The 72,089-nt window shown below is 42.8% G+C and overlaps 1 protein-coding gene across 2 annotated transcripts; it reads left to right on the forward strand.

Moving 5' to 3' along the window:
- The first annotated feature begins 26,515 nt into the window (after window positions 1–26,515).
- Window positions 26,516–37,310, forward strand: LOC124407089 (homeobox protein abdominal-B-like). 2 transcript variants are annotated; one of them, XM_046882914.1, is made up of 2 exons: window positions 26,516–28,287; window positions 36,493–37,310. In XM_046882914.1, exons 1-2 carry the CDS (start codon window positions 27,207–27,209, stop codon window positions 36,975–36,977), a joined length of 1,566 nt encoding a protein of 521 aa, XP_046738870.1. In that variant the 5' UTR covers window positions 26,516–27,206; the 3' UTR covers window positions 36,978–37,310. The 2 variants fall into 2 exon arrangements, with proteins under 2 accessions (XP_046738870.1, XP_046738878.1); XM_046882922.1 differs by having other exon boundaries at window positions 36,532–37,310.
- The last annotated feature ends 34,779 nt before the right edge of the window (window positions 37,311–72,089 follow it).

Raw genomic sequence — 72,089 nt, forward strand, 5'->3', positions numbered from 1 at the left:
TCATAAATCACTTCTGTACCAGCTGCTCGGCCATACATTGAACGGTGACAGGGTCGCGAGAGGTTAACTTCGGTGATAAGTTATACTTCTTAAGCGCTGCAATGCTTGAGCATTGATATACCCAGGGAATAAGAGAAGAGACGGTTAATTATCGGTGCAAACTCGGACGAGTATTCTATGGGTTTGAAAAAAACTGGACATAAAATAAAACGGAGGATCTTAACTTTCCCTTTTTTCACTTCTGCAAATTGCTTTGCGATTCCCGCAGCCACAAGAAAATCTTCTACCCGACTCTAACTTCACAAGCCGTGAGAAAAACGGCGAGCTGAGGTTTCCTACAGAAATATTCACCCGACCATTTTACCATCCTTGAAATATATGGCGCTCGGATCTAACAGCTCGAGAGGATCTTCGGCTCTCTGCGGATTATCCACCGGCCATTATATCGAAGTGGGTCATCGCTGCTCTGCGCAAAAAGGGCAATAATCATATTAACAAGGCATTAATTCAAGGAATAAATTCATTCATGAACTGATTAATCCAGAAAGTACGGTATCCGAATTATCGACATTATTTAAGCCCAAGACTGTTACCATACATTTTACTATAACATTTTATTCGCCGGAGAAAAAGCTTCGGTTGACATAAATCCGCGAAGATTTTGGTGAACATCGTTTAGATTAAACATTGTATCGATGTCTCTCGAAGATAAGAATCGTGTAATCTTTGTTATTTACGATCCTCGATGTTTTTTATAAGTTTTGTAAACCTTGGTGCGAACGTTAAGCCTATGTTTTTTTTTTTCAACCGCGCGTTGAAATTGCTTGAAAAATATGACCAACGCGGAAAAGCTCTTCGACTTTGCGTATGAATCACGCAGGCTGTCACGTTCTATCGGCGATAACGGCGCGAGTTTGCTGCGAAATTATTATTTCCGGCAGCAGAAAAAAATCGCAAACTAGTCATTCCTTAGCCGCAGACGGTTGCCGCGTCGGTAAAGAGCCGCTGACGTTGAGGGTGGGATTTACGGGGGGCTTTGGTACAAATATATTTTATATTATACGTAAATATATATATTACTACCTTCGTCTATTCCTATATATCCATATCTCCTTCGAAAGAGTTACACTTCGTTCGTAGCGAATATCCTCCACCGACGCATTTCAACCGCTATATGTATATCTATATATACAGATATATAACCGCGTTTAGTCAAGGGTATGCCAAAGCCAGACTCAGAACTTGCGTCTCGCGCTGTGTGTTTGTTATATAGACGCTTTGTGCCGGAAATATACTTGCGAAGCTATTAAAGCAAAATTTTACTCCCGGAAGTGGCCCGCGGCCTGCAGCCAGCGCGATGCCAACGACGTTTCGATGCGTGGGCTTCTAGCGGGAAAAGCTCGCCTCGAGCTTTTGGAAAATTGCCTTAAATCTGACGGTTATTCGGAGTCGGAGTTCCGGTCGAGGCTCAAGTTTTCGCGCATTTTTTAACGTCATCGACAAAACGACGATCTACAGTTAAATGGGAGGGAATTGAATACTCGAATTAAGTTTGTTCGATCACGAAGGACAAAAACGGTGCTCATCCATTCCTCTCTGCATTGCTCTGCAGAAGCTGCACAGCGATGATTATTTGTAGAACAAGAATAGATTCGTATCAACTTCCTCCGCAGCCTGGCCGTTATACCTACGTTCACGTCTTCTCAGTCGACGTGGCCCGCAAGCTCATCGACCAAATCGACGGGCGATTCGTTCGCGATTATATCCAAATACCAGGTCACCCGATTTTGCAACGCACAAGCGGCGATTCCGGCCAGATTTCGCAAGCTGCTGCAGGATATTTAGAGGCGAATGCAAAGAAAACAAAACGTCCGTGAATCTCTGGCTCGGGCCTGCAAGCTCCGGCTTATAGAGTAAAAAGAGTAAAGAAAAAAAGCCTTTTCGTGGATCGACGAGCTTTCGTGCTTCGGTGAGAGGCCTTATTATCCTTATTACTATATCGTCATTACATCGGTCGTCGAAACGAGGCAATCCACTCGAGACGTGACGTATACTTAAGAAAAAGGAGATGATCCACCGAGAGGGCAGAAGGTCGGGGGAAGAAGAATCTCGAGGCACTCGAGGAGCCGCACGGCCATGTTTAGCTAATGCAATCTCAACTCTCGACTCTCGGGTCCTGAGACTCGGTGAATCTCGACGAAGAAAAAGTCGAGTCGAGTCGACTCGGGACTCGACGACGACCCCTTTGTTTATACCAGAGGCACGCGGAATTTATGAGACCACTTCTTTTCTTCTCGGGGAATAACTTTTCATCTTCATAGTGAAGCCACCCTCTTATTTATACGCCGCTCTCCTTCTCTTCCCTCCTTATCTATGTCCTGTATACGTATATACATGTATATATACGTATATATATATATATATATATATATATATATATATATATGTATATAGACACGTATTTCCATATTAAGCGAAGCGCGGAATACACTTCGTTATATATATATATATATATGGGGTTCTATGTATTATTCACCCTGTTGATGCGCCCTCGTATTCATCTACCGGCATGTAATACCTAGGCAGCGGCGCCTTTCTACCTTTCAAATATCGAGCTAACTCTATTTTACCCGCAACCATTTACTCCGGGGAATATCTTTCTTACCGACTTCCGGCTCCCGGTTTTAACGCTCTTTAACTAGATGGCGCCGCCACCGAGCCGAACCGCGAAAAACTCAGATCACCTCGTCGGCTTGCCTCGATACGAATCGAGAATTTATCTTGCCAGAATTTCGCACCATATATGGTTGAGAAAAACTGGAGATAAATTTAGGCAATTCATTTTCTGATAAAATTCTCAATTTTTTATATTTTCAATTTTGGGTAAAACATTTCAAGCAATAGTTTGTACAATGTTTTTAATTATGTGTATACATATATTTATTACTGGGTTTGAAAATGGAAAACTTTTTTTTAGATACGGGTGGAAATTTTTTTTAACAGATAAATTTTCGCCGTGACGGAAAATCAGGTTTCCTATCAATATTTAGGCGCACACTCATCCATGGTATTGGCCGTAATAAACATAAGTGTTTCTGAAAGCATATTTTTAAGCGTTTTTTTTCTTTCATATACCTACTACTCGCCTTGCTAGGCTTGGGTATTACAAACCAATATTTTTGGACTCAAGAACTTGATATAATAAATTATGCTCTATACACTGAACGTATAAATACCTACCTCGTGTGATAAAATAATCCGCAAGATTTTATTCGCTGGCTTACAAACTTGTGGGATTTGTTAATTTTTTATTTATAGACTAGTTACGATACCGTAGTCAATAAGATTCTTTTATTTTTACTGTTTTTCTAATCTAACGCTTGTAAATTTCCTACAAATTATGTCCGTTTGTCTGCAGTAGACACGCGGATGATTACAAGAAATTGAAAGATATACTAGCGAGGTTTTTCGATTTGTATTCAGGAAAATTTTTCAATTCACAAAATATACAAAAAAAAAAAGAAAAAATTCCGGGATACGATTTGCTGCAACGTTGAATGAACGGAAATAAAAAGGTAGTAAAAATCACGGTATGTGAAAAATATGAGGTTGGTATGAGTCTGCAGCAGCTTCTCGAAAGTTGTAGCGGGCTAATTGCGAGCGAGCGAAACGGTAATTCTATCGCGTCGTAAATCAAACCTTATGGCTGGTGACAAACAGCGGTGTAAATTATTATCTCTGGCTAATTCTTTGATCTCGCGGTGAAATGATAGATGTATATCTAAACACGCGATATATTTCCTCGAGTGAGCAATAAAACTCCGCTGCATCGCTATATATACCTATATATATCTGTATATATATACACAGTCATACCCATTATACAGACATTCCGAAATTAAACTCTGCAAAGAACGAATTCAGCATTTATTCACTCGCCTGTTCTGTTATTTTCTTCTTTATTTCTTGCAAAATACACCAGCAATCCAGAAAAAAAAAATCTCTATTCCCTACGAAGAAGAGAGACGAAGAAAAAGAGCGAACGAGTCCATTTTGTGTTTCCTGCGGCAGGGGATGGGGCGAAGAAACAAACCCCTTGCGCCAACGGCTCTATACGTATGGGGTTGCTCTCCCTTCTTCCACCCCGCTCGTATTCTATTTGTCCTTGTACTCCCCTTGATGGAAATTCACCCTGCGGCAAAGAAAAGGAGAAAATAAATAAATAACTTGATAACACCTCACCGGTATTGGCGTTATACGCACACATGTAGCACGGCACCATGGGAAAATGCGTATTGTCTACATATATGTATAGTATGACGGCTCGTTTGCATAACGTAGAGGACCGAAAACCATATCTGACGTCGAGATACAGTCTCGAGATTGTGATTTATTTTCTTTCGACAAAAGCTTATACTTGTGCACTTATACTACTAATATTATACTCGGTAAATTAGCCACAGAATTTTATCTCCGCTCGACGCGTGTCTTTACATAAGAAAAGTCTGTAGATTTATGCAGGCGTTAAATTTGTATTATATATATATATATATATATATATACAAGGGAATATTTACTGTGGGAAGGGAAATTTCGTGTGGAGACAAATTGCTGGGGCTGATAGACGAATCGAGTTTTTCTACGTCCCCGAGCCGATCGATCGCCAAATTAGGGGTAGAAACTTGACCCGATATAAATAATGGCCAACACCAACCAAACGATGATTGTTTTCCCCGAATCCTCTGCAGGAAAAGAGGCGAGTTTCTTCTCCGTCCAGACCGTTTAAATATTCAAGTACCGGTCAAGCCTCCCTCTCATCGAACGATTGAGCGAGGGTGCAGGGCTAAAAGAACCCCTTGTTTCGTCCTGAAAAAGCTCCTGGTTCTTGTTCGTAAGGACACAGCTGTAACAAATTACAAACACACTGCACTCACTATGGAAAGAAGTTCTCTCAGTCCCGCAGGTCTCGTAAATTAATTCCGAGGCGCGGTTACAGGACAAAAAAAGAGATAAAAATTATTAAAAATTGGAAGAAGAAAAACAAAACTGAATTTTTCCTCAACCAATGAAAAGAAAGTATATAATGACAGAAATCAAAGTCTTCACCCTCTGAACTTTTATTCCTGCGCGAAATCTGTGCGGCGCAACTTTACATGCAAACGTAATACGCTCTATAGACGTTATGTAAATAAATTTAGGTAAATATATGTAAGTCAGGTTGTACATATGTATATAGTGACGCAGGGTACGTTGCGCCTACTTGGAATGGCGGGGGGGGGAGTCTCATTTTTATACCCTCGTCTCCATCTCCGTTCCATTTACTTTCTTTAAAAAGATTTCATCGCAGGCTACTGCAGCAAAAGCATTAGGTATAAGGACCTCTGCTTCTATTTTCCGTAACAATGATACGCGTCCTTGGTCCTTCGCCCCCCTTTCGCTCAAGTTTCGCAACCTGGTGGTAGAAGTCCTAGAAGGCGAGGGAACGGGAGGGAGGAAACAAGAAAAAACCCTCCCCTTTCTCCAAGGGAGAAAACGAGAGAGAGAATAAAAAGGAATAAGAGATGGAAGAGAAAAGCAAAGGAAGGAAAAAAATGCAAAGTTTGCCTCTCGGCGTTATTTATCGCTCCCTCCCCTTCCCTCGACGCTCCACCTCAACCCCGATACCCACCCCTGTTCACCATCTCTTCACGACGCTTTCCTCCGAAAGCCCGGGACCCGCGCCGTCAAAGAGGCTCCACCCTCGCAACCACCCCGAACAAAACTTACCCGCTCAAACTCTCTCACCCTTAACGCCGTTCCTTCGTCCCGGGCCGCGTGCTTTGCGCGCCAAATCCTCCCCGTCGCCATCGAGTTTTAACGCCGCACGTGCCTCGCGTACAGACTTATAGAATTTCCTTCAACGTTTTTGCCTTCTGCACGGAATGGCGGTCTGCGGGTGTGTGATCTAGAGATTTCCTAACCAAGTTAGGCGGGTTTTTCTCTCTCCGAGCACGAATTTCACGGGGTGGGGGGAGGTTTGAGTTATACTATATTTCTTTTCTTGGAAAAAATTCGGCACGGCTTTCACTCGTTTGCCGGGACCTGCAGGAGCGGTTGGATATTTAATGGGTATACACTATAAAGCTCGTATAATTTACATTCTCCAAGGGTTCCGACTAATTCCAATGTTGTCGTTGATCTTTCGTTCGCTCGTTCCTTCTTTCTTTCTTTCTTTCTTCATTTTTTCTTCTCCCCACGTTCCCTTTTGGAATTTTACGTCGCCTAACACAACCGAATGTGTCAACTGGTCATCTAGTCATGTGGCTACTGAATTCCGGTGCTCGATATATGCCATGGAACCATGATGCGGAGCACTGAACTGTGGAAACGAGAGAGAAGGAAGAAGGGAGAGAAGGAGGAGCGGGCCGAGGGCGAAGGGCGAAGGGCGAAGGGCTGGAGGAAAAAGGGTCGTTAGTAAACGAGCGCAGGGCGACCATTTCAGGCCAGCGTTTCGGTAATCTGTTCAGTGTCTGGTTACCGTCACAAAGTTCGATGGAGCGAGAGCTAACCAGACGGGATGAGATGGCTGCTGCGAGACTCGTAATACAAGGGTCACTCTGTTTCCATCCCAAATATATCCGACTCACTCTCTCTTCCTCTTCCTCTTTCTCCTTCCATCTCAGTCTAGCTCTCTCTACTTTTCACGCCCACGCTCCAGCTCTCATCCACATGTAACATACCTATAGACGCAAAATAGACCAGAGTGTCGTGATGCAATCCCTCGCCCTGCTGCAGCGTGTAACAAAATTTTATATTCATGTTGACCGACAACGAGACCCACTGTGAGCACTACGGTGATTAATTTTTTAACCCCCCATCTTTTCAGATTAGATAATTGAAAGACTGGTTTTCAAGTTTTTTGACTAGTTCAAATGCAGGAAGTAGAAGAAGTCCATCGATGTCTATAGAGAATTCATTTCGCGATTATAGATCGATAAAACAGTGTCTCGATATTGGGGTGCAGTTATGTAAAATATAGAAAAGAAGCAGAGAGAAAGGAAGAGGAAAACCGTGGAACACGTAACGTGGCGATGTGTTTGGGTAGTTTTTCACGAACAGCAGATTCCGACGTGCCGAGTGCATTCCACTGGGATGAATTATTACGCGGTATTTATGCACGATAAGGCAGGTACCTACATAATGCAACCCCCCGAGGGAATTCCTCGGTGTAATTTAGTCGCGGTTTGAGGGTAAGACGAGAGAACGTCGGAATGAAGGAAGAGAGATGGAAAAAACGCGGGAGAAGTGAGACACGAAGTGTATTAAAGTATGCCAACGCGTTTGCGGGATTCGTTTTCGCGCTTGTATATATAATATGTGGTGAACGGGGGTGGCTTTATACAATGTTATGGCGTGTCCCAGGCGTTTGTTTGGCTCTGTTTATACGAAGTGTCATAAAAAAAGGAAAATTACCCACCCGATGCCACTGAATGGTGAGAGGGGTGTGGGACTCGCTGGAAATGAAAAGCACCCTCCGTACGTGTAGGGAAAAATCTTGGAACTCACTCAACGCCACAAGAACGATCCTTCTCGTCCATACATGCGACGCATCTTTCCTCCTCGCAATACTCTTCACTGGAAACATCAAATATTGTTTACGTTACAAATTCTACTCCTCGGTTTAATGCCTTGATTTACTGCACATCGTCCGATACTTGAAACGAAAATAAAAAACGAAAAGTTAAGAAATACTTACGAACGCGGCGCAAAGTTTCCAGTCTGCTCTTTATTATAGTCCGACCTAATTAATTGCCGTCATCGCGAACCCCTCCAAACGGTTCTCCACTAATCCAGCAACAAGTGAAGGCAATAAACCATCGCCACGAAACCGCTGTAGGAATGTATAAAAATTCTCTCTGTATCCAGTATGTTATATATATATATATTTCAACGCCCCGTGTGATGATATTATAATGTATTTATCGTCGTTACACAGAAATTCCAAAACCGCTTGTCTCACCCTCGGCATATTTTTTTTTTCTTCTTTTTTTAATCGGAAAAAAAATTTTGCTATCGCCAAAACGTTTTTCTCAATGGCATTGATTGTCTTGATTGACGTTTTACCAACCAAATTTCCTCTGTAATTGTTTACCTCGTATCGCAGATTCATTCAGATTCATCATATTTCCAAAATGAATGGTGAAATTTTTTTTTTTTTTTTTTTTTTGGCAAACAAAAATCTTGGCTCCATTACCGTGCTTTCCACGTATGTATATGTTATTTTTATGCTGCTCAACCATTACGAAGCAACGCATAACCATGCAGACGAAAAGATATTTTCTGAAAAGGAAAAAACTTCTCCCCTGGGACTTAATTAACTAAAACAAGAAAAAAAAAAAAAAAAAAACAACAACAATAACAAAAAAAATAAAATAAAAGAACCGAAGAAGAAGGAGGGGAAGATTTAAAAGATTAGAGAGCGTCGGGGAGGGTGCAAGGGGGCCGATTAAATATCCCCGGCCTATCATCATCTCGGGAGAGAACATTTCTAGCGCAGAACCGGCGCTCGAACCTCGCCGGTTGGTATAGGTATGTACAAGGTGCGAGGTGGATTTATGTAATATCGCAGGCACATGCCCCATGTACTAGACACGTTGTATATACGACGACTAACCCTGGCGGAGAAGGGGAGACGAGGTATATAAAAGACACTACGCCTAGAGGGCAACGCGAGGTGAAGCGAGGGACGAAACTCGGGGTGGAACTGGTTGCCTCTCATTAAGTTAAATTGTCTCTCAGGATGAGCTTCCTTAATTACTTGCCCTCCTTCCCTCCCTGCCTTCCTTATACTTCCTTCCTTCCTTCCTTCCTTCCTTCCTTCCGCCCTCCGGGCGTCACGAATTCGCGGAGGGAGGAGCCGGGAACCCCGGGCGCGGCTGATCCCTGCACCTCTTTACCCCTGCAGATCCATTTCAACCCCCGGCGCCCACGCGACGTGCCCCTTTCTTATCCCGAAAGCCTGGAACGTATGAAATTATATAATAAACTTCCGGGACGTTAACTTTTACCCCGAATCAAAACCCGCCTGAATCTAATCGCTGACGCCTCTTCCGTTATACCTACTAAGAGACTCTGCATAGTAGTTGGAATTTATAACCGCATAGGTGTTATTCAAGATGTGACCTGCACCCCCGAGCGATGGGGAAGCTTAGCTATCGCCAGAACGAAGAACGCTTAATTCAGGCTCCTCACTGCGGATCAGAATCCGTTTTGCAATGTTCAAGGGAAATTCGAATTCCGTCCAACCTCGACGGCTGGACCGTCGTCGGCACTCTGCATAATGAAGAAAAGCCACCCTTGCAGACGGTGATAATGGGCTTTTATAAGCTCCCCGCGTGGATCGCGGTGTCCCAGAATGTCCTCTCCGCGTCCCGAGAAGCATCAAGGCGTTTCCGCGACGGACCTCCCGCAGTTTTCCTACTCAAAATCCCCGCTGCGGCGCGGAGTGCTTCGGGCGATATCAAGCTCCTTATTCGAGATCCCGTCTCCGGTCATTCGGCTCTCTCTCTCTCTCGCTACGCCGCCGTCGGCTGCAGGGGAATAATGGAAGCTGGTACCTCGATCTTGAACAATGGAATTACGTCTTCGTTTTAATCATTTTTTTAACGTTGCCATTTGAAATTTACAGTGCTGCAGCGTATCGTGAATTATTCATGAGGTTACGGTGTAATTTACTCTGCAAACACCGTCGGCATTTGCCTCTCAGCTTTTTACCCCCCCCCCCCCCCCCGGATCACCGCAAGAGTCAGGCATAGAATTTTATGTTTGAACAGAAGAGATTTAGAAGCGAAGAATTCAATTTTAAGGAATACCTGCGGTATCGCAGCTTTGGCTCCAAGGATTTTTCTCAACTCGAAGATTACGTCACCGATTTATCGACGTTGTTTACCGTTAAACGAACCCGAACCCCTAACGGTTACGGCATATCGAGCTAAGGCATGCTCAAACTTTGGGGGAGTCGAAAATGTCTCCATTTTCTATCGCTCACCCCGTCGACGTCGGGTCTGAGTATCCACGCCGAACCAGATATCCGTTAATGCGTGGGGGTTGTACCTGCAGGGGTTGAAGATTCGGTTGATATACTCGCCGCGTAAATACGATTATATTATATACTCCCGTGCAAACGGGAAAAACGGGCGTTGATGAATTTAATATACGTATAGGCATATGTATAATGAAAACAACAATAAAATTCTCCTGTGCAATGGTGAAAAATGGAAATCGGGATCTGGCAGGGCCATTCGCCACCGGGAAACTCCGTCACCATGAGCTGGGAGAAACTGCGCTCCTCGTCTCTCTCAATATGGTAATTCTCTCCAGGCGGTAGGTAATGAGTTCTCGGAGCCCAGCCGGACTCTATGCATACATATTTAGCCATAAACATAACCTGCACGTTGATATTTCGTCGCGTGCATAAACCGGGCGATATACGTATATGTATACCCATGTTGTATCTAACGGGTGACGCGTTACGATCGTCAACGTATCAATCATCCCCTAATCTTCCGAACTATTCTGCCTCTCAAGAATCCAAATTCAGATTTTCTGTTTTCAAGAGCTTTGAAAGTACCTCTTTACACTCGCTTCAAGAGATTTACGTCTGGGAAAATCGACTCTTCAAGCTTCTGGACACCGTCATGTATAACTTGACAGAAAATAAATGAAACGGGAATTTTTAAACACTTGTTGACAGTGAGTATCTTGAGGTTCAAAGTAGAGCGAAAGTTCGAAGAAATGAAGAACTGAGAAGTCGATTATTCGGCAATGCAGCGATGATCCAGACCTTCTGCACGGACTTTACAGCAGTTTAGTTATTGCAGAGAGAAGCTTGAGTTCACCTGAAATAAATTTCCGTCCCTCGGCTGTGGCAGCCGACCAAAGAGCCAATCGGGAAAGTCGAGGGACGTGACGAGAAGTGAAGGTAGAGGGTCGAAGGGAGGGGTGTTTCAGTAATTTCCGCAGGTTTTGCGCATCCGAGCGAGGACCCGAGCGCCCGGCGATCTGGAGCGCACATCCCGCAGGTCCTGGACGTCACCGTCTATTACGTTTTCAATTTCCACCGCGTTTCCCATTCGCAGCTCTTCTCCGGCAGCTGGCTACGATACTCCCAACGACCGATTGATAACCCCGATTCTCCCTCACCCCCGCGACCCTCGGCCTTATACGTCCTCCGAACGTGACGTAGATACGATCTATCGACCTAAGAAGATCCTTAACTCTTAGATTGGACCGTATAAACGGTTCGGCCGTTTCGAGTCCTCGCGAAAATCGACCCAGCAGCCGACGAATCGCCGATCCAAGAGCGCCGACGGAGTCGAATTAACGACGCGTGTAAAAATATCGAAATTTTTCATTACAGCAATTAAACATTCGTTAAATAGTTTTTGTAAATAATTTGATGAATCAGAGAAGCAGAGGATATGATCGAGGGGTGTTGCGTGCCGCGGTGGCGGGTGAACGTCGACGGGTCGAGCCTCGGGAAAAACTAGACTAGGCATTTTTATGGGCCATCAAATTACACCGACCACCTCGTAAAATGTTTAAGTGAGCTTCCGTGCAAAACTGTGCGGTACGGCAGCAGGCATCCGATGTCCTTTGCGGAGACGCGTGTGCGGACGTGTCGGTCTTCCTTCTCCTGCAGCGCGATGCGCTTCTCGCCCGCCTTATGCATCCCTTGCACACTGCACGGCTGAGATTTAACGGCACGCGTACATTGAACGGAAAGCTTTGTGCAACGTGTAGACGGTTTATCGAGCAGTACACGCGATAAGCGGCGACATGACGTTGGGCTAAACACTCCTTCTTCTTCTCCTGGGAAGACCATCGCCGTGGTACCGCCATACGAACGTCGATGGAATGGAATCATCAAGCGATCAGGATTCAGTTGTACCTACGCAGCAACAAACCCGTTAATATTGTTTGACAAGAATAAACGTCACTCGTAATTCAATATTATAATTAAACCCTCGTAATTCCTTAGCTTTATTGTGCCAATTAATATGCGTCGTTAAAGTAATTGCACCACACCGGCCCAGACTATCCTCCCATGCTTGCGCCTATAACGGGGTGTTCCACTACAACGTTTTGCGGGGGCGCGACACGCGACATGCCATTTTAACATCGCTGTCATAACCGACACTGTAAACACCTCCGAAATACACACAGTTCATCGCTGATGCTAGCACGATCTTTCACGCAGTATATGGTTTAATGTTCGAGGATAGAATTGCAATTGGAATTTATGCCTCTGTGTAACTTTTAACGGTATATAGTTGATAAGTGATACCTACGTAGCCCAATTGTTTTCTCAAATACTTTAGAACACACGTTGTATCCAAAACTCCTTCTCTGGGACTCCTCGAGAATCGAGAAACTTTCGGCGATTAAAGTATTCAGTTCATTCGCTCGGGTATCAGGAGAGGAAAAAGACGATGACGTCCGAGGTGAAAAATTTGAGAATGCACGGTGATACATACCTATATGGTCTTCTGTCCTGCGGTAGATAGTGGAATCGTACAAGCTCGTTGACATTGGTATACGACGTGAATGAATCTACTGTTCGAGGTTATACGAGCGGTATAAGTTATCGGTCTCATCTGTCCTCATCTGTCCTCCATTAATGGGTCTTTCTGTTCTTAACGTAGACTTTAAACGCCTCGTCAGCGCGTTTAAGAGCTCCGACCAGCCGGCCGCGACTCCACACAAGGTTGCGCGGCCTCGTAAACAGTCGAAAGACCGTTCGCAGCTCTTCGGTTTCGTCATTCCCAAAAGCTTATGCCCTAACCGGGATGTCCACGTACCGAAACCTCGGATTTCTCTCACCTCGCGTCAGCCTCCTCCTTATCCTCGGTCCCTTGAACAAAGGACTAAGAAACAGAAAAACTTGTGTTAACATTCCCTCATCCATTCGACCACCCATGTGCCCACAGCCACTCATGGAATTTATTTGGAGAAAGAAAGCCACGGTTTTTATTTCTGGACTCAAATCTGGTCCTGCAGCTTCTAAACCCCCTCTAATCTCGATAACGGGACCGCGTTTTCCTAATCAACATACTTTGGTTGGCCTGACGCTCCAATTTTCAAAAATTTCCTCTACCATTGCTTCGCAGAGACGAACCAATAACTCCGCTCTACTTCCACAAACTATACATCATATCTACAAACAAGAAAAGTTCAGACCCTGCCTATTTTCAATTCCGTTTCAGCTAGACTCCAACTTTCGATTCTTTGTCTAATTACACTCCAGGACTCGACAAACACGCCGTTAAAGGTCCGATGGTTTTCTCCTTTGCGCAATTTAACAGAGTTACAACAAGTCTCCCGTCGGCTTCGGGGTGTGCATGAGGTCGATTAAAACCACCAGACGGTACACGCGGTCCTGCAGGACACACGATCCGCAGGCCGTCACCCTCGGAGCACATCCGTCGACTCGTGCCACACTTTCTTGCGGCGTTGGTGATGGTGATGGTGATGGTGATGGTTATGGTGGTGGTTGTGGTGGTGGTGGTGGTGGTGGTGGTGGTGGTGGTGGTGGCAAATATATTATGCCTCTCGTAAAATTAAGTTTTTACGATCATTTTATGGTGGAGCGCGCGCGCGCTCCTCTCGCGCTTGGCCATCGGCTCTGCAGTCCTACGTACCTACACTTCTCTTCTCGGTGCCTCTTCATAGGTGCATCATGGCACTCGTCCTTTCCGTCATGCGACGCATCATCTCATCGGCCGCCAAGCACGATACTCTCTACAACCGCTTCGCCCTAGGCCTGAGAGATCGTCTCGCACCGAGATCGAGGAGTTAAACAGACCGGATCCATAAGACGGGTATAACTGTACCGCGTTATAGGGAATTGGAAAAAATTAGCCCGCAGGTAATGATCGTTGAACTTCTTCTCTTTCCTCCTTTCTTCCCCTCTCTCTATAGCCATCGGCTTTTGCGATAGTTTACATCTACGCGTTTTACTTTGCCGTTTTCATTTGCCGCGATTCTCTTCCGGCATAACGCTCAACACTTTCACCGTGATAATTCTTAATCGCACTTTTCATTACAGTCACTTCAAGACCAAAGAAAACACTCGTAAACTGAGTATAATTGCAATCTCTGCGTCCGTCGTTAGACGGCAAGAACTAGAATGCGATCATCGCTGATCAAAGGCTTACGTCCAGAATCGAAGATCTCGACAACAGCGAAAAACGTAGCAAAATTCGAGAGTCAAACCGTTCATAGATCACGAAGAAGCTTGTTAGCTAGCTCGCACGCATCGTCCAACTGAGACTGAGTCGAAGTGGATTCTCGTAGAAAGAGAGAGTGAGAACTACGGGGCGAAAAGTGTTTTTGCACCAAAGTGGCAGGCGAGCCTCGCCGATCCTTCGATCCTTCGGGGCTGAAACTTTCTCTCACAGCGGTCGAGAGCAAGTAAAAAAAAAAATTGTCTAAGAAAATTTCAACCAAAACCAGGTCGGTCTGCCGCAGGGATACGAACTGAGGAAACTTTCACAAATTGCCAGGAGATGTGAGGGGAAAAAAAAATTGGAACGAAAGCTGGAAGGGTGGCACGGCGTTTAACCGAGTGGAATATTGCGCGTTGCGGTCCGATAGAATCCTTTCTTGCAGAAATAATCGTGCCCGTCGAAGCGTTGAGACTAAAACTTTCCTATCTCTGCGGTCTGCTCGTTGCATCTTTTTCTGCGGGTAGGTAAGTTCGGTCACAAAAACCACCCGCTTCTAGCCAGGATGAAATAGGATGTAACGATATAATGGAGTGTAAGTATTATACTTAGCGACGGAAAAACGGTGAAAAATCGAACCAGATACTGAAGCAATTATACCAACTCTTCTAATCTCCTTGAGCCGTATAATAGAACAGGGGGGGGGGGAGGGAGGAGACTTTGCCCACCCTTGGAAAACTTTACGGAGATAAACTCTACGCCTATTCTAGATCTCTCTCTCTTTCTCTCTGTCTCTCTCTTCGCTCAGACTTTCCCCCACAAGTTGAATTGAGGCTGGTCCCTGTAGTAATTAAACTTTGAAATCTCAGCCTTCCACTGTGCAGGCAGGGATTTTGGGAGACTTGAAATTCCACCGGTGACATTTTTTCGGGTGGGACTCTGGAAAAACTTGGGACTAATGATTTTTCTTTTCTGATCAGGATTCACATCACAGTAGACAATTGGATATTCAAATTGATTTACACTATTTTTTTTTCATCCAGCTCGCATTTGAGGGTAGAATGGCGAAAAATGTATACAGGCATGTGTGGGTTGGGGTGTGTTTTTTGTCGTAAGAACCTAAGCCTGAGAATCGATCGCGGCGTCTCAGTCACGGCTTTACGGCCAATGACTAGCCCCATTTTTTCTTCCCTTTTTTCAGGGGTGGCTGGGTTTCGGGGTATAATCATAAATTCGATTAGATTCTTCTGCATTCGGCTCACGATATGGGAAACATCTTGGCGTCTCCTGCGCCGCGATCATAGTCAATCTCCATCCCGGTCGTGTACGTGGTATCCTGGGAATTTTAGAACAGAGATCTCGAGTTTTTGAGCCGCCAACGCAAAATTCGACATACCTCAAGACGAAGAAGAGAAAGAAAAATATAAAAGGGGGGTTGGGAGAGGGAGGGAGGGAGGAAACGAAAAAGACGTCAAGAGAAATAGCGCGCGGCTATTCGACACTCCAAAACGCGTCCCTGCTGTCTTCTCTCATTTATAATTCATGCTGCAAGCTCCGCGCGATGCGGAGACGAAGAAGAATAAGAAGAAGAAGAAAAAGAGCTTCGAATTCGGGATCGCCCGTGCAGCTTTGGTCACCTCTCGCACACGGCTTGTTGTTTGCTAGTCGCACGTCGTGGGCAACATAAATATACAGCAGCCGGAAGGCGGGCGCGGGCTGAGGAATTGAGAAAAACGCCGCCGTCTTGCCAGGAGGCGGTGACGTCTGCATTGAGCTCACGCAGCAGCGCCCAGGGATGATATTATTTCGGTTTGAATTATTTATAGAGAGCTTCCCAGAGGGCGATATGGCTCCGCTCGACGAGTAGCTATCCTCCTCGGCCGCTTTACCTTACACACCTCGCCAACTCTGCCGTTGTAATCTTCGCCAGGTATATCTATTCCACCCCACGAACCGTCAACCCCGTTTTTACACCCCCACTTTACCATGCAGTAACGAAACCCCGGCAACGACGACGACGACGTGGAGAAGGAGGAGGAGGAGGAGGAAAAGGGGAGGATAACTCGCGCCTTGATTCTCCACCCCGAGTCCTTTCCCGCTACACCATATCCGAGGTACGCCGACCTTCGTAATCTTCGATTTCTTTCATCGATCATCGCGATAAGCAGGACAGTGAAAACGAGGCAGGAGTTCTCTACCACCCTTCGCGTCATCCCTCGGATTCTCCTGTTATTCAACCGCAGAACCGAGGCTCGGTTCTCTTATTTTTGCCATTTTTATACCCCTGTAATTCCGGCGAGAGCGGAACATTTCGTGACTACATCTTCTGTACGTTTTTCAGGATAAAAACTTCCGGAAAAACTAGTTAACTATACATTCTCTGGATTACTTGGTATACCTACTTAACTATGATTCTATGAAAGTAGCTCGATCAGTTGCATCGCGAAATCGTAGAAAATTGAATCGCTAAAAATGTATCGCATTCCTTCCGATATCCAGGGTGTTTTTAGCGGAGCGATTTACGTGTGACACCCCCATGTAAGTGCAATGACGAAGGGGTGTCGAGTAGGCGCGTTTCGAGTCCGAAATTCCTCGACTGAGAAAAACGGCGATGATCGACCGCCCACACTTCACTTCGGTGCACGCAAACATCGATATACCTTGTGTTTACTGATCCTACCCTGAAACGTGTGCACGTGATACACACATATAGGTGATGCACATAGGTGAGCCAGAGTTTGACGTATGCCAGGCACACAGACACGCTAAGTCTGTCGGGCCTAAGGGATGCGTGCAATGATGGCAGAATCTAGGCAGAGGGTTGCGCGAGGTCGAGGGGGAAGCGAAGCTAGCCGAGGCTTTGCCCAATGACGACGGTTCCCATGGAAACGCAACCCCTGGAGGACGAGAGCGCGTTCCTCGCATCCTTGACTCAATACTTACTCGCGTATATGCGCCATCCTCCTCCACCTCTTCTTCTTCTTCTTTTTTTTCTGCCAGCTGTAGCCTCTGCGGGAATATTAGCGTGTAATTTGAGAAGAAAATACTTGCAGGAATTGAGTAATTTTTGCAATCGTAGTTTGTACATTGAGGGGTATTTTCAAAAATTTTAAATCTTTAGAGGGATTTTTTTCTTCCGCTCCGTTTTTGCTTCCTGTACAAATAATTTGCACAAATAAATTTTGGAAACACCGGGGTCACGCATTCCTTTGTTTAACACGTGAAACATTAACCCGCGAACAAATTCATACCGAAATACTTTGAGCTCTGCTGATGCTGGTCGTCTGCTTAATTAAATAATTCCAGTTTGATATTTCTCGCCCCCGTCTCGTATATTTCATTTATTAAACGCGTGAATGCAGCGGGAAGAGAAAGGAGTGGACGTTGGACTGGGTGGCGCCATGGAGACCGCCCGTGGACAACCCCTTTCCATTTTCAAATCTCTCTCTTTCTCGCTTTCTCTCTACCTCGATTTCTCCCGCTTTTCAACCCTTTCGTCGCCGGCACAGCGAACCCAAATCTTCGAGTATCTCACGTCGCTTTACCACCGCGGTGCTAAGGGTTGTCATATGCGGCACAGCTGACGCTACATCAACACGTGCTGTGAATCCCACCCCCGTATCACCGTTCCGTTTATTAGATCATCCTCCGTGTTTCATAATGCAGGGTCCGTCGACCCAAAATTCGTTATCACCTCTTCGTCTCGCGCTTCCTCTCTTGTAATTGCTCGAGTACCTACCCCTACGGCCAACTTATCACCCCTTACTGTGCGCTGCGCTCTCTACTTTATGCCGGAAATTATCCACCCCAAAAAGATCGCACAGTTTAATCGAGAAACACCAAAAACCAATTTTTGATAGCTGCTTTTTTTTAATCAAATGGGATTTGGCGTCGTCTTTATTGACTAATCGGAACTTACAACTCATCAGATACAGTGAAAAAAATCTAGGCTCAATATATGAGAAAACAGCTCGAGATATCTTTGTTTTTGTCCGTATTCATCAAATTATTGATCCTTTTCAAAAAATGCGCCAATATTGCATACCTACCCAAACCTCGATTTTCTTGTTTTACAAAATCGTTGAAAATTTTGAGAAAAATCAAAACTATTTAGCCTGATTTGTTTGTTTTTTTCATTCTCATAACCATTTTGCGAACTCAAAAACTTTATGTCTCAGAATTGATTTCCAGCATTCTTTATCGACTGTCTGTGCAGAGGATCAAAAAAACACAGGCAAAAGTGTCGAAGAATCAACGTACAAGTGAATACAAGACTGCATATCAATTTTCCTTCTGTATCCTCATTTAAAAAACTGAATGCCTTTGCAATTGAAGAGACAAAATTTTCACAGCTTGTCAATTTCGATCACATCTTATATTCTTTTTCCTCGACACCCAATTTCCTGGTTTGTTTTCCCCGTGTGGAAATCTGGGGAAAATTGGCGCCCAATTATCCGACTGGATCGAGCGGAAGGAATTCATTCCGTGCGCAATGCGCGGCTTCGAAACTCTCGGCGCTTCTGGTCTGCGCGGCTCTGCCATATTGGACGGTGGATTCGAGCACCGCGTTCGTCGCCGGATAAGCCCGCCCTCATTGGTCCATCGGCCATTACTTTCCGGTTTTGGTTGGAGCGAGAGAGAGAGTGCGCCGGGCGATGGAGCGAGAGAGAGAACGAGAGTGGGGGACGGAGATAGCGAGTCCCGATCTGGGAGCGAGAGACGGAGAGAGGCGTCCCGACGTCCGCTAAAGACGGCACGCGTCGCGTTTAGAGGACTGTCCGACGCCCCTCTCTCTCTCTCTCTCTCTCTCTCCCTCTTCTCTCTCTTCTCGAACACGCTATTCTCGTCTCGCTCAGACTCTCAATGCATTTTTCCCCCGCATATAATGTACGGCTTGCGCTAAACTTTCCTCTTTGTAGAAGGTAGTTTTCTCAGATACATTTTAATTCCAGCACTGACGAGTTTTGGGAACGAACCCCTCCTGCAGCTGAGAAGGGTTGGAATTTTTAATCAATGCAGATTTAGGTACCCAGTTTTAATCAGGCTTTGTTATCCAGTTGTAGTGTGTTTAAACGTATATATATACACACTAGCTCGTGAAGAAAAAATACATCCATTCTATATTTTATAGAAATTTTGGCGGTGGATAAGAGAACAAAAAAAAATATATTCATTTTTTTGTATAATTATATTGCACAGAAATGCACTTCGAGCCAGTTTTTGACAGTCAAAATACTGCAATGTGAAAATAAAAATCCAGTAAGTATGAGCAGAGACTAAGTAGCAAAACCGTGCGATTCAACTACTTACCGTCACTTGAGAATAAGTATTTCCAACACCTTAGATCGCCTAGATTCCTAGTTCAACATTAACACGAATAGTTACTGAGCCGTGAGAATTGAAACTAAATCAATTACACACTCGATCAAGTCAATTAATAATCTATCGTTGCGCGTTATTGCGCGTTACATTATAATTGAAAACAAGTACATAATAACAATTTACGGTATAAGTAAATTTCTACATTATTTTCTCCGCGATATAACGTGTTCTACATAATTAACGTTGCTCCAGAGATTCTTTTTATCTTGGCTATACGGTAGGATATCAGCGTTGCAGCCACGGGCCTTTTTTATCGTAACTATATTTATAACCAGAAGCTGGGACCGTTCGGAAAACAAGTTGTATAGATAGTTGAATCGGTGTATGTAGGTGTACCTGTAACCGGGTCATAAACTAATGATTGATTTTATCGGTAATAAATCCACCCTCTCTCCGTTGTGCAGCTTATACAACCGTTAGACACCTAAATAAGGAGAGGAAGGTGTCATTGTCTGTTTTCTCTCTTCAAAAGATCCCAGACCATATATACATCTACATCTCATCCATTTAATTGTGTAAAAAAGAAGGTGGCAGGGTCAGAAAAACCATCAGTCGGGGGTGAAAAACTTTTCGCCACCTCTTTCAATCCACTCACTGCAAGCTTACGCTGCAACTTTCGGGCGTTTGTTTTTCTAACAAGTAAAAAACTCAGGGTTCTACAAGACGGTCCCAGATAGACTGCGGATATCTTTACGGATAGACGGTCTCTTTTCCTGTGCTGTGTGGAGGAAAAAGCTCGGTGCGAGGGCGAATTTAACGGGAAGGGGTTACACGCGGAGTGGGGAAAAGCTTTCTCATGTCCGGCTGCCGTCAAGCTACGGAATCCAATCTCTGCTCTGCTCCCTGCGAAAAAGTTTGCAATCTTCCGACTTTCCTCTGCCCGCTCTTCTCCCCTCTCCACCTATCCTTCCCCTTTCAACCCCGCTCGCCAAAGGGGTGCATCACACGGGTGGCGAGCTTCCACCGATCGATAAATCCGGGGCAAAAATTTAAGTAGGCAGAGAGATACATGCCCGCCCACCCTATAGGTACTCACTTGCCAAGCTTTTCAATTTCACGGTGCCTGAGAATCGGATGGAAACCGTTAATCCACGCTAGTGTAGATTTTTTTTCTTCCACTTCCAAACCCTGATTCGACGTCAGTTATGTACCTACTCAGACCTGAGACTCGAGGAGTAAGTTGTCATCGGATGCCTTTAGGCGGCTGCAATAACAATGATGTCGTACACATATATACATACATGTGAATACGTACGTGTAATATATGCGATGTTTATGTGCCATTTCGGAGTAATAAATCGCTTTAACCACTCGGCGACCGCAGCCGGCACCTTTTCACCCTCTCCCTCCAAGTTTGCAAGCTTGCAGTGCACAGCCGTTGTGCCTAATACGTATAACTGAGATAATTATAATATAACAACCATAACGCTGATCGTAAGAATCCACCTGTAGCCAGACGCAGAGCTGGGGAGGAAATCGAGCCTGGGATTATTATTACTCCTTTTCAACTTGTCTTAAATTTATCACACGGTCTGCACAGTGCCAACTTCCTACTGCAACGCCGTGAATGAGTAACCTCTTCCTCTTGGTAGCCGGCCGAGCTATGTCCCCATAAACTCGCCCCCCTTCTGTCTGACATCCCTTCGGGATCACGAGGTGATGCCTCGAAGCACCATCGACACTTCGCGCGAGATGCGGATGTCCATGATCTTTCAGTCAGCTGACGACGAGACAGTTTCCGATCTTTTGTTTTTTCTTTGAATTCTTTCAACACCCCTTTTTTACCTTCGGATATTGTTTTCCTGACGCAGTTTACGGGGTGAGAGATTCCCCTTGAATTGCTACGCAGCTCTGCCAAGTATGGGTAGCGATTTATGCTGTAACCTGGTTTGGGGTGTCAGCCATTAAGGGCCGGACAAGCCATGGGTCTTTATACCTGGTGCGACACAAACTGCCGTATAAGGAATGCTTCCTCCCTCCTTCGATACCGTGTATATAAAACCGCCACCCCGCAAAAGCGCGAACATTATTATCGACGTTATATCGGGGCACCAAAGCGCTTCATTCCATCTCACTTTGGCCAATTCTCTTGATCGTAATGTATACATATATATTTTGCTTTGTTTCTATGTTTCAGGCTGATTTTTTCCCTCGAGAAGCGGCAAATAAAAGGCTTCAAAGTGTACCGCACCGTGGAAAACACGTACTCTTACGAGCTACGCAGGTGAGATTTTATTTTTTTTCATCTAAATTCTAAACTGTCGTTTATATAATCGAAATCGAGGAACGTGTCTCGCCTTTGAAACAGTCGCGAGTTATTCCGGGCTGGGGAAAAACCAAGGAGAAAAGATAGAATAGATTCGTCAACGCCCCCCGACGTTAGTCGTCGAGGGTTCACGATGCCTGTCGAGGGTTGGTGATTTCGAATATTACGTGAAAACGTGCCTGAGCCTCTCCCGATGTGGATTACCTTTGCTTTAGCCTGGATACCATTTAGCCGCTCCCGACGAATTTAGCCTTTTATTACCACTGCCGAGCCGAGTGTCGAGCTTATTGGGTGCGATACGTCGAAACGACGGAGGAGGACTCGCCCGAGTTCCATTGCACGCGCCAATCCGCGAGGAAAATGAATTGAGCGATCCGATCGAGAGCTGCGAGCCTTTTACTGTCCCCTGCAATTTCACCATAGCTATGGTTTCGGCTGCGCATCGCTCTCTTCGCCAACAATTTTTACCCCCTCACATTAACCGAAGACACTTGGTGACCTCAGGCAAATCACAATTCACTAAACTTTTCTCTCTTCATGTTTCAGGCTCTCCCACGTGTTTCCTCCCGCACCAGTGGCCGGATTGCCAGGTGAGTGAATCTCAATCACAACGTCGAAGCGACTCGATCCATTACCGAACTACCTTAGATCGTTTTCATTTTACCACGCACGAGACACTTGGCAAAACTCATCATTTACTGCTTAGTACGTAAAAATCAAGAGATTATGCGCAAGAGGAGTTTCGAGACTTCCTTTATTCTCTGATCCATATCCGTTAAAGGGAGATCGGAGCGTTCTTCAGTACTGATTTTATCCTATAATGGGTCAATCCGAGGACTAGAATTTCGGAGGTTACAGTAGCGTTGTAGAGTTTTTTCAACGCTTGTTGGGACTGGTATACAAAGATAAAGTTGCTCACTTCAGCTGCATTCCTAATTGACGTAGTGGCCAGACTTCTTGGTATCTATTATACAAAGAGAGGTAGGGCACGAGATCAGGGACGGATAAAAGAACAGGTATCTACCTATACCGACGTGTTTACGTTGGAAAAGTTTCGTCACAACTTCAAAGACATAATTTTTTCCCACGTCTTGGTATGATCGATAATTTACATAATATTTGACAAAAGCTATTCAACTATTTCAACTCTTTTAAATCTATCAATTGAATTCTTGATCCAAGGCTTTGGAATCGAAAAGAATACTTGCAGGCTGATAATCTAAGGCCACCGATTTCACACCAATGGTAAAAAAAAATGGCCGCTTGGCTGCGCCCACCGGATACCAGGGCGATGATGTTCCAGCGGGTGGCAGACGAAGACGTCCGGCTCACGCACCGCCTCCATGATCGTCGAGACGTCTTACGCGTGCACTGACTCTCACGGAGTCCGGTGATCGAGGGCGATTTGCACGTCGTGCATACTAATAACCGTAGAAAACGAAATGTACCAGTTTCCGGTGGCCAAGTCTGGCTGAGACTCCGTTAAACACGAGTATATCCGGTGCTTCGTTGCTACCTTCAAGGTATCGCGGAGGCGTAATCGGTTACTCTGCATCTCTTCTCATCGGAAAATTTTTAGCTTTGACATAAATCAGGTTCTTGAAAAGGTTCGATTGAATTGCACGGATTAGCTGATTAACGGCAGGTGTATTCCTCTTTAAGGAATACTTCTTCAAAGTAATGTGAGTTCAGTGAATTTATCATCATCCAGTAAGTTGTGAAATTTTTTTTTTTTTATTTACCGAAGAAGTGTAACTTGAATCATTAATCACAGCATCCATACTTTATCCAGTTTCTTGCAGTCTCTTTAACGAATTCACATGCAAATACGCTACATCTACAGAGATTTCTCTTGTGGTTGTATACCTCGGTGAGAAGGGAAGCCGAGAGGCCAAGGTGGGGGAGATTTTATTGTAACGAGATATATAAAGGTGTCATAGTAAAGCGTATATCTACTAAATTGTGTAGCAGACGAGCGACGCTAGTACCTACACACAACCTACCACCACCTGCCTGGCGGTAGTCGGATCGCTATAAACTCCATTCATGATCTCCAACGCAGATCTGCGTACAACAAACAACGCCGCGTACCTCCAGAAGTCGTTTTCCGACCCGTGGCTCATGAATTCACTCATGATTCCCGGATTCATCACCACCACAGAAATTCACCACAATCATTAACTTCTATCGATTCTTCGTCTTGTCCAAACGCATCTTTTTATTCGGTATAAAAATACTATAATAATGATGATGATATCTACTCGAGTTGAAGCCCCAAAATTCTCGGTTATTTACCCAATTAAAATTTCCATCATCCAATCCTAACGATATCGAAGAATCATCGGTCCTGCACATCAGTGCAAAGTAGTGACGCCGAGTGTATAGTCCGGCGGTGCGAAGCCGAAGGATAGTCCGAGCTGCAACGACAGCAACCACCGAGGCATTGTTGTCAGACCGTTTTACTTTACTGCCCATAAAAGTACCGAGATTTAGACTGCAGTAGAACCGTGACGTAACGACGTATTGTTGCGGTACACTGAGCACACTGGTGCTTTTCTCCCTTCCCCCCCCTCCCACGAGGCTATGCCGCAAGCTACCGTCACCCAACGTTCGCTCACTCGGTCAAGTTTAATTTGTCCACTGATTGTAGCGGGAGGGGGGTGATCTTGACGATCTATCGTTACCCAGGGGTTGAGAATCGCGCTTTTTCCTAAAACGAGGGTTAACAAAAAAAAAAAAAAAAAAAAAACAGACATCCAAGAATCGTTCAGATCGCCGTCCGAGTATACATATATATATATATATATATAGGGAATCGAGATTTCCTTGCAGCGCGCGGTAGCGTATCTCGCGAGAAGAGACGCGAGCCGTGAATTTGGGCGGGAGTGAGAGAGACGGATAGATAAAGAGAGCGCGAGACGTCGGTGGATCGGGGGGGCGGGGGGGGAGCGGAGACAGAATTGAGCGGTTGACGGGCGCGCCGACAGATCGCGCGGTAGGCGCTCATCGAGTTCCTCGGGAGTTCGCGCCGGCGGAGCTCAGTGAGCGCTCAGTACGGCTCGGCGAGGCTAAGCGAGAAGAAAGGGGCTCCCTTTCGTGTTGACGTTGGTTGGAACCGTGCGCGCCTTCAAGCGACCGACCCTTCCTTCTTTGACCCTCCGACGAACTCGGGGGGGAGAGAGAATTTATCGCGCGACATACGAGGCGAGGGAGAAAACGGGACGAAGAGCTGCCGCTCAGCCCTTCGGGGAGAAAGAAAGCTCTTCTTTTACTACTACTTGCTGCTGCTACTGCCTGTATTCGTCGGAGCCAGACGGACGGACGGCGACCGCCTGAGAGCCGTCTGATCGCTAACGGAGCGTTTCTACTCGGCCGAACACTCGGGACCAGCTTTTGGACACCCAGTGTTCCGCTTGTTGTATAAAAGTATAAAATAAAATAAAAAATAAATAGACAGACAGACAGAGAGGGAGAGAAATAAAAGGAAAAAGCGTGCGCGCGCGCTCTCTCTCTCTTTACTACTCAACGTTGTGTGGATATTTAATTTCCGTAGGCAGTGTCTCGGGGGTTGAGTGCGATTGTTGCAATTTTTGACTGATAAAAATTGACGGTACATATAATAACGAGGCGAGAAAATAGAAAATACGAAAAAAAACGTTAACGTAAATCGAAGTAAATAAAGATATACGAAAAATTAATAAAATACGACGAGACGAAGATTGAGAAATTTTTTTTCATTTATTCTTTTTTTTTTTTTACTTTCATCTCGTTATCTTACCAACTCTAATCTCTCTCTCTCTCTCTCTACCTCGCTATCACTCTCACTTTCTATTCAACTGTATACACACAAAATAACTTTGCTAATTCCTCGTTTAACCGAGGGGGAAGAAGATTGTGATGTTCGGGGTGACAGTTTTGCATAAATTATACGACACGGTGATGATTGTACGACTTCGGCTTATCGCCAGGGATCGTCGACTACCTACTTGTTAGGGTAAAAATACGTGGACAGCTCGAAGTGATATATATACATATACATATACATATACATATATGTGTGTATACATATATGTATTTTTTTCTCATCTTCTCTGCACAGAAGGACATCAACACAGCAGGTGCAATTTTTTTTTTCTTCGCCAAGTGTCTCGTTGATCCTGTGAAATGACTGACTAGTTTATGCGTATACGTGTACATTATATACGTATCTATATGTATATATGTATTATATACATACATGTGTGCAGACTGTAAAATTTCTCGCATATAACCGTGCGTGATAAACGATAAGAGGAGAAGAACAAACAAACAGAAAGAGAACTGTTCAGTGACGATCGAGTCCCTTCGTCGTTGCCGATAAAATATACTGTTTATAACAACAACAATAACACCTGCACACGAATGTTCAATATACTAAATCGCGTGTGTGTATCTTATTTCTGTTTCATCTAAAAATCTCCGCTTCGTTGGAAATTACAAATATATTATACATATATATATATGTATATATTTACAACGAATCTGGACCAACTCGTCGTCGATCGCTGCTGGATGATGCACGTCTGATTATCCCCCCCCCCCTTCCTCCACCCTCGCCACTAAACCCCTAAAAAAAAAAAAAAAACACAAACAACAATAACCCTTCCGCATCCTCTTATCAACTTCTCTCACTTCCACGGTTCTTCTCTTTTTTTATTTTGGTCGTCGACCTTCCCACCCTCCCCACTCTCTCGCTCTCGCTCTACACGTTCCTCTCTCTCTCTCTCTCTCTGTCTCCCGCTCTTCTCTCCCTCGAACGCCACCCTCCACCTGTCTGTCGCGTCGTCTCTGCTCCCCCCCCCCGCTCCCCCTCCTCCAACCACCCATCCCCCCCACCACTCCTTCACCCCACCCCACGGCATCCGGTCAACACGCGACTGTCTCCTTTATTTACACCGCGAACTACGACGACGACGATGCTGTGCCGCAACGTGAACGGGAACGCCGACCTCCTCGCCGCCTCATCTTCGTCATCGTCATCGTCATCCTGGTGAACGGTTTGGCGTAAACAAAAACAAAAAAAAAAAAAAAAACAACAACAATAAACAAAAAAAATATCAAAAAAATAACGATAACAATAACAAAACTAAACACACAAATCGGGTCCGCTCCGCGACACCCGGTGTTGTGAAAAATCCGAATCTCCTAAAACCCGCTGCCTGATCCATCCACGATCATTATAACCCCGGCAATAAACCGTCACCATCTGCACCATCGCCGATCACGTGGCTTGTTCGACGGCGACACTGTACGACAATGTTCACGCCGCACCCTTGTGCGGTTCCGGCGTGGGCCACCCTGGCTCCGTCACGCCGATGGGTGCAGCCGCCGGAGCGGGGAATTCCGCCGGGGTGACGACCTGGTGGAACATCATGAACAGCGGCCTCTACGAGGACAGCTCCCCGCCAGTACCGCCGACCTCCTCTCTCCTGCCGATTCAGCAGCAGCAGCAGCAACAGCAGCAGCAGCAGCAGAACTCTACGCCAGGCTCTCACCAGCAGGCGACGACACCGACGTCCCCGGGCGCTCCCGCATCGGCTGGCACCGTGCCGCCCCCGCCGACAGCGAGCGCGAGTTCGACTTCACCGAGTGCCTCCTCGGTAGCGAGCAACAGCGCCGCTGGTCCTCTCCACATACCTGCAAAGCGGCTGACCGCCACCCCCGGGGGCGGATCGACCTACGGCGAGGTTCCCTGCGTCGAGCCCTCAGGGGCGGCGGGCGCGGGGGCGGGCGGCGTGATCAGGCACTCGCACTCCTCGACCGGCGGCTCTCAGGGCGGCTGGAGCTACAGCCCCCACCACCCCCAGGACCCTGCCCATTACGCGGCGTCGGGGGCCGCAGCGGACCCGCTGAACCACCACCAGGCTTACGGGGGTGCCAACCCCCCCACCTACTACAACCTGGCGGCCGACCCAACCTCGACGACGGGCTCCTCGAGGGACAGCCGAAAGGCCGCCGCCGCCCTCAGCTTCTGGTCACCGGCGGCGGCCACGGCCTCCTCGGGGGGCGCCGGCGGACCAACCCCCGCGGATTATAAGTCCTACAACTCTTCGGGGGGTGCCACCGCTGCAACTTCCTCCGCCGGCGGGGGCGGATCGACTTCCGGTTCGGCCGGTGACCCCGCCGTTTCCTGTCACCAGAGCTTTTCCCCGAGCTGGTGCAACTACGCCCCATACTCAACGGCCAGGCATCATCATCCCGTCGACACCGCCGGTCATCACCACCCCCACTCGCAGGCCGGTATACCCTACCTCACACCCTCGGCAGCGGACGATCGAGGAAGGACCGCAGCCGCCATGGTCGCCGCCGAGGGGGCCTTTCCTCACGACGGATACGGGAGTCTCAGGAACTACGGGGCTCCGGAACCGGTTACCTCCAGCCCTTATCCACCTCCAGGTAAGCATCGATGCCGATTTTTTAATCCACCCCTTCACCACCCTCAAATTACACACAAATTACTTCTTGTCTTTATCGTCGTTCCTTGATTGTATCAAGTATTTGATAAAATGCGGAAAGAGTTACCGTCGACGCGGAAGCGGGGAAAACGCGAGATACTTCTTCGGTAAAACTTATATATATTCCACGTGTTTCACGTGTGTCTGCTCCGTGCGTGCGTTTACGTACACTAGAGGATCGACGCACGACGTAAAAGTATACGTATAAGAGACACTCGTTCATTCATGCGTTCTTCGCGTTTACGCTCGTGTCAGAGAGACTAGGGTACGCCTAGGTGTGTGTGTGTGTGTGTGTGTGCGTATGTAGGTGAGGAGAGCTCGGACGCGTTTTCCCTCGCACCCTTCTCCCCTCCCCTCCCCTCCCCACCCCCATTTCGTCCCCCTACGAACCGTGAAACGTCGCAGCGAACAACGGCCCGTGGTGAGTTTATTGGCGGCCGTAACTCGTAAACCCTGGCGCGCGCCTCCGATCAGCTGATCTGCCTCGTTCCTCGACCTGCTGGTCCGTCTGCCTTCCTTTACTCCGTAAACGCCGACCCTCTCTCTCTCTCTCTCATTCTCTCTTTCTCTCTCCCGGAGTCGGTGTTCCTCTGCTTTTTACCGTTTAACAATATTTTGTCTTATCCGTTAGCTTCTCTTCGTATATTATTTATATATATTGCACTATATCCTATACTATATTGTAATATGTTATATATATATATATATATATATATGCGTTGTACGTAATTCGAAGTTTTTTTCTGACCCGCAGCGTTTACGTTTGTACGCCTTAGTTTTCTTGTCAATATCTCTAACTCTCTTCTACATCCCTTTTCTTTCCTCCTCTCTCTCTCTCTCTCTCTCTCTCTCTTTCTCTCTCTCTCTCTCTCTCCTTTTCTCTCTGGTAATTTTCAAGGCTCTGTTTCTCTTCTTCTACATCCGCGATCTGATCAAGAAATTCATTTTAAATATCAATTTCTTACCGCATGAATTCACGACGTGATTATCTTCTCTACCCGGATGATATACATACACGTATGCATATATATATATATATATATATACATGTGTATATCACGTTTTTAATAGTTTTTTTTTTTTCTTTTTTGTTTATCTCGTATAACGTGTCACTGTTTTGATAATTTTGTTATACTGTATTCATAAAAAAAAAAAGAAGAAACATTTTGTTTTACGAAAAAGTAATTACCGTCGGTCAGGTGTGGGTGTTTTTTGTTTTTGGTTTTTTTTTTTTTAATTTGTTATTCTCTTTTCACTGTTTTTTTTTTTTTTTTTTCATCGTTGCCGTTGTTTACTTTTTGTTTCTTGTCCTCGTGCCTTATTTTCGCCCCAGAGAGGCACGTGAAGTGATTATTTTATCACTCTGCAAGGATCTTATGATGATATATGAGATTTTTATGATCGGATGATATCAAGATCCGTGTACTGTTCATATAATAGGGCAACTGGTCGGTTGCTTAATTTATTTATTAAACTCAATCGCTGATAACTGTGGAAAAGCTATTAACTTGAATGAGGAAGGGGACACAATAATTATAATCATAATTGAAAAGAAACAATGAAATCATTTAGTCGCTCATACGGCTAAAGCGTTAGAATAAATGATAACGTTTTACAGGTCAATTAACCAATGTTGTGTGTGTTTTTTTTTCTTCAATTTTTTTTTTTTTTTTATACCCTCTGATGTCTTGACTCTGTATTTAGATATTCCAATCCCAGTTTCGCGGAATATGCCTCGAGACGTTCGTGTTAAAGATTTGTAATTCTTATTTAATTTTTTTCATACTATTTGAAGAACCGTGAATAAGATATGCGTGACTCGAAAATGATTCATTAGTGAAGAGAGAGAAAGAGAGAGAGAGAGAGAGAGAAAAAACGAAGAAGCAGCTTTATTAATTTTAGAAACCGGTCTCTTCTTCCTCGGCTATAAGCCAGCACCGTTTCACGCTTACGAGATACAACTGAGGCTGCGGCTGCAGCGATCCTATCGATTGCTTAATCTGTCGAAAATGAGATACCTAGACAAGAAAATAAAAAAGGTGAAAATGAAAAACCGCGAAGGTTGAGAAGAAGAAGAAAAAAAAAAAAAAACTTATCGTAAAATATGGCGAAAAAAAAGTTGATATAAATGATTCAGGTGCCTATATATTATAAACAATAAATATCATTGCTAAATATCGGACACCGTGATATTAGTATATAATTAACCAAATTACACGTATAGAGCCGAAAACTTTCCCTCGATTATCGCTTCGACTAAGAATATTATATTCATATTTCACGATTGCCAATATTTTTACATACGTATTTGTAGAAAAAAAAATTGATTATTTTTTTTTTTGTTTGTTTTTGTTTCGTTTATGTTTGTCCGCTTCTTATTCAATTTGCAGTTATAATTAGAAGTAGAACTTTGTACTCCAAGTAAAGTGAATATTGTATCTCTTTTTGCAATATCCCATTGGTCTACTTTTACAAAGACGAAAGTCAAGAGACCTCGCAAATCGTCGTTCGTGATCCGTAGATGATAATAATAAAGGAAGAAGACCGAAGACTCGATCGAAGAACCGATACGACGATTCACCTTCTAATAGTCGAAGAAGTCTGAGCACGGCTACTATACTCGCACGGCTCACTTCGCGTGTAATTTTCGAGTTTACGTCATCCATAAGCCAGTCTATACGATATAATTAAACGGTAACTTGTTATTATTGATATTACCATTATTATTATCAATATATTCAAAGAGCGCCGACTCTCCTTTTTTCTCTCTCACAATCTCTCTCTCTATCTCTCTCTTACTCTGCGCCAAGATATATGGGACAAACATATTACAAGAAACACATAACGCCGCGGCAGCCGCGCATTTCAAAGTAGCGGATGCGCGTGGAATGATACAAACGCCGGCCGACAGATGGCAGCTGTATTATCTCTCGCAGCTTTTCTCGGCGGCTGCTTGCAACAACTCCGCGGGATCTTCTGTCCTTATTTCTATTCCTTCTCCGCTCCGACCACCACAGAATTACTTCATAGACTGCGAAAGAGGAAAAAACAAAGAGAGAAAAAAAAAAAATTTGCTAATTATCAATATTTGTAAGCGTCATTTTTTTTTAGAAACAATTTTTACTCTTACGTTTGTATTTTTTGTTTTTATTTATTTGTCTATTTTTTTTTTTTTTTTTTTTTTTTTCAACATCGCGATTCAGAAGTGATCGGTGAATTGTTTTTTTTTTTTTTTGTTGTTGTTGTTTTTCGTCTGCGCACAGGTATATGTAATACAAGTTTTTAGGAATTGATTGGAATAGTTAAAGAAATTGTTGTAAATAAAATAAGACGGAAATAAGAGTATAGAAATTAGAATTTGTATTAGATAGATACGTGGAAAGAGAGAACTGGTGGTCGAATCTTCTCGCAGGGGGGGATTTTCATGGTTTTACGTAAGTTTTCCATTCCGGCAATGGAAAGTAGGTAGCAACCAGATTGCAGTAAATCAGTCTGAACAATGCGGACAATATCGACTTACCCGAAAAGCTCGAAGCTGACTCCCTCGTCACACGCGAGACTCCAACCCCTCCTCTGCTCTGTTCGCCTACCCTGCGTATCTAATTTTTTGTTCGTATCTGTGCGGTATGTCCATCTCTCTCTCTCTCTCTCTCTTTGCGAGTGTGCTGCGCAGCTATATTTCCCTCTTTATCTTTCGGCTATCATGCCAGTGAAGCACTCGAGCTTCTATTCTTCTATATCTAACCAAAAGTAAACTCCCGACGTGGCGAACTTGTTCTCGTCTCAAATACCTCCCCTTCCCTAACGCTCTTCTCATCCTACTCTCTATTCTCATCCCCCTTCTTTCAACCCTTTTCATCCTTTTGCTCTCCTCAGTTTCATCTTGATTTAGTTTTCTTGGCAATTTCTACACGACTCGTCGATACGTCTATATGGTAAAGGATATTTCGTAGTCCTGGTGGAATTCACTTTACTAAGATAAAAAGAAAAGAAATGAGATGAAAAATAATCTGATATTCCTAACGCTCGAGGTATGATATTTATATCTTTTATTTATCTCAATGGATTTTCATTCTTTTTTTTTTCGTTCTATTGTTATGCACTTACATGAATATCAATTTATAACTGATGAATAATTAATATTCATTATACACAACGACTTGACTCATCGTTCAGTTTAGCAGTTTCATTGTTTTCTATATTATTACATGTGTACTCAGGCATTGAAGCCTCAGGATCTCTCTGTAAAATTTCGGTTTTTACCCAGCAGCAACAACAGCAACAGCAACAGCAAGAACGATCGATTTACGTCAGAAGTTATTTCTGTATTAATAAGTTTTTATTTTATTTAGTTTGAAAATTTTTTCTCCCGTCATTCCACTCTGTTTTTCGTATTTTTATTTTCTTTTTTCTTTTTCTCTTTCTCTCCTTTATCCGCGCACTCGAGACTTTCGACAACAATTATCGGGACTTCGTGACCCATGCAATAATCGTTGAAACGAATTGCACGAATACCAAAATATTTTCACGTTACAACCGATTCCACCGTTACGTGTAGGATATGCTTCAGGCTATATCAAGCTATAACCTGGTTTGTATTTTGCTTCTTTGTATCGTTGTTTCTCTTATTCTTTGTCTAATTAATTACACGTGAAGGTATTCGTATCGAGATGAAAAATAAAAAAATAAACGGGGGAAAAACAAAAGTTGACGAGAAGGTCGAATAAGTATATGGAGAAAAAGAGAGGGGCTTAATTTTCACGCTAATTGGCATCCGGATTTGCATACGTAACTATCTCAAGATCAGTATAATCTCTGCCGAGCTTCACTGATTGTCAGATATATCGATAAACAAGAAAAGATACGATATGCGTGGTCTATTCGATATAATAATTTTGTGAAGGAATGTTCAAGCAGTTTGACAGAATTTTCAATCCTTAGATTAATCGCGTCACTTCAGTTTTTCTACTTAGAAAGAAAAATAAAAATAAACAAAATCGTCATAAGTATTAATATTTGGCAAAATTATTACGCGGATACAGATTATTACAACTTTATCATTTACGCGTTAATTGCAAGTGATGAGAGAATATATGCGCAGCCAGGAGCATATAATTATGACCTGAAACACACCGAATAAGGCAACTTTGTAAAATTATTATAGAGCTCAGACACGCTGTTTCACAACTTGTAACGGATTTCATAAATTCAAGTATCATAGAGGCACGTATATACGTACAGTCCTAGCATGTGTGTGTGTGCGTAAGTAATAAGCATAAAATATATCATCGAAAGCGTTGCTTAACGCTAAATATCCACTAATAACCATGAGAAACCGCTACGCAGGATATATTACTTATTTATTAACATTTATATATATATATATATATATATATATATATATAGAGAGAGAGAGAGAGAGAGGGAAGAAAAAATGTGTTCCACGGTCTAAACATATTATACATACACGTTCGGTAATCGGTTCACGCTACACCTGACGGCGATTCTCCCGTTTATGGTAGATAGGTACTCGCTCGATCGGTTCTAATAGCTAAACAATTTCGATCGTCGACGAAATCACGCGGAATATAATATTCTTTAACATGATTGAAATAGCTAGACCCCCGCCTTTCCAAATACGTCTTCCTGCCTCGTCGATTATATTATATCTACTAACCGTCTCGGCGTATTACGGTCGGAATACCTTTCCCGAGCCGTTCAGTAGGCCGGTGGTCCAATTATATCGTTTCCATCCAGACGCAGCATCTCCTCGGCGATCATCTGTAGCCGTGAAGATGAGATGAGTGGAGAGGAGAGGAGAGGAGAGGGGGGGACTTACGCCGATGCGAGTGTGTAATGCAAACTATTCGATCAAGTATGCGCCGATATTACATTCATTTAGGAAATAAATATAAATATAAATTTTTATAAATAATATATAATTTTTTTTCGGACACGGTCTCAACCGGCTAATTTAACTATATAAATAATCGCTTATACTGCAGTGTGTGTGTGTGTACGTAGGTATATATGTATATTGCGTATGTATCGTATGTTTAATGCGCGGTGGTTATAAATTTAAAATGGCTAATTATCGTCCTGCGGTACATAAACGAATAACAGATACATACATATCGATGAATGAGGAAGAGAATGAGACAGATTAAGGAATTATATGACGAAAAAGATGAAGAGAAAAATCGATGAGAAACAAACAAAGAGAAAAAAATGGAGTCCCGGTGAGAGGAAGGGGGGGGGGGGGAGGCAAGAGATCGGTGAGAATCAAAAAATCGTATACTAATATTTGAAATGTATAAAATAAAAAAATAAAAAAAAAATAAAAAAAAGAAATTAATTAAGTAGCGTGCAAACGAGGGAGAAAAGAAACTGAGAGAGATAAAAAAAAAGAAACACTTACATTATAATCGTTGTCGACTTAACGGCACGCGGTACGGTCGTTAATTTATTATAAAAATTTTATTTAACTTCAATATTGCGGCTACGGCGAAGTCTGCATGACACACATGAACAGTAACCACGCCGAATCGAATAATTGCGTCAACGTAACTCTTTCCGCATATTTCGCCGTCGTATTATCCCGTTGCATGCAATCCCGACTTACCTAACTGTTTTCAATATTTTTCTAATTACGTGGAATTATGCTTGTATGTATGTACGTACGTATGATTCTGTGCCGTGGGAAATCAATTACGCAAGAGATCATCTTTGCCTTACCTATTAGGTGTTCGATAAACCGGAAACCAAAGATCGAGAGAGCTTCTATTGAATTTTTTTTATCAAAAATTGTTTGAAAAATCTACGTTTCGCTTTACGAATTCTTTGTGTCGGATTTTTTTTTCCTGCGTAGATGTAATTGTTTATTTATTTTTTTTAAATTTGTTTTGTTTTTCTATACAAAAATGCAATTTGGTCTTTTTCCGCCTGGCGGCAATATTGCGCAATTAAAAATAGTATTTTTTGAGCTGCATATTTTTTCTTTTCTTATTCTTTGGTATATTTCTTCTATTATGGATGTTCTGCGAACCGTTACCAAAAATATTCCATCTATTTCACCGATCACGGTAAACCTGTTAATTTCATATTAAATATCTAGAAAGATTTTTATTTCTTACGGAATTTGAATAATCCGTGAGAATGACGGACTGGGCAGTGATTAACATTCACCCATATTTTTTCGTGTATTTAAAACCTGTGAAAATTGGATTTTTCGTAAATACAAATTTTTCCAATATCAACTGTTTTCGATTCGTGAATAAATATTTCACTCAAATATAATCTTGTCAAAAAATATAAGAATAAATAAAACGATATTGATTTAGTTATTTGCTTTCTTTTTTTTTCTATTTTTTGGAGCGACGATTTCATGTTTTTGAAAATAATATTAGCCAATCATTTCGTCAGCATCAATTTGTATACACGAAGATACTACGTTAATTAATAACTGTATTTTCCAAATATCGCCTAATTTATGCAAGATGAAACGTATCTGCTATATTTATATTATCTCCTCGATAAATAACTATAAATAAGTTCAATAACTTTACTTTTACTTTGAATGCCTCCAGCCGTGAGAGCAATCATTTACTTATAACTTCTCACTCTCACCTCATTACCTGCGCATCGTTAGATATACATGGAAAGTCGGTGAAATTCTTTTAACAAGACTATGATATGAAGTAAGAAAAAAAAAAAAAAAAATTGATAACAGAAATAACAGAAAGAGATTAGCTAAAATTGTAATGAAAAAAAATTTGCCTCGAAAATATGGATTTTTTCGAAAATCTTTACTTTCTCAAAAATCGTAAAGGTGTCTCAGCTTTATAACATTCACCCAGCATCCCAGTCCGTGATTCTCAGAAAAGGTCAAGAAGCAAAAAAAAAAAAAAACAGAGGTACACAAATTTTCTAATACATTGTAACGAGATTCTAATGTTCATATGTATAGAGGATAGCGTCGTCTATACCCTGGTCGGTGAAGATGTGTTTCAAAAAACAAAAAAAAAAAAAACATGATCAACTCAAGGAACGATTGGAATAAATTAGCAAACGTAAACGTAACCCCCCTCCCCTCCCCTGCCTCCCGAGAAACAAAAACCTCTGTATCAGGCAAACTAATTGTGTTAAGTGATGTGGGGTTCCTCCCCATCCTCGTTGTTTCCCGCAGCATCACTGGCGGGCGTCGGCGTGAGCGTCGGCGTCGGAGGAATGGGAGTCGGTTGCGGCGGTGGAAATCCCCTGGAATGGACGGGCCAAGTGACGGTGCGCAAGAAGCGCAAACCGTATTCCAAGTACCAGACGCTGGAGCTGGAGAAGGAGTTCCTCTTCAACGCTTACGTGTCGAAACAAAAGCGATGGGAGCTCGCGCGGAACTTGAACTTATCCGAGCGGCAGGTGAAGATCTGGTTCCAGAACAGACGGATGAAGAACAAGAAGAATAGCCAGCGGCAGTCTCAGCAGCAAAACAACAACAACAACAACAGCAACGCGAACAACGCGAACCACCACGGAGCCGCCGGAAGCCACCACCACCCCGGGGGCCATCCGCCTTCCGGTCACCACGTAGTTGCGCAGGCGCACCACGCGAACGGACCCGCCAAGCATCATCAGTGACCCGTGGCTTACTCTGGGGTTGTATTCGACCACCACCACCCCCACGGCCACGCCGCCGCGGCGCCCGGGGTCCACGGGGGCGTCGGAATCCACGGCCACGGCCTGGTCCCAGGGGGCGGCGGGGCCCACGTCTCTGGACACGGACTGCACGGGGTAGGTCAGGCCCAGATCGGGGCCCACTCGGCGTCGACCGCTGCTGCCGCAGCGGCGATACACTCGCGGAATCATCAGCTTGCACACGCGGCTCACGCGGCCCAGCAGCATCTGCTTCATCAGACGTCCCACGGACTCGCCGCGTGAAGCTTCTCAAAGTTCAAGCTCTACACAAAGTTTACGCAAGATTTCGGGGTGTGAAGTGTGCTCCGTACGGAGTCTCAGGGTTACGCGTCGTCTTCTTCTTTCACCTTACCCGCCCGCCAATCTTTAAAAAAAAAAAACGCCGAATCAACCCCAGAGAATTATATAAACCGTTTATTATTAACTTTACTTGTCGATCCGCGATTTGCCGATTTTCTTTTTTTTTTATTTTATTTTCTTTTTTTCTTTCTTTTACAGTTTTTTTTTTCCCTCTCTCTCTTTATATACATACAATCGGCAGTTTTCTCTATATAATATACGCGTTAATGCAGTTTTTGAGAATCGCGGTGAACGTTGACGATTTTTGCAAACCTTTTGCGGTAGATAATTTATATCTATACATATACATATGTACATGTGTATATATGTATATATATATAATATGCGTGTGCGTAGATGTACCTGTATATATACATACATATATACATACACATGTATACACTCAGACAGCGGTGAATTATAGGACTGTCGATGTTTTTTGTGCAAAGTGCGCGTACGATAATTGACAAATTGCGATATTACATACATACATACATACATACATACATACATACATACATATATATACATGCAATAAAAATATGTATCTATGTATATGTATAAAACGATAACGATTATATATTGTAACGATAATATTAACGGTAATGTACTAATTATATACATATATATATATATATATATATACATACATATATATTATATATTATATGTATATATATATATATATATAAATATATAGATATAGGCAATTGTACGAATAATAATGATAATATGATTATGCTAACGGTAATGTTATATATACATAAACGCGTCGCAATATTTATTGCGATAAAAAAAAAAAAAAAAAAAAAAAAAAAACAATGAGAAAAGAAATTGTAAACGATTTCAACTGCTATAAATTTAATACGCCTCGCGATCTGTAGAAGAAAATTTTACGTATACATATATCGCCAACGGACTACATGAATGTGTGTAAAAATAAGAGGAAGAAAAAAAAAAGGCAAAAACAATGCGGTGTACATTTCGGATACACGAACGCAGATAGTGAATATAATATATACATGGAACGTGTATATTTCTCTCTCTCTCTCTGCGTGCGTGTGTGTTTGTGTGTGCAAGAAACTATATGTATAAATATAATAATACACCGATCGTGTGTGATTGTGTGCGTGAATGTGTATATGTATTATACATAGGGGAAAATTATGTTGTGCAGTGAGTGCGGGAAGTATAAAGAAAAAAAGAAAGAAGGATGGAAAGATGGAAAGATGGAAAGACAGACGGAAGAGGAAATAAGAAAAATGAAAAAAGAGGGAGATAAAAAAAAAAAATAAATAAATAACAAATAACATTGAGCAAGAATCACGAAGCAATCTGTCCAATCCGTAAATATTTGTATATGATGCATATACGGTTCGTATCTAATATATATAGGAGTAGTATTCCTTCGGTCTTTATAATATCTGTACGATGAGAAAGAAAAATTTATTGCATTCAATAATTAAATTAGTGTCATTAATTAATGTTTCTTAACCCTTCTCGTGTATTACCTGTAATTAATTAGGCAACTTCCGGTCAGGCGAATCACCCAAACACCCCAACCCCATCCCCATCCCCCAACCCCATTTTTCTTCTTCGGCGTATATGCAGGGTCTACATGATGTACCTTGATCAAGGATCACGAGCCTATATTCTCGCGGCTTTCACGGACGGGAAAAACGGACAAGAAATAAATTCAGTTCTGCACAGCAGGCTAAACGATATTATTATTATTATTATTATTATTATTATTATTATGTAATATTATTATTATTATTATTATGTAATATTACCCCAAGTACGCTTTGCCGTTGTTGAGTTTTATGTTGCGTCGATGTACGAACGGATCCTCGAGAATGAGAAATTGACGAGCGTGCAGGTGTTTCGAAAGAAATTTGACATTTTTTTTTACAACGGACGAAATTTGGAAAAAAACGTTTTCGAATCGGGGAAAAGAAAAAGAGTTTCTCACATCGGGTTCGCGTAACAATTATAACTTTGAATATCTTGCGAAATGTGATTTTTATAACACTTGATATTAACTCGTAATTATTTTCAAATATATAACTTTTCTTCGCGTGCTTGTTGGTGATGTATTGCTCTAATGAATTGAAAATTCGTGTGGTTCTTAGCGAAAAAAAAAAAAAAAAAACCCGTCAATTCCTCTGAGACTCGGGAGATCCGGGAGTAAATCGCGTGTTTTATAGATTAATATTAGCAATAGTAACGAAAATTATTGGTTGAAAATCGTGTAAGGACGGAGTGAATGTGTGCAGAATCGGTGAGAAAAAAATTTAGTAATAATAAAGTATGGGATGAAAGAGATAACAATATGTACTATAAAGTGAAATAAAATAAAATAAAATAAAATAAAATAAAATAATGTTAAATCAGGATGAATAATTGGATGGTAAAAAAAAAAAAAAAAAAAAAAAAAAAAATAAGTAACAAACAAATACGGAGATATTATTCATTATAGTGACTCTGCTGCGGTATATTATATATACACTGTGTATATCTATAGCCCCTACTGTAGTAGTCAGAATTGCTGCCGTCTCCGCATAAGGAAAAAAAAAAACAACAAAAAAACAAAAAACAAGAAGAAACAAAAAAAAAAAAACAGAAAACGTCGTACTCATTGCCTACCAAGGATCGCAACTATCGTACCTACCTATTATGATTCTTATAGTTATATGTAATAAAATTAAATAAATGAAAATCAAGGGAAGAGAATTGAGAGAAGAAAAGAAAAATGAAAAAATGATTTAGACTAAATGTAACCCTATGCAAAGTCATTCTCTGATACACATACCCCCAATGATAATAGTAATAATAATAGTAAGAATAATAACAATAATAATAATAATAATAATAATAATAGTAATAGTAATAGAAATATAGGAAAAAAACGATGAAAAATAAAACCGATCGTTCTAAATTCGAGGTAATTATAACGTGACATTGAAATTTATTTTGCAAAGTTATTAGCTATTATTATATATTATACAATTAACCGAAACGATTACATACATATTTATAATTATGTACATGTATAATACAGCAACGTGCGTTTAGAAATCGGCGTTTTTTTCCCCCCATATGTATACGTCAGTGAGTTACGTCATTGCTCTGAAATATATAAAAAAAAAAAAAAAAAAAAAATTCACCGTTTTCGGATGTTTGTCGAAGGGTTTAAATTAACGTTATATTTACACGAAGCTATAATATTTTTAATATCGCACAGATCGATTTTTAATTAGTTTAATTGACAAACTGTGTAGATTATCGATTCTTTGAAATAATTACAAAACACGTGACAGTCGACGACGAAGACGAAAGGACAGAATAAAATTAAATACAAGAAATAAATAATTTCTGTAACATACGACGTGTACAATCGATTTAAATTTTTTCAAATCAATTATAGAATCTGCATCACTCGCCGCAGTAACTTCGTTAAATCGTCACAGCTTAAGGACGTGCAGGAAACTGCTTTTCTCGATCGCCAATTTATTTTCTTCGCTGCTCCTCGGGTCTCTAAGAAGTAAGCACGCGTGATTATGTTCGTTTGCCTGTGAGAGAAAGAGAGAGAGAGAGAGAGAGAAGAAATAGGAGCAAGGCGGAAGGACGGAAAGATGAGCTCTGCACTCCCTTCCTCCAGCGGGTCTCTCAAGTAACTGTACAATTCCGTCACGGTACTGAAGTGTGGATGAATTATGTAACAACTATTATGTAATAATAATAATAATAATAATGATGCTAATAATAATATATACAGTATAAACGCAGTTTCTTTATCATCTGCGAGAGAATTGCGAAGAAGGGTGGGGGAAAAAATTTCGAGGAAAATTACAACTGTACCAATGATAATTAGTTATTGCGTTAAGCGAGTAAAAATATAAAAAAAAGAAAACAAAAAACGAACAAATCAGCCAGCACTCAAATCATGCTAATCAAAAAATTGACGAATTAACATTTTAACTTCGGGAACGGAAAGATTTTTGAGAAAATTGTAAGCTTGGTTCTTGTGATTATTATTATTGTTATTATTATTACTTTTATTGTCATTATTATTGTATCGTAATATATCGGAGATTATGATTATTAAGGTTATTATTATTACAATTATTATTATTGCGAGCGTCACGTTGATATTATATTATTATTGTTTTTATTGTGTGTTGTTCTGTATAATGTATACTCCATCACCTTATTGTCATTATTATTAATATTATTCTTTTTATTATTATTATTACTACTACTACTACTACTACTATTATTATTATTATTATTATTATTATTATTACAAAAATATAATCCACTAGTAAAGAAAGGATGCAAAGAAAAAAAAAAACAACCCTAATGCAAAAAAGGATAAAAAAAAAAAGAGTATAATGTTATTAAATGTGTACATAATTAACTCGATCCGTACTCTATAAGACGTTTTATGGTATACCGTTGTGTAGTCACTCACTCTTATCACCGCCAAGACGCTTCTCCATTCTCCACGATGTATCACTTTGAAATATTATGAATGAAAAACGTCAAGACAGCAACAACGAAGCATCCAAATCCAAATCCAAATCCTTAAACCCTCGTCACCGCGTCACTTTTGCAATCCTTATTGATAATGTATAATGTACAATAAACTAACTATTATGAGCTGATATTCCACTCTAGACCGTAGCATGTAATATACAACATGAATAATATTAGAACGCTATAGAATTGTTACATAAAGTCCAAAGCTCGCGGGGCAAACCCTCTAGAAATTCGAATTTAACGGTAAGGGAATTAGGTATATGTAATAAAACTTCGGTCAAAGACGGGCTGAAGGAAACCTGTGAATCTGTTACATCCCGCGTAATTTCACATTTATTAAATTTTTTTTTTGTTTATAAAAAAAAAAAATAAAAAAAAAATTTATTCTCTTTTTTTTTTAAATCATTTATCGCCCAATTAAGATATGTATGTATAGCACGGTTCAATTAGTCAGCATTTTTCTTACACTATGTAATTCTGCATCGTGCAGCTGATGAGAAAGGACTGATTATAGAATCCAGTATAGCAAAGGGCAAGAGAGAGAAAAAATAGAAATAAAAATACAAACAACAACAACAACAACGACTTAAAAATATTGATAAATGAGAAAAATACAGGAAAACCTTGCGTCGGGAACAAATCTTAAATTAAGCTCGTTGCATCATTTTCGTCGTATTTTTTAAAAAGGTTCATCAACCCTGTTTAAACCCTGTTTAAAGTATGTAATTAATTTTTCAAGAAATTAATCACCGATTCGATTTTTTCTCTTATATATTCATTCTTTTCACGAAGTGAACAATCGTACAAATTACAATGATGAATAAACTGCAATGATGTATGCTTGGTTTTTCTGTTTCATTCTTGTCTTTGAAATTTATATATAGAGATCGATGATTTTTGTGATCAAGATTTTATTCCTGCGTTTATTTGTGCTGAGAAAGAATAAACAATCTTACGTTAGAAAAAGAAAGAAAGGAAAATAAAACACGACGTTTCACTTGTGATCACGATTTGTTATGTTTGAACATAGAGGAAAAAACAAGAAAAAAAGAAAATTACTTCGGTTTTGATATTTTCATCATTTTACTTCGTATGTTATGAATTTTCTGTTAATTTTTCGTATAATTAGTTTAAAAATATCGAGTTACAGTATTGTTATATACTGTTACTAATTCCTATTATACATACATTACATATATACCTAATTACATACAATATCGAAGTGCAATAATAATATATATGTATAATCGTATATAATATGTTGTTAAAATTAGTGCCAAAGCAAGCGTAAGCGTTGTAATATGAATTGTCGATGAATAAGATTGGATTATTATAGCGACGAAGAAATCTCTCGACAATTAACCCAGTTATTATTTACTGCATTTATTTAACTTTCAAAGCTACTCACGCATTTATTACTAAAACTGACATATTAATTAACCGCGGCGAGGTTTTGTATATACACTGCGAAAAAAAGTTGAAAATTGGATTTCATACGCTGTTCAGTTAGGTATTCGTACATCGGTAGCCACGGTATGTCTTGTCGAAAATGCATATCCACAAAAAAAAAAAAAAAAAAAAACCTGCCCAGCGTAAACTTCGTAATATAAAATGTTGAAGAAGATAAAATTTGTGCCATAAAGAAAAATAAAACTCATCCTATCTATATATAATATGAATAAAAATAAAGATAAAGTAAAGATCAAACATCCATACATTATTATTATTACTGAATTATTATTGTTCATAGTGTTATTATCATTATTAGATACTATATGTTACACGGTATATAATAATTACATAAATATATATACAATATCGTTATACATTGGCTGAATCGTGACGTGACGAGAGACATCGCAATAAATATTACGATGAAATTATTCAAATTTAGCAGACATTTTATAGAATCAAAAATTCTACAAGTTTTGAAACTTAATTTGGGAAACAATCTTCCATTTTAACCACGTCATCTCATCTCCGCGCGTAATCAGGATACTCTTGGAATTTCACGGCTGCTTTCTTCGTTCGTCCATTGTTTAAAAAAAATGTAAAATAGATTCCGCTTGCAGTCGTTGTTGAGTATAATAGAGAGTTAGTCGCATCTAAAACTAGGATAAAGCGAATGCTTCAGTCTAGTACTTGACGTCGGTTTAGATTGGTGGAAAAGGGAAGGAAAAGAATTGAATCTCTTTCTCTCTGATCACTGCAGTCCTGAATTAGCGAACAAAAAAAAGTAATATGTCAATTAGAAAAATTAATCTGTCCATACTTCGGTATATTCAAAAAGTTTTCGCACCGTTTTGAAAAAAAAAAATATCAAAGTTACACTTTATTTCATAAATTTCATTTTTTATTTACAGTTTGTTTTTCTGGATCATTTTTCGTAAGTCCATCTCGGATCGATACCGCGACAGTAATTGTTGTTTCTCGAATCGATTATACAACGATTACTAAACTTGCCAGATTAAAAGAAAAATAGAAAGTGAATAATGAAAATTGATTATTAAAATAAACGAAAAAAAAAAAACAAAACAGGTTTAGTCACTTTGTAAATATATCGCAGGGTACGTACAAAGAAATTGTGTAGAAATCGTACTTAAATAATAATAATAACGAATAAAAAAAAAAGAAAGAAAGAAAGAAAGAAAAACTGTTACATGTATATATTTATACATATATATACACAACTACATGTAAGACATACTAATATACTACTCAAATCGGCGCATATGAACAATTAATTACTTAAATAATAAATAAATAAATGAATCGTGACGAGGTTGAGAACGCGAGTGTGACTGGAAGATTTTGAGTTTTTTTTATACGGTATAGCAGAAAATAAAAAGTACTATAATAGATGAAAAAGAAAAAAGTAAATAAATAAATAAAAATATACGTCTAACGCGCCTATATGTATAACCGATCCATGTTCCCCGTTAAGTAGGTATATAATATTAATAATAATAATAATAATAATAATAATAATAATAACAATAATAATAAAAAGTTGAGTAAAATTAAAATTAACATTAAAGTAATAATTGTAGCTGCCCAATTTATGTATATTATAACTGTATGTGTATCTCTGTAAATAAAGGCCTATCTTATTTACAAAATTTTCACCTGCATCAACTACGAACTTATATATATATATATAAAACAAAAACAAAAGACAAAAAAAAAATCAAAATCTAGCTGTATATGTGTTATATTTTGTACCTATTCGAGTAATCATCGGTGGAGCATGTTTAATTATTCCTTTTGCATTGTTGAACACGCTTCGTCATGATGTTGTTGCAGCTGTCAAGAGAAAATCGACTGCATTTCGCATCGCGGCAGCAAAAGGTGAGAGAAATCTACGATACCTAGTATTACACTTAAATACACGACGCGTTATATTAATTGCGCAAATTCTCCCGAAGCCTGGTATTATTATAGCTTTAGAAATTAAGTTAACTCAATTTTGCTGCTGTGTTATTACTTTCTTGGTTGAGTTGAAAAAAATTCCTCCTGCGATGACGTCGATTCAATTCTAAAATTTTTGTTTCTCAAAAAGAAAAAAAAAATTCTCTACGAAATTATTGATCGATTTCTGGTTCAGCTCTTAGCTACTGAACTTTGCTCCAAAAGTTTTTTAACTTCTCTTATCATCTGATTGTATTTATACAAGATTTGAATAAATATTTTGTATGCAAATCAAGATCATAATAATAATAATAATTTGAATCGATAGCTTCTTGGTTCCATTTATCAGAGATATTTACGATAGCTTATCGCTGATGTAAGGTTAGCCTTGGTTGAAAATTTTTCTGCGAGCATCAAAAATCCTGAGTGATTATGATTGTCGAGTCGATCATCGAGCCTGCAGGCATGCAGTCGGGCATCACCGGCTGCTTTCATCTCCCGTTTGGCTTAATCTGCTGGGCGCAAATGACGCCTGACCTAAAACATGGGAGATAAAGAGCTGGGTGGTCTGTAACAGGGCAGCTGCAGCAGCAGTAAATGGATGTCGAAGAGCTGTCGGAGCGGCTGTCCACCCTTTCGATAAAAATCGCATGAAGCTAATCAGCGTAATTCTCGAGAACTGCATGAATTGCAAATTCAAGAACAGCAAGTGAAGCAATCTTTTACCGAGTCCGAGTAAATACTTTGCCAATTGAAGAGAAATCCGTACAACAAGGCATATATAATATAGATATATATATATATATTACATGTACACCTACGCTTTAAGGTGTAATATTTCTTGGAGAGAATTTTTTTGGCGCGAGAAACCGATCGATGCTCAATGTGGGACGCAGTCTCTAGTCCGTTGCTGGAATATAATAGGTAATTGCTGCAACTGTGCGAGTCGGTGATTATAACGGTATTAAAACTGAGTGGATAATCGTCTATGAGTGTCAATAGAGGATCGGGCATTCGCTGGATTTTCCGCTAGAAGAAAAGGTAATTACAGACGCCTGCTCGGCAGCACGGAACGGGTTGTATGTATATAATATACATTATTATACCTACCTACCTACCTACGCCTACCTACCGGTGGAGGTAATCGGCGCATCTACCGTTCCCTAGAGTTCGCGGATGTGCCAGGAATAAAGCGTGATGGCCACTGCAGCGAGGGCAAGGCTTCAAGGGGCGTTTCATTTTACAAGTATATCAACGATATATCTTCACCTTTCTTAATTTGCCTCATAAATGCGTATATTTATATTGTTACAAAAGGGGTGAAATCACCCTTACTGACCTAGTTTACAGTCGTCGATTAGATCGAAAGCTTTCATATTAATACGTTTTCTACGTCAATCAACGTTATTGGAAAAATAATCTTGTTTTTTGACTTAGGTATATAGCAATCAAGAAACTCGTATCGCTAATAAAAGCATTTTTCTATACTTATTAATTCATATTTGTGCCTGTTGGATCGTTTCTTTGCGCTCAACGCGAACCCGTGTTTTATTACCGAACGCCACGTTTGTTACAATATATATTTATAAGTTTATGCACATCTATGTGTGTGTGTGTGTGTTTGTGTGTACAGCGTACGGGACTTTCGAAGCGAAATTCAATCTTTCGATCGAATTTCATTACGATTAGTTATTACTTGCAGGGTATTACATACTTCGTAACCGAATAGCCTCGGCTAGTGTATGATTTACCAACCGATATTTCTGTTTGCTTACGGTTTTCTCATCTTATTTACTCAGACCTTATCCGCCATTACTCGCAGCGCTGTTTTATGTATTTGTAAATATTTTTCTGACCTTAGAATTATGTACATATTGTTTTCCACGAAGTTCGGAGATGTTGAAAGAAAAAGCGTAAAAGAAGCATCGAAATGGCTTTCCTTTTTCACTTCCCTTATTCGACTCGTCGTATTTTCTCCTTTCTTTTCTACCTTGCTGTTGTGTTCTTTTTTCTTTTCTTTTCTTTTTTTTCCATAAATCTGGTGAATAAAGCGTAGGATTAGTCGAATATTGTAATGACCAACCCGCCGCGTTCTTCCTTCGAAACGTTTTAATTCCATCCACAGCAGGTATCTTCTTTTCCCCTTCCCTCAAGGGATATATTCTCTGCATCGGGTATTTTCACCTGAGAACTCTGCGGTGGCCTTTTCGTGCCTTCGAGTGAACTGAGTTTGAGTTTAAGTTTGAGTTTGAGGATGCAGTTGGAACTTCAGAAGCAGCTCGCAGCATCTCGGCTTACAAACGTGACTTCGGGTGAAAAACGACGGGATTTCTGAAAATACTTTACAAGTTTATGCATACACCGAAGAATATGAAAGCCTCGGTTCTTTTACGACGACGCGGACCTCTATACTTCGCAATTTAAACCGCGCGGGGTGATGTTGGTATAATGCTGCGGATTAAAAGTCCAGCCTCGACGTTCTCGACCGGTGCGGCGGTTTAATCGCCTCGCCTCTCCAGAAGTCCTCGTCTATGCTAATTTTAAAATATTCAACTACATATTCGACTAGTCGAAGTCTATCCTCACAGCGTTCTTCCGCGTTTTTACTTCAGCGATTAATTCGACTCGCAACTCTACTCATTGAAGTCAATCAGCACGCTGCGGATCGATTTGGATGTGAGATAAACGCGGAATAGAGAGACCAAAAAATAGGAAAAATTCAACAAGGACTAGGGAAGGTGGAATTGAGCAGAGAACTCGTTTTGTGGCCACATAGACTCGGCGGTACTGGCTAGACAAATAGCTAGGGGAGTGGCAGGCTGGACCCACGTGTGCGCAGCGCTGCGCACGCGCATTTACGGTCAAATTCTTCCTCCGTCTTGGCTACAATGAAAAAAAATTCGAGCTAGACTTATGGGTTGTTCCTTAGAAAAAATGGAAGGAACTGCCGACAAAGTACAATTTATCAAAACGTTGCGCAATTGAGAATTGAAAAAAGGTTGCAATCAAGTGCTTGCAAAATCAAAAAACCAACAAAAAAAAAAAAAATTGACGCAAACTGTTTTTTATCACTAAATAGTTGTTAATCGCTTGAATTCGTCTAGTAAGTAAAAAAAAAAAAAAATGGTACAACCGTTTTAGATTCTGTTCTTAAATTTTTCTCGACTCGATTCGATTCCTCTCGCTTTAGATCATAGAGACTCATAATGGCGAATAATTATTCTGCCGATCCGACGTCGCTCTGGGTCAGCGGTCCAACTTTCTATTTTCATAGGAAAAAAATTGAGAGACGACCGTAGACCGGGACAATGGTTTTACGGCAGTGGGTATGGTATATTACGGGTTTCCCCGAAGGAAGCAAAGTGCAACCCTTTCGAGGGCCTCGAGCACCGCGGCACCCAAAAAAGGAGAGCATGGGTTTCCCTTAAACTTTCTAATCCGAATTTTGACTCAGCTGGATCGGCAGTCTGCCGCGGAAATCCTGAGAGAAATGTCGCCTCGCGTTTGTGGAAGCTATAAAACATAAAACAAGTGACATTTGAAGTGGAATCGTATCGGGTGTGAAAGATTGAAAATTATAATCGCACGACGGAGTAAATCGGTGATCCAGCTCGTCTATCAGACGAGAAATTCAAACGGACAGTTACGTTAACGATTGTTTTCAATAATCATCAATTACCGCAGCTTTCCGATAGTAATCAACGTTTCGCAATATTGTAATCGCGCCGGTTTCTTGTATGCGTTCAACCGCAACGGAGCGATCGCTCGAGTCGGTGTAATTGCCGGATATTACATTGATCGACATATTTCAAACGAGTATCTACAGCTGGACCTGTCGCATTGGAGAATGTAAACGTGAAGTATTAATAACACGTACATGCATCGGTAAGCTCCGACTAATCGATTCTCGTACCTACAACCGTGACACGCATCCACTCTTCATTTTCTACATTTTACGAGCAAATCTAATTCCCGTACTCAATCCACCGCCGTCTTTATATCAAATACATTTTATCCGCATTATGATCCTTGATCCTGAGAATCAGAGCGCTAAAATAACTCTACGTATTCACACCTTTCCGTACAAATTGGGGCGAAGAATTTAAAAAACTAGTAATTCTCTGATCGTGAGAAGGCGTGAAATCTAGAAACGTTGGCGTGTCGGATTGCCATTTTTTTTCGCATTTATACCTACGTCGTAGACAATATACATATGTATATACTTGAAACAGTATTAACGTAGATACAACGCGTAATCGGTGATATCGCTATTCTTATTTTCCTCATCATTATTATTATTATTATTATTGTTATTATTATTAGTATAAATAAAAGGCGGAATGAGGGATACTTTGCATGTAATACTCGCGAATATAAAGATAGAAGGGCCGCACGCACGCGTGCGGTTGAACTGCATAAACTTTGAATAATGAACGCTCTTATAATTACGCGGCAGCCGCTACCACGGACGGTGTTTAACTTTGTGCGGTTTGTGCGAAGGTTCTTTCTGCAATTGCTCGTATTTGCATACCGCTTACACCTGCAAAACGCAGTCCGACGACTCCTCGAACGCGCGTGAAACTTGCAGCTGGATTCTCTCGACGCATGGCTGCAGCGGTTCCTCCGCCTTCGTATAACCGGTTGCCGTCTAACCTCCATTCCGATTTAACTCACCGACAAGGATTATGCCCGGTTGGCCGTCGCGGCTCGTGAATTTGGACAAAATGAAAGATCGGTACCTTGATTCGCTAATGAAAACGAAACGCGATCTACTTTGCGGATATTATACCGCGGCTTTTGCGGAAACGGCAGAGTTTCTTCACGCTTTGCTTCCTTCCCTCTATTTACTGCACTTGAAATCGCAGTGAGGTGTGTAATTAGCGACACCTCTTTCGAGGAAAGGAGGTTTCAATTTCCTCCCGCAAATCTTCCGCGATCTCAAGTCACGTGTGTGCGCTTCTCGCTTTATCCCATGCAAGGAGTGTAAGAGGAAAAAGACGAAGCTGATCCTGTCTCACCAGTCGATTCGATCGGCCCAAGTTATTTCATTGAGATTGAATTTCATCCCGGAGGAAGGATCGGTGCCTCCTCTGCAGGGCGCGGAGCTCTGACCCGGGAATTCCGCGATCCGGAGCTCCGAGTCGACGGGCGGTCTGAGGAGGGACTTGGCCGAGGGATCGAGGGGCGAGGGGCAGAGGTTCTGGATTGTTAGGATAGAGTAGAGCAGCGAGTTTCTGCGGAGGATTACGCCGCACCGAACGGAGTGCCGAGGGGGATGAGAGAGGAGAGGAGAGGAGAGGAGAGGAGAGGAGAGGAGAGGAGAGGAGAGGAGAGGAGAGGAGAGGAGAGGAGAGAGAGGAGGGCAGCTCGTTTGCTTTTATTTAAGTTGCCCCATCCTCGTTGCTGCAGATATAGCCCAGCAATTCCATTAGGAGACAGACGCCAGGCGATTCGTACACGCGCTGGGTTATCTATCCGAAGATTATATATGTGTACGTAGGTATGTATATATGTATGTATATACATAGACGAGAATACCGCACGCGTGTCTGTGTCGTGCAGCGCGATACGCGGACATAGCCGTGTGTGTAGGTATACATGTGACAGTGTAGAAATACGTTGAATTAGGTATAAGATTCGCAAGAAAGAAAAAATTCTCTCCCTCTTCGTCCCCCGGCTGGCAACTTGGTTGCCGAAGAAACTCACCCCCGTTTTAGTACGACGTATTGGTACGTTACGAGCAGCGGGAATCCCTGTTTCTGAAAAATAACATTTCTTTCTTATTTCACCCCCTTCTCATGGAATCAAACATGGCCGATGAGCGTGTCCCTGATGTGCACAGTAGGAGGTTGGCGTAGGTAGAAAATGGAGGAGTTGTTGGCAAAAAAAAAAAAGAAAGCAAAGTAGACGAAATCCGCAATCTACACTCGTAATGTATAATACTGCTATATCTTAACGCGGAATCGTTGAATCACCCCCAACGATGGCTGCATGAAGTACGAGGACCCAAAGCTTACATTCAGGCCCTCCTCGCACCCCCTTCCCTTATCTCGTTGTATGGATCTAACTGTAATTCTCTCAAAGGTCTCTAAGCGTGGAATGAATTCGAAGAATTGAAATTGCAGGCTGTGGACGTTTAAAATCTCGCCTAGGGGATGAAGATCCGGAAAATCGGAGCCCCGTCGTCGGATAATTCCGGTGAAACGGACATCGCGTCGTGTAATTCAGAGAACAGAGTGTAGGTGTGCGTGTAAAGGGTTGCACCAACGAAGGGTAAAATTCCAGAGGCAGGGGGAAGGGGGGGCGCCGCGGCGGGTGTCTCGCTAATGGATTCCCGTCCTCGCGATCCTCCCAGAGAAGGGAAGTTGATATCTTCCTTTGTGCGGCGCGAGGGAGATTCGAGGGGCGGAGGATCGTCGCGTCGGTTTTGGCCAGCTGTAAGAAATCGCACAAAGCGGTCGGAGGATCGAGCGAAAGATCGCGGAGCCTCGACGCTATTCTTAGAAAAGAGATCGGCACAAAGTATAACCCGGTATTTACAATGTAGGTGTATTGCATTTAAAATATTAACCATATAACACGGGCCACCGATGTGTGTCGGGGGCCTTATTCCACTACTTCTTCTTCTTCTTCTTCTTCTTCTCCTCCTCCTCGTCATCGTCGTCGTCGTCGTCATCGCCCGTTCAAAATTGCCGACTATCTTCGCACAGGCGGTGAAACGGAGGCGTGCGTGCGTGTGTGCCCCGGGTGTTTAATACGTTTTCGCGCATAAATTGGCGAGTATACGGGGCAATAAGGGGTGGGTGGCCGGCCCTCGGGTTCCGTTTGCCGAGTTCGTGTCTCGAGAGGCTGATCTCGCCGTCTCCCTCCCTCCCTCCCTCCCGCCCTTCCTCCCTCTCGATATGTATCTCTCTTAACTCGCAACACGTACACGGATATACAACCTTGTATGTATATACGTATATACATATATTTATGTAGATGTGTGTGTGTGTGTGTGTGTGTGGCACTCGACGCGCAGCAGGCGTCACTTGTATTTCAGGTATATCTACACATACCTACTATATTCTTCTGGGAAGATGGCCTCGAATTTATTTATTTCCCCGGCAAATTCCACTCGCGTCTTAGTCCTCCTCGAAGGCCTTCCTCCCCTCGCCGCCCCTCTAACGCGTCTACGCACCGCCTCACGCACGCTCTCGAACACCTCGAAAGATCCGGCAAAGCGCAGCGCCGCGAGACCACCGTCAGCTTACAATCAGCATTCCTTATGCACGGGCGGATAATTGACGCCGTTGCGAGAAGGAATTTTTGGCGACAAATTTTGTACTCGCAGATTTTTATCCTCGGTAATCATCTCCGGCAGAGTAAATTCATCCGGGTCCTATCCTGAAGGACCAGGTGCTACGCGTCGTCCGGGAAGCAATCACCTCGATAAGATCGTCTCAATCGGCTAAGTAGACCGTATATATTTCCGTTCTCCGTTCCCCCGAGTTCCCCGGACAAAGGAAGAAGATCTCAGATCCTCCCTCCTCCGAGTCCTTAATTATTACGCTTAATATACGCGCCTTGGGAGGAGGGAATCGGCCCGACGTCGTTCCACCCCCAAAAATCCTCCTCGGGGTGGGAAATGGATTGAGATTGACGCCAGGATCGGCCGCGATGGCGGCGGCGGCGCCACGTGACGGTCGGCCAACACGCCGCGCCCACGAAGCACGAAGTCACGGTGGTTTCTCTCCGGTGTGCGTGATCCGTCGGAGCGAGATCCTTGCCGATGGTCGTCGGTCCATGTAACGCGAATGCACGAGGCACACAAGACGAGTAATGGCCGCGAGGTGATCCGGGGGAGGCGGGTTAGGGGATGGATGCAGGGGTCTGGGGGTGCAGCGTCGCCCCTTCTCGCCCTGCCGAGGGGAGCTAGGGGCGCCGACGGCGGGAAGGGGCGACGGTCGACGTCGACGTCGCGCTCGGGGGACGAGGAGGGGCGGTTGGGCGGAGGGGCGGAGGGGAGGAGGAGGAGGAGGAGGCCGGCGTGGAGGGTGTTCGCAAAGTGTCCCTAAAACTTTTACAATCGCTCGCTCGCGCTCCGCTAGGGCTATGCTTGATGGCGTATCTTCCAATGTGAGTTGCCCATAACACTAAGATGTACGGCTGCGCCGGCAGGGGCTCTCCTCGCTCTCTTACTACCTTATAGTATAGCAAAAGGCCCAGCTCGTATAGTGCCAAACGCCGATCCGTAGCATCGCGTCCGCTGCACACGACGCATCCGATTCTTCTCTAATATCTCCACCGGCAGGCAAGAGCGGCTCCTTATTCTTGCCGCACGCGAATTTATCCTAAGTTATATATCCGCGAAATCTCTCAACCCTCGATATCGCGACCAGTGCCCTCCTAGAACACCGCGTCACGTCTTCTTCGCACGTGCCTGAATCGGTCGCTATATAATTAGTTTTCGAGTTGTATAGTTGTAGTCAGTGATGTGTGCGACGTGTTCGAGTACCGAGCATTCAATGTATGATCGATTTTTTATCGCGCGTTATATCAGATTTGTGAATTTTCTATTCCCGATTCGCTGCACGATCGGATCGCGTGTTTCGTCCGCGAATTCGAAGCGACGCGAGCTGCTGTGTCCGCATGTCAGTGAGTATTCAGGTCCACGGCCGTCGCTGGGAGTCGAGATCTTGAGGAGATCGTCGTCGACGGGAGTCTGCAAGTGCTGGTAAGCCTGACCGAGTTGCAATATATTATGAAACGTCTCACCCTGGCGAAAATCAGCCGGGTACAGTAGAGGGCGTGAATACACGTCGGGCTTTTCTACCCTACCCGGGAGCTTTTCCGAGCCGGTATCTCAAGGCGCGCATCTCTGCGTCGTGGTCGAAAACTCCACTCCACTCCGCATGCGGCGGCGTCTTCGTGACACCCGGCAGTTTTGCTTTGACCGAGGATGAGCGACGAAGCCGGCTGCTTGAAATCGGCAAAGCCCGAAATCCTCGTCGATTATACGAGGCTAAAAACGAATGTAATCCTTGCATGTATACGTCTCTCTGAGTTCATCCGGACTGCGAATTTTTCCTTGCAAATTTACCCTCTTCTACGCGGTTCGAGATTATTTTTTGCACGCGATTCGTGCCCGTAAGGGTGGGTTTTGCAGACTACGAACAGGCCGGAGGAAAGGGTATAAAAAATTCCTTTGGAAGATTAGCCTGCTCGAGGGATTTGGATTGACCCGTGAGTCGCGTAGCGTGTATAAACTGCACGCTGCAGCGTCGCGATGCCGGCGTCCACCGCGTGGGAGAAAACCAGGATCGATTGGACCAACGCTCGTAAAACGCTCGGGGCGACGCCTACTTTTACCTAACAGCGCTGCAGCGAGTCAAGTCTCGGCTCTTCGGAGCGCACTCTATATCTATATATACCGCCATTTGACTCCGCTGCATCCGAATTATTATTGTGCCACGAATCTCTCCGCTGCAGCTGAGTATCCCCGACTGCACACTGCCGGATTATCAGTCTGCTGATTTGTTTTTTTTCTTGTTTTGCACAACCATTTTTCCCCCCTTTTTTATTTCACCACGATGAATATTTCCACCCTCCCTCCTTCTGTCAAGGTTTTATAACCAAGGAATCGTTCGATTATCGACTCGACTCTTTTTTGTTTTAAACAAGTATGTATAAATACATCTCTTTTTCTTAACAGGCAGTTTTTGAATTTTGAAAAAAATATTATAAAACATTAATCTTGACATCCTTGATATCAGAGAATCTCATTTTGTCTTCCATAGAGGACATTTTTTCAGCGTCTTATCGTAGGAGTAACGCATTATTTCCATATGAAGCAAATGAGAAGAGACAAGAAAGAGAAGAAAAATATTCTACGTCACGTATGTCCACAATCACGAATGCTTCGCATAAGTCGTCCGGGTTTTTTCTCCTTATAATATTCATCTCGAGAGTCCGTGTGGTCTGATCTAGTCATAAGACGAGGGAGCATGTTACGGAGCAAGAATAAAGGGGAGAATTTCTTCTATAAATCAGGGTTTTTCAGCCGAGCAGAGAAGCTTATCTAAGCTGAAGGGGGGAAAGCGGCTGTTACGCAGCGCGTGAAACCGAGACGGGAATGCGATTGTCCGTGAGATTGTCGGACGGTGTTAACAAGATTCAACTATTTCGGCTTACAGAGACCAGCGAGTATCTCCCTTGCCTTTTCAGAGAGTCTCGCTCTTCCACTTTCATATAATTTCATTCATTCGTTCATCCCGAGGTTGATCACAGATCTGACCGAGTTGAAGGGACTCGAGTCGTAGGTACCAAGAAGAACGTTTTCTTTGAACGAAAGAAGAAGAAGAAAGAACGACATGTTCTTTGTTTTTTCAATTCCAAACAGAGAGTGCCTGTGGAGAGACAGAGAGAAAAAAAGTCAGGGGGAGGGGGGAGATTTCTTTATGTTCAGAATTACAAACGTCATGTGAGTAGTAATTGAGCATTCTTCATATTGCTCTCCCTCGAATTCGATAGTTCACCAATTGGATGCTAAGCATGCTTGGGCAGAAGACGAAGGGTGCGGATACACTCGTAGAATCTATCTCATTGTTGAGAATAAATTCCAGTAGGGCATCGAAATTTTTTTTTTTTTTTTTCAGAACGTGACAAGTGAACGGTTGCAAGTGTGTTTACACACCCACGTGTGCGGTAATAATAAAATCAAGCATACGCGCGACGTGTGTTTAGGCAAAGTAGTCATGCCTAGAAATAAACACGGCTCTTCCGGTTACAACGAATTTGTTTACTATTTAGTCTCGCGTTTGTCTCCGGTGAATTATGTAGGCAGGTAAAAGCTGCGCAAAAGCTCGTCGCGGCAAAACCTTTGATAAGCTGTTAGCTGCTGCAATATAAGCGGCCTGAACGTGTTTAAATAAAGCGATTATAATCGTACCTCTCAGATCTCAAGTCGAGACCAACGTCGAGACGACGTCGATTCCAATCTGATCCATACCTACGTGATCTCAACCTCCGACTTAACGAAACGTTAACTATTTTACGTTTTCTCTCAGACCTGCGCAGCATTCGAGATCGGTAATTCTCTCGCGTAATTATTTTACTGAACCCACCGGCGGCTGCAGGCGTCGCCCAGAAACAAGGAGCAATGAAGGGAAGAGGAAGGAGGGGGGGTGGCAGGAAATTGGACGCATGACTAGTGATTTTATCCGTCTCATATACGAAGTAAATATGCATATATACACTTCCAGCGCGTTCCTGGTCCGAATATTAACAACCCCTGGGATTTTTCGAGCTCTCATAATGTTTATATAATAACAATATGAGTTTCGAGGCCTGCAAGCCTAATTTTTACCTTCAAACTGGGGCTCGAAACTGCTGTGTATATAGAAACGGTTCTAGCAGAGTCAGCTTTCTCTCCGATGCAATAATTCTCGGTCAACTCCTCCGTCAACTGTGGGGTTAATTTTTTTCCACCATTGGTATGCTTCTGTCGAATAGCCTTCTACGGATTGCTCCGGACGTCGTTGCACCACCAGGCCGTTTTCTCCCCGAAGTGAAAGTAGACCCGATTATACTCCGTGGCAGTTTGAAAGCTCTAGTTTGAAACTAGTGTGTTATACCTGCGAACCAGTTGCAGCAGTTGTATATTTTTAAGCCAAATTTCCGTTTTCTGAAGCTGCAATTTCGGTAATCGCTGCTTTCCGCGTGCACGATATATGGTGCGTTCATATACCGACGTAGAATTCCGGGGATTCTATCTAAATCCAGGCTGCAGGTGTATCGTGAAACGGATGCTTTGGACGACGGAGGACATCGGCGTCGTTAAGATTATCAGTTTGATTTGCATCCCTTGGTTCGTTAGTGGCGGCCCGTGCCTTTAGAAAAAGGACGATGTGCATGTAAATGGTGCACAATCACTGCAATTGGCTTAGTGCCGCCAGTGCCGATGAGTTTATCGATTTATTTACATAAAAATCGAAGAACTGAAACTCTTCTATGGATATATGGATGATAATCGAGCGAGGAGGTGAGAAATTTTCCGTTCATTTATCTCATTCCATTCGACAGGGCTTTTATGTAATAGAACGTCTCGGAATCGTAAATTTCTTTATTAATAGCTGCGGATGAGATATTACATACATGCATATACGTATGTTTAAACATATATTTATGCCTACACGTTATATAGACATTGCGAAATCGGGACTCGAAAATCTTTACACATGTGCTAGTTTTATTTTCGGTTGTGATTAATCGATCCAGATCTATTCTCGTAATAATCTCGTCCAAGCTGACAAGCCCGGCGAGTTATGCTGTAAAAAAAAAAAAAAAAAAAAAAAAAAAAAAAAAAACCTATAATCGAAGGGAAAATTTTCAGTGAGTCTTATACGTGCAGTTGTTCTTGCGAAAGATCAAGGGAAGGTTTCAATGAAATCCAGTGAAATTATCATTCGGTTTGTTTATTCCCTGTAAAGTTAATGATAATATTTACAATAACATGTGGTAATCGTAAGATTAAAATTTCAAATCGACATTGACCTCCGTTCTGTTGTAATCCTGCTGTTGAAAAGTGTTGTAAAAAAAAATTTGACCTTAAAGTTTTTAATTATCCATTTTAAATAACGTCGGAAACGATTTCGTCAATATTTTTTCTTGGTGATAAAAAAAAAACCAAAGTACGTTACGTAACGCGAGTCAACTGCAGCCGTCGGACCGACGTCGGTGTCTTGGGCAAAATATTTCTCTCTCGTCAATGTTGGTGTTGAATGAAATCGAAATCAATAAAATAACAAAACTAACTAAATATCGGAAGTAAAATGTGTTCGCGAAATAAAGAAAGAAAAAAAAAAACAAACAAACAAATAACCAGACAACATTCCGCAGCGGTACGAAAGAACAACAAGCGTCATCATGCAGGTGCTCGGAGTGCATCGCTTCGTTACACGGTTCATAATCCATAATTCCCGTACGTCTGTAATAAACAGTTTATACCTGACGAAAGGAATACATCCGCATGCATGCATGCATGATGTATGTAATCATATGTGAATATGATTTATATTACTTAACAAGAAGCCATAACGATACGTAGATTATCATCAAATTTACACCGGAGTATAATAATAACGTAACGATGAGTCGAACAAGACGGTAAACAAGCGTAAACAAAGTAGACTCTCCAAGGCAGCTTGTACCTACGCGTAAGTCGAATCAGTTATACACACACGTCAGCTTGTAAACACAAGCTGTTGTAAATAGAAATCGAAGTCAAAGCTTCGCGCGCGTTTGAGCCATGCAATTACGACGAAACGATTCGGTTTCCACGATCGGAAATAGTCGCCACCGATTCATTCATTCCGAGAACCTCACACCTCGGTTTTCTTCGTGACGCGTTTCGTCTTCGATCAGCTCGTCGCGCTCGTCGCTAGTCGCCATTAGCGCTTCGGTTCGCCCGGTGAAATCGTTCGTCTTCACCTTTTCGGCCCTTAAATTATTCGTCGCGCGTCGAAAATGTGATTTGTGATTGTTTCTCGGTGAAGCTTGCAGTGAAGTGCGTCGTCGCTGGATTTCTTCATCCTGCATCACTCCAGGACAACACCCTTCGCCGCCAATTTCATCCCTAGCTGGTGAGTCTAACCTCAAAGATAATACATCGTAGTTTTCAACTGCTCGTAATCTGATTCGCAAGCATTTTTCTGTCGTTATAAAATGGCGTGCGATAAAAATAAACACGAGTTCAGCGTTCGACGATGATCACTGATCGTTCCTCTCCCTCCCCCCCCCCCCCCCCCTCCAATCGTTCTTCATTCTATCTCGCTCTCTCTCTCTCTCTCTCTCTCTCTCATTATGGTTCACTTTGCCAGTTTATTATTTTGAGCTCAAGGAAGCGATTCCAGCCACGACGATGGACAAATTTCGGTCTATAGTCAGAAGACACGGACGAAACTCAGTTCCGTTTCGATTTTGCCCTGATCTCCTTCCTCCCTCTCCCCCCCCCCCCCCCTGATTTCGAGGGGGCAGCTATTACATCGGCCGCTCGTAAGATTCGAACTTTGTGATCGAGTTATCGCTTGACCTCCTTACGAATATAGACTGCATGAGATGGCTGAGAGAGTGAGAGAGAGAGAGAGAGAGAGAGACTTGAGGAATAAAAATTCGGAGCCACCACTCGACTCTGGCATGGAATTTCGAAATGTACACATTCCCGTGCAGCAAGGCTTTACGCTAGAAGTGATTCTTCGACCGACAATAGATTTCACAATTTAAAGGCGAAACTCGACTCGTTATAATTGATTGCCCTCCCCCCCCCCCTCCCCCCCACGAGAATGACGGTGATAATAACTCAACTCTCGTTTCAAATTTACAAAAATATTTACGCACAGGCTATAGAGAAGAATTCCGAGTGATTTACTTCGGATGATGTTGGATGTTGGATGTTGGATGTTGGATGTTGGATACCGATATTTTATATCCGCGCGCCGGCTTACAGAGGGAATCCTCTTCAAGTTTAGGGACTCGTGAAAGATTTATTTTACACGTGTATATACAACGCGGGAACAAGTACACGCCGTGCATCGAATCTGAATACTTATCGTAGGGAGGATATAGGTACGAGTATTCACGGAAGCTCGACATCGGGGGCGAATTATTTATATTCAATCCAAATCCGATGTTCGAGCGTTCGCCTTGCGACATTTTTCATCCTTGGCCTGCGGCTAAAGGCCCATGAGATATTCTTGATTTCCTTAAATTTATACAACAAAGTTATCTTATCTCACAGCTTATAGTTATTTTCGGAACTGATTTTATAATATAATTATATTCGATACTGAGAATCGTTGAATAATTACGTCATAAAACGACTCCCTCTTGTTCGATTTGATTTTGTTTACAATGCCGGAGAAAAAAAATCGAATAAATTCATTCTCCTTTTTGTTTTTATAACTCTTCATCGAGACAACTCTGATTTAGTATACCTACGAATAATTTCAACAATATCTTTAGTTGGACCATGTAGATCTGTAGATCGTAGGTCAAAACTTAAAAGTTGAATCGTTCTAAATCTCGATTTTTGCAAATTCTGCTAATTAGAATGACCACTATAATGATTTCGAACGATTCATCTCTTGATATTTGATTTTCACATGTTCAAAATTTCGGTTTACTCATCAGCCCTTCGCAAAATTTACCCTTCCAAGTTTTGACCCCCACCCCGTAGAGATAATAACACCGCAGGGTAAACGGCGTGTTCGAAGGTGTCGAGCTGGTGATGTTGATGTTCGTATTTGTAGGTACAGACGCCATAGCAATTCTATATGGTTGGCTGGCTGGACCGAGGTGCATATTATCTGCACCTATCGCGTATTTATGCGTTTCGGTGCATATATGTAGGTACACCGGCATGTACGCTTCGCTTGAAATGATCCGGTATTCTCATTAATATTTCCACATAATGAGTCTGGCCTCCGGGTTATTACGGAGCGTAATAGGGTACGATGAACCCCGACCCCGCTGTCGGGCTGTGAAAATTTAATTAAACCTCCGAACTTGCATCGGAGTTGTTCGAAACAAGGGTTGGAGAATTTCGGCTGAATTTTGTTATTTTAACCGACTCAATTAACACGTGTATTCTGGTAAAGGATCTCGGGTTTCATTGGGTTCGATATTCTTTGTATCAATGCATGTCTGTTTTGAGCCTAAAGTCAGTTTTTCTTGAAAGAAAAAATATACCCGGCAGTATAAAGTGTCAAACCAGTTTTTGTCCTCTCTCGAAGACTCACTTGATTTTACTTTCGTTTAATGCATGAATATTCAATTGATCATTCTACTCGTTGATGTATCAATGAAACTCTTTCACTCTTCTCACTTTCCTGCGGTAGTTTGGTTAGTTCAAAATTTCGTTAATAGCTTCACTTTCGATACCTCGATTTCTTTCACAACCAATTTGTTTAGATTCTTGATTTGATTTTGCAAACCGTTTTTATTGCTCCTGAAAATTTACTTTGAAATTTTTAACTTGATTGTTGTTATTTATCTTCTCGATTCTCTCTCTCTCTCTCGATTACAATAAATTTCGCTACGATATATCCTCATAAATCTAATTTCCAACGAAACGTGCTCATACGTAATATATGTAAACGTGAAAATAGAACAGAAAGCGAAAAACTGGTTCAACAGTTGCGCAATTAAAATCCACGGACTTCCGAAGCAAATATATATATATATATATATATATACCTAGTAGGTACCAGTAATTCAACCCAGACGATGCACGAGGCGATTATGGACGTGGTGCAATTCACTTGATTACTGTTGCACGTCCAATTAGTAGTCTGCAGCGTTGAAATCAGCTCGTGACATTAACGACATCGCCGATGATATTTTCGGGTTAATTCAGCTGATCGGCGTTAATTATCAAACGATAAGAAGCTTCAGGGAAGACGAAGGAGATGAAAAGAGGCGCGAGGTGAATGATTGATGGAGTATGGCGAGGTCGCGAGGGGACGTCTTTGCGGGCATCGTCGGTCATGCGCATGTTTGCCAATATTCAGACACACGCAGAGGGAACGAGGGACATGACAGCACAGCGTAGTGCAGTCGAACCGACATGGCACCAAGTGCATCTCGGCGTTTATGACGACGCCAAGTCCCGGAGTGCATAGTGCATCGGAGGGAGCGAATCAATTCAACTCCAACGGCGTCTCGGTCCATCCGGTTCGCGATCTTACCTACCTACCTACTCGTGCGTAATCCATGAATCGAGCGAGGACGAGAAAAACGCGAGAAGAATCGCGGAGGATGGATAGAATAGATAGAACCAAAGGACAGCTGAGAATCGGAAGGAAGTTTGTGCACGGTGACGTGTGGGTGCGGATCGTGCGGATTGAGATATTTCGCTGCGCAGGCGCAGAGAGGATCCTCTTTGCGAGGAAACGATGGAAGCACATGGTTCGCCTCGAGTCTATCCCGAAGCGATACTAGGATCGGATATACCCAAGGACCGGAGGAGCGGAACTGCGATTTCTATTCTTGCAGACAATGCGATCGTCGATCCTTTCGAGGCAAATTTTCGCCACCTAAACCCTTCCGGTTTCCTCATTCCCCAGACGTCCGGAGAAGACGTCACGGGGGTTGAAAACTGCAAGCATCGCTAGTGTCCCGTTCGTGATGCGGGAATTGTGTGCGCAGCTTTAACCTGTGATTTGTGACGTCGCGTGTTCCGGCTCGAGTAACTCCCCCTTCAAACAAAACGGTGAGTCTATGTCTATACACTTATTTTCTAAAGCCTATTTTCACGGCACGAATACGAGTTACCGGAACTCCGTCTCCGCACGTCTTCTCGAGTGGTTCCCGCATCTTGATTTCTTGGGGTTTTCATTGGGTTAACAGCACGAGTTTACTTTGGACAATCCATATTTTTTTATCTGGTACCGCATCTTCGATCACGGATCACCACACGCGTCTTTCATTAAATGCCCCAAATTACACACATGTGGGGCACAAGGTGCATCATGTGTACATATTCACGCACTTATACATGTGCATTCACACACGCAAGGTACCGTGAGAGCCGCTCATTAGTCACTGACGTTAACCCTTATCATCTGTCATCGGTATCTTCTTCTTATTCGACTTGAACTCTCTCAAGAATCATCACGCACCCCGAGTATGTGTAACCCCAGGTATGCAAGGCAACGATAGTTATCTCGATGTTGGAGGAGTTTGTTTTAGCTTTAAAGTGGGTGTTACGTCATCAAAAATTGTCCCAGAATTTGATTATCGCATTTTTTAACGTCTCAATGATTTTCTGGAAAATTTGTTCGGGGTGTTTTTCTCGCTCTTGGTTTCCACCGCAGAATTTTTCGCCAGTTGTAATTGTAATTGTCTCACTCTCGCCGTAATTAACCGCGGAGCTAGACGCCACGTGGGAGGGTCAACCCTAATTATACTTGCTCGTCGCGCGTGCCTTACTCACCTCAGCTTGTGTAGGTATGTGTGTACACATATATTGTATAGTTGACTCGTATACGGTGTGAGTTTGTATTTGGGAGGAATTGAATTGATCGATGAATTTTGAACACTCGTTTTTCGTCAATTTTCTGGGCTGTGATAAATCTCTTCGTCAGACTTGCAAGCGTTATGAAATCATTTATTCCAAAATCCTTTTTTTCGAATGTTGAAAAAAACAGCAGAGTTACCCCAACGACAGAACGTATATAATTTTGTTTCAAAGCTCATACATTATTCACGAACTCGCGAAATATTCAATTATGTGATAAAATATTAAAGCAGTACCTACCAAATTGCTGGAGGTGGTGGTGAATAAATTTTGTCGAGGGCGAATATTATCGTTGTTGTAAATTTAATAATACCTCGTGTATATTTTCACGTGTAAACATCGCTCATCGTGAGTGGATTAATTATTTCACTCGTTACGGGGGTTGTACAAGTCGTTTAGACGTTTGGCATGCATTATAAAGGGACGAGCTAATGTGGGAATCGACGAGACACCTCACCCTTGTACCTCCGGCAATTACAAGTCCAAACTTTGACGCGGATGGAAGATAAGATGAACGTAGCCGACGTCGTGCTCCCTACATTTATAGATTCCAAAAAAAAAAAAAAGTAAACGTGTGCCGATTAAACCTGCTGTTACACTGTAATCAGAGAATCGTATCTTCGATTCGATTTTAATTCATCGAATCCCGACCCCTTAATTCATACCCTCTTCCGATTTCTGGACGATCAATGCGATCCATCAGCAACACGTGATCTCAATCAACCCCCGAATATCTCCGGGAGGTACGTAAGTCAGGTGAAAGGGTCAAAGAGTAAGGGGGTGGTTTCGGCCTTTTTAGAGAGACCAGAGAGGCGCGCAGCTTCCGGGGCAGCCGATCGGATACCCACCTACCCGACTCCTAGGGGAGTCGAGGGAGCAAGGGCGTCGGCTCCAGGAACGAACCCACCAGGGTTATTCGTTTTACGATTGAGCCGCGGCAGTGAACGAGAGACTTCAGGCAGGGAATAGAACGAGAGTGTGTAGTTCTGAGCGCATCTCGGTGGTGGTGGTGGTGGGGTGTGCATGCGGCACGGCGGCGGGTGTAACTGCCGCTTCGGCGATAAAACTTTTAACGTCTTTGCGTCCAATGAGCGTGACGTCCTTCGAGCTTTATACAGGGCGGCGTCCCGCGGCCATTATTCTGTAACGAGCCAGGGACGCGTCCCATTGGTCCTGAGGCCAATATGGCCGACCTCGAACCGAGACCCCCACCACGCGGCGCCCTTCGACCCACCAACAGGTCATCCCTCCGAGGGTGCAGGACAGGTCCTTCGGGTCCTTCGAGCGAGGTGGGCTTGCCTGCATTCAGGTGCATTCAGGGCTCCATTTGTATTTCTCAACGAAGCGGAAATTCGTTGTGGATTACCATTCGAGTTTCGTACCTACATTTATATATAGAATGATCCATTTTTTTTTTTTTTTTTTTTTTCACCTAGTACCGATTCTTTTATAAATTCACCTCTCGTATCGGGCGACGTTAGTTCAGATTCCACAAAACTGATTTTACTCAATACTATTGAGCTATTAACGTGTTTTCTAACGGTTATAGAACAAGTTAAAAACCTTTCCTGATTTTATAACCTGAAAAACTGGCTTTGAAGAGTTTCCGATATGTACCCAGGACACATCCAACCGGCGCGTTGTCCCAGTCGGTAACCGGTATGCGAACGGGCGTTGCAGGGTTACCGACGGAGTATAGAGGGGAGGGTCGGTTGCCAAGGAGCGCAAGGACTCTCAGGCGTCCCTAGCAACGGGGTCCACGTGGCTTTCGACTCGTGGCTGGAAGTCTTATTGGCTTGTTTATCGTGTAGCGATAAACGTCGTTTCAGCGCAATAATTACGAAGCAGCCTCTCTTCTCTTCTCGGCTCGACTCGACCCTCTCGTATCTCCAACCCTGCTCGGCCAGTCTTTCGCGTTTTACACCTACGCGCGTAGGTGTGCATGATCCTCGTGTATACTCATAAGCATGCATATATGTGATCTCGAGTCGTTTGGTTGTGGGTGTAATCCACCTACCTGCATCAGTGCAGGCAAGTTCAACTCTTAAAGAGTCGCTGCCGTCAGCGGCAGCCCCAGCAGCAGCTGCCCCTCGACGCACTGTGTACATAATATCCTGCAGCACCACGGTGGAGCTGTAAAATGTTGGTTGGTTACGAATCCATTAAAATGCTGAATAGTCTTTATTATAGACATAAAAGCTCCGTACATGTAACACGGCCGACCGACCGACCGACCCCGGCAACAATTTCACCCGTGCGGCCTCGAGCGCTAGTCTAGACTCTGTGTTCATACGTGAAGCATGATGTTATGTCGTGAGAGAATCACGCGTTTACATATGTACTCTTATCCTTTATCGTAATCATTATCGAGACCGTGATATTGTGCAACTTTATTTCTTCTCATCCTCCTCGCTGCTGCACATCATCTCGGACTACAAGATCCGTTCATCGTTCTTTCATGAACAGTTATGATATACCCCATCGATGCCTCGGCAGTGCTGCACAGTGCGTTTTTTTTTTTCTTTTTTTTGCTCTGAAATTAAGACCGCTTATCGATGGTTGGTCAGACTGCAGTGCTCCCGGTGAAACCTTGTCGTAACGTACGTAATACACATGCATCGTATGTTGGAAACTCACTGCTGGCAGATCATGGTACGTTCATTTCGCGATACTAGTGTAATTATATCACCCGACTAACCTTTACGCTAACCTTTCTCTCTTTACGCTTGTGAATCGACGCTGATTACGATCAACGTCGAGCCGTACTTGACAATAAATTTAGTCGGCGTACTTTAACGGCGATTCGACGGTGCAACAGGTTGTCTCTACAACTTTGTGTTAATTACGGTGCACCTAGTCATCCGTGAAAGGAATGGAATTATGGGACGACGATTTTGCAATTGCATTGGAATTTTGAGTAGTTTGAAGATCAGTGGAATAACAGGTCACGTGTGTTACGGGCACTGGATCAAATTACAAATTCCAACGAATACTTGATCGTTTTTCAGTCTTAACGAGTTTTTATACATACCTATTGATTCCGTTTTGTGGATTTAATTTTTTAGGACAATCTTCTTCAGGTATACTAGAAATAGATGTAGATATATAAGCAGCAACAGCAGCGCCTGCCGCGCGGCAAGTCACCCAACTTGCAATACGCGCTTGATCACCTTTTGCCTATCATGGCTGCCGCTGGTGGGTTTTTCTATTCACTTTTTGCGACCCTCTCTCTATCTCTTTCGCTCTCTCTCTTCCTCATTGGGTGAAAAAATATTGTTTGCATAAGCTGATTGCCTCACTCAAGGTAATTTAAACCGCTAACCTCACTAGCTGTCGGTGCGTTTGAAATGTATTCAAAGATTGGATATGAAAATTGGTATTATGTATTTACTGCGCACGTCTCTCATGCTATTGATTGATTTGAATTTCTTAACGGTAAAAGATCCCGCTCTGTCTGTATGAGCATATTGTTTTGTATTTTCAATACTCACATATGTGTCTACATTAAATTCATAATCTATAATTACAACACTGCGTGATTGCACGATTCTTGACGTACCTACAATACATTGTCGCTTTAAGTTTTTTGCGGATGTTTTTTTTTTTTTTTTTTTTTTCTTTTTACAGTCACGACGTCGGGTGTTGGAAATGCGTGAGCGACGATGCGGCAAAAAAAGCAAAAAAAAATGTTTATAGCCACTCACTCACTGTTCCAACACTTCCTGCAATAACTTATTGTCATGCGCTGCAACTTCGTACGGCAATCTATAATAACCGTGGCAAGGATGGTTATTATTGACACCTGTCTATCTATACCTCACATGATAACAATTCACGCTACCGCAGTGATATGCGCAATTTTATGTACGAACATAAATGTACCTGTACGACAGTCTTCCGAACTTCAAACAACGCGTAATTCGTCACGCCGTTATGGCGTCAGAGATTTCGAATCTCTCTACGGTGTTCAGTGAATTATATCATCGAAAGAGACGGAATTTATCCTTAATACTGCTAATTTTCGCTGAGAAAGACGAGGTAAAGGAGAGGAAAATTTATACATATATATATATCAATAAATTTGCTTCCAAGTGATGGAATTTTTTTATTCTGAAAAAATTGCGTCTTTCTGTAAAATACGTCGGATTAAAATTTACCGTCAGGTTATAACGTTGCTAGAGTTTGAGGGTAGAGCTACATTCATGCCTGCCGTACAGGCACAGCTGTCTTTCTGACGTCACTGCTCTCCGACTGCGTCACTGGACGGGACACCATTACGGCCGACGAGGAGTGACGCAACTTGTCTTCCGTCCTTCACGCTCTCCCTCTCCTTTCTCTCTCTCTCTCTCTCTTTTTCGATCTTTCTCTCTGTTTCTCTGTCGCGTTATGGCCGCCACAACCGCCCGGGGACCACAGAATGTCGCCCATATAGAACCACAGTGGTTTGTCTAGATAGAATGACGATCGGGGTAAGTTTCCACTAGTTTTTCCAATACATGCTTAGAACAGCTGACCCAAGTAGAACGTCCCGAATATCCGTACGCGAGAGAAATAGCAGACCATATTGCAACTCGAGTGCCGATACTGCAAGGGATGAAACGTGGGGGCGGGGCGATGGGAAGTAAGAAAAATGCATTATGTTGAAATCCGTATTATGTTGACCGTAATAACAAGAAATATGTTCATATTTTGCAATCCTAGTTCCTCAATAATCATAGTAAAAATAAGAAAATAGTGATTTTTCTATTACGACGACGATACTTATACTTGAACCTCGTAAAAATTCTGGGAGGGGGGAGGAGTCGACGGGCATCGATACACCTGGTCGATTCGATGTGTTCGAGGGGTGGTTTTGCGCACCCCGTATTTCGGGGGGTTGGTCGAGGAGACCATAACCGAGAAGGATACAGGCGAATGCAGGAGCACATAGGATGCAAACCCATAAACCGCGGGCCCCCACTTTATTCCAACGATCATGCAGAAGCCACCGTGAACTGCGGACTGCAGTCGCTTCCGCCGTCAGGTACTCGCTTCCTGAACGTCACTCAGACGTCCTTCCGATAATCGGCACTCCTGTGGGCCGCAGGACGAGCCTCGAAGGACCCTCGTCGCGACCTACCCTCACAGCCGACGCCTCTTCAACCCTCTGCCGAGGTTCGCGCGTTCGCCGTCATCGTCGCCACTGGCTTGTCCGTGCGTACGTGCGTGAGTGAGTGATTGAATGGGTGAGTCGTGCGTGTGGAGGAAAGTGCGTGTCCGTGACTCCGAGGCGTGTAGCAGCCATCATCCGGGTCGCTCATCTCCTCCGGCGAGTTCAGGTTCGTCGCTCTTTTTCCTTCCTTCCTTCTCTCCTTCTTCACGGGGGGCTTCCGAACTGGTTTGTCACCTCTTATTCTTATTCTTCTTCTTCTTCTTCTTACTGCTCATCACTCGTCTCTCTCCTACTTATCCGAAAAGAGTCCCACTCGCGAGGAATAGAGAGAGAAAACATCTCGACCATCCGCGCAGACGTCCGACAATCGGATTTCAGATGCAGAGACTTTCATCTACACTCGCATCCGCGACTTCGTCGTCGTCGTCTTCGTCGTCGTTGAGGGTTATTAGCGAGTCGCTGGTTTCACCGACTGGCATTGAGCCACGGACGAAACTACCTTCCACTTCGTCGGCTCGGTCGATTAATTCTTCTGCAACACTCGAAGATGCTGCCGCGTATGCGAACGTGTAATGTAACAATATCTGAATGCTGCTTACTTGTTCAACGGAGATTTATTGTTGAGTGTGAGAGTTGAAATTATACTCTTGGGGTTATTTTAGGCTTGACCCGTTTAGCTGTGAATTATGGCTTTTGATACCGTACCTTCTCGCTTTTCCTGTCTGTCAATTGAATGAAAAAACAAACTATATGTACTCCTTTACGATTACGAAAGTATCGTCGTGATTTATAGAGACGTTTGAGATTATTCAATCAAAGATATAATAATAATTATAATATTCTTACGCCACTGTAACTTCGTATTATGACCGTTTATATTTGGAACAAAAAACTTGAGTGGGTTCTATAAACTTTGCACTAAAAGGGTTATAATTCTTAACTAAATGTCTTCTCGCTTTTTATATACTTACATATACCTACATTCGATCGTTGAAACGTCAGCTGCTGCTGCTGCATGGACCTGATCGTATACCGTGTGTCTCGTGTTATAGATTTTTGTAACATAGTATATCAAAAGCTTTTGTAAATTTAGATCGTTTACTTATTTTTCATCAATTTCGTAACGACGTAGGCCTATTTCGATCCACGATCTACGACTTGGACAAAGTAGTTGAACATAAAATAACGCTGCTTACAATACTTCTCTATTTCATAGAACTTGCTTCTTGAATGTTATTATTATACGTGATTATCATACAATAAAATATGTTGAACGGACTAATGAAATTCCTGTAAGATTCCAAGCAAACCCTCTTGCCAAGTCGGTGCTAGAATAATCGAGAAGCAAGTTTCGTCAGTCTTCTTTTCAATCGTTACGTGCAGATTATAGTCATTCCTGTAACAGACGGAAATATTCTTTCATTCTTATTGTTAAATCGAGGCATTTATCGTGAGCACGTTTAATTTTATACAAAGAAATTTATGATATTAAGAATTCAACTCTGATTCGGCGAAAAATATTTCAGTTCAATTATCATGCAAAAATTTTTATAACTCAACTAGCGTTGTTTTGCAATAATAACACCAAGTATATACAGCCACTGTATACCTAACACGCTTGAACGATAAATACATTCGACAGGATTAGTGTCCTGAAAAGTTGAAGCTTCACAGCGATTGCTGTTCAAATTCGGCGATCTTTATGCGACTAATAGCCTGCCGATGCTCAATTCTGGCAAAGATTATATCTTAGCAGGCGAGTCTCGATATGCGGAGAGAAGAATCCTCAGCCAACCGGCTACAATGTCGTCGCGACAGGATCAGAAACGAGACGACGATAATCCACCGTAAAGCTCACTGGCTTGCGTAAAATATTTCGTCGGCATGAATAAATCCTCTTGCATACCGGGTGGAACCGCGGACCTCACAGACAAACAGAAACACACAGACACGTTTTTCTGCCTTCAAAAATGCATGCGCCTCCTCCTCCTCCTCCTCCTCCTCCTCCTCCTCCTCCTCCTCCTCCCTCTTCTCTTCCTACCATCTTCTGCATTTTCGGTGCCTTCGTCTGAACTGATCCTGTGCGTTGTGCAGCAGTTCGCGGAGAGACGGTCGAAGCTTTCATTTTATTGCGAAAGCCGGAGCTAGTTTTCCCTCTCTCTCTGTCTAAGGATTTTTTATCCTCTTCTTCTTTTTCTTCTTCTTATTTTTCTTATTTTCTGGAAGAAGTCACCCTGCACCCACATGCAGTGCAGTTTGCTTTACAAAGAGCTTTGCTAAAGGCGGTTTTGCACTCGCATATGACGCGGGCCAAACGCAAAACGGTGCAAACGCTTGCCATCCTCCCGTAACCGCCTTACGCTTTACTTTGTGGGATCCAGACGCGTCTCCGCCTCCGGTTGTAGGTATTACATACATTCTAGCAAACCGCCTTGAAGAAATGCGCTTTACTCCTTACTGCTGCTGCTGCTCTGCAGTTGCACTTTCAGTCCCTGGGAAAGATATTGCATTCCTTACGCTTCACTTAAACCACGAGACACGACCAATGAAACAAGGTGATTTTCTGTTACGTTAAGCCTCACGTCGTCGTCGCTGCTTCTTCTTCTTCTTCTTCTCCTCCTCCTTCTACTTCTACTACTCCTCCGCACTTTTCTCCTAATCCAACCATCTCGCAACGCGCTTTTGCAGAAAGCGTTCATAAGACACGGATATTTATTGTTTAACGTAAATTTCACTCAAACGAAATTAGTACTTGTGTTTATATTCACTTTGCATTCCAGTAGCAAGTGCGCGTATTCTCATTTTAGAACCTCGCCAATTTATCAATTTCAATTCTTTTTTTATCCTTCAAATTTTTTCCTCATCGCGGTAATCATACTTGACCCATAATATTCGTAAGATTAATAACCCGGTAATAAAAGCAAACCTGGTAGTTTCCGATTACCGACAACCGATTATTCGAAAAGAACCTTCGACCCAGCCCGAGACGATCGAGATTCTTTTTTCTCTCTCTCTCTCTCTCTCTCTTTTTTTCTTTTACTCCGTTTTTTCCAAGCCTCTTCCAAGACTCAATCAAGCCCTGCGAATTAACCCCGCAACTATTCGCCGAAGAAGCAGATCGTGCGGCACAACACGTGCCGAATACTTTCGTGCAGGGTGTATAAGGCAGGCATAAACCGTATATAGTGCTCTTCGTCCCTAATCTGGAAAAAATCACCCAGTGTACGTAATCAGCGGGGGGTAAACAGGCCGTTGAGATTCCCAAGTGTCTCGTGTTAAGTGCGGCTTCAACAGCCCTGAGGACAATGTCCACCCGAGGGTTCCGCCGTTTCCTCTAGCTTTCTCCAATCCATGCCAAGAGTGTCCATCGCGAATGAGACCAACTCCGCATTTGTGTTGGTGAGGAGCCTGCTGTATCGGGTTTCGCCCAACCTGAGGGTGTTTTTGGGGCGTGCAGGGTGCAGGCATAGATAGCTGCTATTTTCACGGGGAAGAAAAATCCAATCTGTGGTAATGCCCGCGGCCTCAGCGGGTCCAGCGATCGGCGCCATCAGCGGTA

The sequence above is a fragment of the Diprion similis genome, chromosome 1, assembly GCF_021155765.1.
Source record: "Diprion similis isolate iyDipSimi1 chromosome 1, iyDipSimi1.1, whole genome shotgun sequence".
In the NCBI taxonomy this organism is placed as follows: Eukaryota; Metazoa; Arthropoda; class Insecta; order Hymenoptera; family Diprionidae; genus Diprion; species Diprion similis.

What these genes read in the sequence shown, in the direction of transcription:
- LOC124407089 (XM_046882914.1), top strand. Translation starts at nt 27,207, where the DNA reads ATGGGTGCAGCCGCCGGAGCGGGGAATTCCGCCGGGGTGACGACCTGG. An exon ending in CAGCCCTTATCCACCTCCAG is followed by an intron (nt 28,288 to 36,492) that starts GTAAGCATCGAT and finishes AATTGTGTTAAG; the next exon opens with TGATGTGGGGTTCCTCCCCA.